Genomic DNA, 67,962 nt, shown 5'->3' on the forward strand with positions numbered 1-67,962 from the left:
GCTAAAAGCATAAAAATCCTCCTCCAACAACTCCTTATCTCAACTTGCTAAATTTCCCAAGTTGCTATCCAGAGGTTTCTACTGCCGAGATTTGTCAAGTTGCTATCCCGAGCGCAACTTGTTGGAGACACATATTTTTTTACCAAGTGAGCGGGTCCCATCTGTCATCCTCTATTTTTACCAAGTGAGAATAACAACTTATTGGAGACAGATCCTTTTTTCTTTTGCTAAACAAATTAAAAACTTGCTATAACTCAAGATTTGACAAGTAAAATTTTCTAAGTTGTTGGAGATGCTCTAAGTAGTTCTTGTTGCGGCAGCTCACGGCAGCCTCCTTCATCCTGGCAGTGATGGACGCAATGTCATGCACCGTAGGGATGAATGATACGGACGAAAACGGATCTAAAAAAACTTTTTTGCTTCCGTTTCCATATTTTTTTTATGGAAATATATAGGGTGGACCATCTCGACCTCAGTTAATTCACTATATCAGCCTTGTGTACTACTCTTTCCATTGTAAATTATAAATTATTTTAAAATTTTTTGATCAAAGCATCTCAAATTTAACTAAAATTATAGCGAAATATACTAAGATTTATAACATAAAATGGATATACTATGAAAATATAATTAAAAAAGAATTTAATAATACTTAGTTAGCATCATAGTTGTTGTTATCGTATTATGAGCCTATTCGTTTGAGCTTATCTGTCGAATCTGCCAGCCAATTAACAATATTTTTCTCTTACAACAGATCAACAAATAGTACTTTTAGTCATGACTTTTCAGACAAGTGAATAGGCTCCATATAAATTTGGTTAAACTTTAAATGCTTTGACTCCAAAAATTTTAGATTCCCATCACATGGTACTCCCTCCGTCCCAAAATAAGTGTCGTTTTCGCTTTCCGAGAAATAACTTTAACTAAATATATAGTAAAAAATATTAGTATTTATAGTACATAATTAGTATCATTGGAAAGATCTTTAACTTTAGTTTTTTAACAAATTTATTTAGAGATATAAATATTTCATACATTTTTTACAAATCGAGTCAAACTTATGGCACAAAAACCTAAAACGACACTCTTTTTGGACGGAGGGAGTACATACATAGAGTATTAAAGATAGTCGGAAACAAAAACTAATTACAAGTTTACCTGTAATTTGTGAGACGAATCTTTTGAGCCTAGTTAGTTCATGATTGGACAATATTTGTCAAATACAAACGAAAGTGCTATAGTACCTAGAATCCTAAAATTTTCCCAACTGAACCAGGCCTAACTAAACTTTAGTTACTTTAATAGCTAAAGTTCTAAACACATTAACTAAAAAAACTAAAATAGTTTAGTTTCACTAGCCACCCAAGAATAACTAAAATAATTTTAGCTAACTAAAATTTAATAAGAGAAATTAAATATACTAAAATTTTGTAAGAGGAACAAACAGGACTCAAGACTAAGGAAGTAGAAAGGTCACTTAGGTCTTGTTTTGATCAAAAGGTTTTTAGATTTTGACAATGTAGCACTTTCGTTTTTATTTGATAAACATTGTCTAATCATAGAGTAACAAATTGTGTAATTAATTTTTGTTTTCATCTATATTCAATGCTCTATGTATGTGTCACAAAATTCCATGTGATAAAAAATCTTAAAAAGTTTTTGTTTTTGGGTGAACTAAACAAGACCTTACAAAGGTAAGCCATGGCGGTGAAGATCTTCTACTTGGCAGCCATCGCGGTGACATTGCTGCCCCAGGTCGAGATAGTCCATCTAGGCATCACGTGTCAGTTAAAAACAGGTGGGACATTTTGATCTTTTTCGAATGCCTTGCTTGGCCATCCAACTAGACCCCAAAATTTAAAACTTTTTAAGATTTTCTGTCACATCGAATCTTGTTATATATGTATAGAGTATTAAATGTAGACAAAAATAAAAACTAATTACACAATTTATTTGTAAATCGAAAGATAAATCTTTTGAAACTAGTTACTTCATGATTAGATAATAATTACCAAATAAAAATGAAAGTGCTACGGTATCCAAAACCAAAAAAATTTGGAACTAAACAAGGCCTAACTTAGACCCTCTTTAGTTCAAGCCAGTAAACTTTATTGTTTATCGCATCGAATGTTTAGACATATGTATGAAACTAGTAAATATGCCCGTGCGTTACAACGGAGTGTATAAGTTATTATTGCGCAGTTACCTAGACAATTTGAGTCAAATATTTATAGTGGTTGTGCTATTTGTTGTGATAAGTTGTTACGCTACTATAAAGTTGATTTTTGAGACTGCTACTTTCATTTACTGAGGTAGCATATATTTGTATCAAATATGGCTCTTAAAATACATATTCATTTTCGAAAACTCACGTGCCATTACAAATGCTGAGGAGTCAGTGTAACCAGTTTTCAAATATCTAGTCTAGCTCTAGCTCATGGCAGACTTGAGGCCATGTTTCCAGGGATCATTTGTCACCATTGCTGGCTTGCCGATGAGAGGATAATTCGGAGCAGCAGACTTGAATTCAGCTTCTGTTAAGGGCCTAGCTTTATGCTCCTAGTGAGCACACTGACAGCGAGGTTGGTGCACCTGGACAACAGTACGTAGGAGGACAATGATAGGCTGAAGTTTAGCTCCAAATGCATCTAGGCATCTGGAGCATGGATCAGGAAGGAGACTACAATGATAGGGGAATGAAACAGGCATAGCAAGAAATGCCACGCTAGGAGAGTGAGCACGTACTCGTGGTTCATAGTGCCATGTCCTGTGACTCCGGTCCCAACTCCTCCAATGATGTCTTTGAGTCAGTATTTTTCTTTGAATTACATGGAACTCTGTTTGCATTAGAGGGTTTACAAAACTTAAGGGGTGCTCCCCCTAGCCCTCCCTCCCTCTCCCTCCACGCCTACAATGAAACATAAACAATTTTAGTTGAAATGTGCTAAATCGAGTATCACCATGAAAATTCAGATCTAGAAAATTTTTTAGACAGAGCTTTGGAGGAGATGAAACCTTATCATCTAGTAAAATAAACAACTAAAAAGTGTCTGCACTTACGGTTACCTATTTAACTTTTTATAGCAATTTTGCATCACAAATCTGTGTGATCATCCGGGATTGCATTTTAATAATTCAAACAACCAGACCACCAGCATTCCAATTCATACACTCGTATGAACCAAATACAAGAAATTTTACACAAATTTCAGCAGGGTTATGTTCACAATTTGGTAAACAATAGTTACTCCTGGAAAATAGTTTGGGTTTATAACTCAAGTTTTGGTCTTATTTCTTACCAGCTTTGGTGGAAGAGACAACTATTGGCATTTGCACAAAAGAAATGCATGTCAGGGTGGTACACTTTACATCACGGTCAATCTGCTCCATAATCTCTGAGAACTGTATGAAAGAAAAATTCCATACAACATTAGTTACCAATAAAAGGGCAATAAAAGAGGGCAAATCAGTTCATACATGCAACAAGCCCAACAAGATATGTGTAGGTACACAGTGCAATGCAGACACACTCAAAAAGATGTTTATTTTCTGAAACCAAATCGCAAAAAAAGCCATGGAATAGTTGGCTCAAGATTTGATTTCCAAACCATTTTTTTCTCTAACCAAGGTGAACCTAGAATGTGGAGCAAGTATAATAAAGTGTGCCCATTGCATTATTCCAGTTCCTTGTGATTCCTATGAACAAGTCATACATGCTAATGTCAACACGAGTGCATCATAAAAACAATGACGACTGTCATATGGATAGCTCTAAAATAAGACCTTAGAAACTGCTGACTTTAAGGTGAACTAAATTTCTAGCCATATTATAAACATAATAAAGAGTAATAGCATCACAAGGCGCCTATATACCTAAAAAACACGGGGTATCGATAGTCATGGTCTCATGGAGACATGAAAGCATATTATTGTCATAAAGCTCAAACCTCATTAGAAAAGAGCATCAGACTAAACTCAACCTCCCCAGAGTCATATCCATCCTGCTGCTGCAACCACCGGATTTTGTTAACTGGTCAGAATATAATACTGAAGCAGGGTGCAGTTCCCTTGTTATGTTAGCAAAAAGCATATCTAACTTGGCAGATCATTTGGTGTCTGAGGATATGAGTTCAGATTCAAATCACACTGGAACATGACAAAATATTACTTTTTTAATGATCCTGTGAAGGAAAAAAGATGGAAGTTCGGTCATGTTGCAATAACCATACCTATCTTCTTAAGATTCTAGTAGGAGGGATCACCAGAAAGATTTTTTGCAACAACAATCTGGGACTACGAGAAGAAACCAAATGGATCAGTGCACAATTTCAAAGTTTATGAAATAAAACAAGTGATGCATAGAAATAAGTTAATACCTGGTGTTCCTGAAATATTCCTAGACTGCTACTTAAAAAGTTGTAGGCATAACTCCTTTTCTTCGGTAACATGTGAAGCCAGGAACTCGAGAAAGAATAAGCATAGATTACTTTCCTACTCCATTTGTTTAAGCTTTTGTTCTTTGTTTCAGTCAAATTCAGTAACATTGAAAGCCAGGTACATGAGAACAAATAGGCATAGTTTTATTCCTTCACTGACATATCAGACCTGCTACTCAAGAATTGGTTATTTTCTAAATTCACTTGTTTATGCTGAATATAAGTGGCCGGTATCTTCTTGGTATTGCACAAGTCATACCACCTGTTGAACTCATAGCTACAACTGATGGTGCTGGGGATTCATTCATCGGAACCGTTCTATACATAGTCTCTTTGCAATGTCCAGTCTCTAATCAAAATTAAAAGGAATTGGCTCATAACCTGAACAAATGGTCTCAAGGTTGAATTGGCTACTTACCTCTATTTTCCTAGCCGGGCAAGCGGCTCATCACTCAACTGGTGCCTCCTCCCTCCTAACCTTTTAGATGGAGATCGAAGAGTGTCATGGTCTAGGGCAGCAGTTGCTGCTGGAAGTGCACTGATAAGATGGCAAGGCTCGACTCAGCAGCGATCACGGTGGCCTTGCCGCTACCGCAGCTTGAAGGCCATAAATTTAGAAGATGTGCCCATGTTCCACTTCACTTCTGAAACTACAGGAGCAAACATGTATAGGAGAAATCAGTGTTTATTTAAAAAAGGGAAATCAACTTACAGTGGCTGCAAGTTGATTCCGTTCTTCCTTCCAATTTGCACATACTCCCGGCGCCGCTCAGAGAGAAAGGACAATGGGAGAAGAAAACCTAGTGCCATTCGGACAGACAGGAGGAGGATGGACCTCGACAGCCGCCCAGGGTGCTAGGCTTTAACTTTCTCACCTTCAACTGCAGGCTGGCCGTGTACCGCTTCTGGGGCAGGGAGGACCCCTCTGTCCAGCCACTGGGAGGCCGAGAAGGATGGGCCTCGCGAGCGTGGTCCGGCAAGTGGCGAGCCACCGGCCGCAGGAAAGCCGAGGCGGATGGGCAGTTCAACTGCAGTGATCGAGGGAGCGGGGCCACGACGATGAGCATCGGCCGCCGGTCTCCGGGAGGCCGCGGCGGATGGGTGGTGCCACCACAGCGGCGAATGAGGCGGGGCCACGGTCGGTCGTGCGCGCGTACGACAAACGGGAGGAGCGTCGGAGGCCAGATGAAAAACAGAACAGACCAAAGAATTAGGTGAAATTTTACCTCTTTATATTAGTTTATAATTCGCGTTCGATTCGTGGTTGTCGTGGACTCGGAGAGAGGAGGGGCAGAAAAAAAAAAGCAGACTGAAAATTTATCTCTTTATTAGTAGGTATAGATATTAAATATAGATTATTGATGAAACTAGAAATACAACTAGATAATAAATTGCAAGACGAATCTTTTGAGCCTAATTAGTCTATATTGGACAGTAATTGCAAAAAAAAAAACAAAAATGTTATAATACCTGTTAAACTTTAACACCCCCAACCAAACACCCCATTAAGAATGGGGATGACTCTTCAAATATATACCCGTGGTTTTTTTAGTGTAGTTTAATAAACTACATAGATAATTCATTCCCTCATTTTTTTTCATTCAGTTCATCAATTACACTAGAAAAGAACCACGAGTACTCGTTTAGAGCACCGTCTCCATCCTTAAACTAGCTATATCAAGTGAGTAAAAAATTGGCAAGAATCTAGTGTTCCTCCTCTCTCTAGTGGTAAAAATGTAAATTTCTATGTAATAATGGTAACTGAAAAGTTGGTATAAATACTATTCATCAAAGCAAGAAACTAGCGGCCGCAGCCCACAGCCGATGCAGATAAGTACAACCCATCGGACCCTAAATATCTCTTGGGCCTTGTTTAGTTCCAATTTTTTTTGCAAAATAGAAATAGTAGCACTTTCGTTTGTATTTGATAAATATTATCTAATCATAAACTAACTAGACTCAAAAGATTTGTCTCGTCAATTCCGACCAAACTGTGCAATTAGTTTTTATTTTCGTCTATATTTAATACTCCATACATGCGTCTAAAGATTTGATGTGACGGAAAATCTGAAAAGTTTTACAAAATTTTTCGGGAACTAAACAAGGCCTTGAGCTTGTGTTGTCTCTCCGCTTTGGAAAAAAATAATTCTTTTAACCTATTGACATACTGCTACTAGGGACACTCTTAATAAAAAAAACATTGCCTGCTATATAAGCAATTTGTTGATGTAACAAATGATTTAAGCTTTGCTTAGTTTGTAGGTGAAAAGTTTTTACATGTCACATCAGATGTTTTATGGGCTATCAAAAGGAATATTTGGATAATAACTAAAAAACTTATTACATAACTTGTTTGCTAGACAAATTTATTAAACCTAATCAACCTGTCATTAACGTATGTGTTACTGTAGCAATTATAGTTAATTATGAACTAATTAGACTTAAAAAACTCATCTCGTGGTTTTTATACAAACTATATAATTAGTTGTTTTTTATTTATATTTAATGCTCCAACCATTAAATAAGACAGGGTGAAAAGTTTTAGAAGGACCTTAATGAGGGGAGAGAAGATGAAGTGGAAATCAAGATACGATGAGATGGGATAGATATATGAGGCCTTGTTTAGTTTGGAAAAAATTTTAGATTTCGCTACTGTAGCACTATTGTTTGTTTGTGGCAAATATTATCCAATCATAGACTAACTAGGATCAAAAGATTCGTCTCGCGATTTACAGGTAAACTGCGTAATTAGTTTTTATTTTCGTCTATATTTAATGCTTCATGGATGTGCCGCAAGATTCGATGTGACGGGGAATCTTGAAAAATTTTGGGAACTAAACAAGGCCTGAGTGAGAAAAAAAATATATTATATGTCTTATAAAATATAGTCATAGAAATTACTGCACCAAGTGCTGCCTACCGTACCGGGAGACCGATTTTGAGCTGAAAGTCTGATTCAGGGGACCCGAGGAAAGGATTAGAGGAGTTCAGTGCTACCGGAGTTGCTCTTAAAGCTAAACAAACGAGGAAGAGGAAACTCTACATATAAATACACGTGTTACCGAGAAATCAAATATTTTTAAGACTATTTAAAAATATACACGTATGTAATACATATATTATTAGGTTAAAACGAAATATACTTTTCATATTATATTTATTTGTAGATATAAATATTAATACTATTTAATATATTTTTAGTCAAGTTTACGCTTCAGTGCTAGACGGGCCGCTAGTCGCTGGCCCATCGAACCCACTGGCCACTCCCACCTGAACTTTGCCCTGCCTTCTCTCCCTTGCCCGCATCCCGAAGCCAGCCGCCGCCGCCGCAAATTCCCCTTCCGCGTCTGTCTCGCCGCTGGGGTTTCTAGGCTACCGCGTGCCGTCCTCTCCTCTCGCCCCCCACCACCATGGCCGAGGAGGCCCAGGCTCCGCCGTCCGCCACCATGGCGAAGGAGGCCCAGTCGCCGCCGTCCGCCGCCGTAGCGGAGGCGACGGCTACGCCGCAGCTCGTGTTATTCAACTCCTTGACGAAGAGGGAGGAGCCCTTCCAGCCCCGGGTGGAGGGGAAGGTAGGGATGTACGTCTGTGGCGTCACTCCATACGACTTTAGCCACATCGGCCACGCGCGTGCCTACGTCGCCTTCGACGTCCTCTACAGGTAGCAATCCCAGCAACTCTCGGATCTGGCGGCCCTTTGTCTTGTATACACGTAGTTAACCGGATCGGCTACTAGAGAGCTATGCGTTTGTGCTCTCAAATGCTTAAGGATTTAGTTCTAGAATTGGGTGCTCTCTGGACTCCGGTTGTACTTGCTGCTCACATGTTGGTGATTGCTCAATTAGTGCTCTCGATTGGGAAATATATTGTCTAGTAGCGTTGTTTCTGTATTGTTGTAGTAGTAGGTCTGTGTGTTGTTAGTCATGCTCGGGTTTGGATGTTCAACATAGCTGGATACAGGCTATATTTGAACTGTATTAGTTGCTAGTTACCTCTGGAATCTACATCTAGATACATGTTTTGATGGACTAATTATTGCTGTGACTGATTAAGCATTTGAATTCTGGCCATGATGTATTTCATCTGTCCCAAAATAAATCAACTTCTAGAGCTGTTTTATGTCAAACTATTTTAAGTTTGATCCACTGTATAAAGAATAGTACCAACATCTATGACACCAAATAAGTAAAAAATATATATCTTCATGGTGTATTCAATGATACTAATTTGGTGTAAAAAATATTAGCGATCTTTTATAAATCGGTCAAACTTGAGATAGTTTTGACTTAGGATGATTCTAGAAGTTGATTTATTTTGGGATAGAGGGAGTACATGCAACATGCCAATATGTGATTCTTTGTAACTTGGAACGCTTTGAGCAAGCTAACCTTAGTGTGTTAGTACTACAGTCATGTGGTGCTATTTTGAATTAATCCTACAATGGTCCTGTTAATATTTCAATACATTTGTCAAAAGACTATCTGAGTTAAAGCATAATATTGAGTCATGCTGCTATCGTTGCTTCTTAAGTTTTGATAACATATTTATTCTATAATATAACTGGTCTCACATTCCTTGTAGGTACCTTAAATTCTTGGGGTATGAAGTTGAATATGTCCGTAATTTCACGGATATCGATGACAAGGTAACAATTTGTTCGCACTATTCTAGAGTTACGCTTTAGTAGTGGAGAAGGAAGGAAAACTTCTTGAGGTATCAAAATGGAAGGAGCATGATCTGTCTCATCTGTGGACTAATTTGTTTCTGGGTTCAACTATTATTGTGCTTTCCTCTTAGTCGGAGTGTCACCAGTGCCATTTCATCCCAACATCTGTTCTGCTTTGTTGGCATTGTTCGTAGATCAGACAACAGGATTTACAAAGTAGTTCAATTTTTCCAGTGTGTTGCATGTTTAATATAATTTTTTTATTTTTCTTTCCCAATATCTTTGGCAGAATTTTGGATAAAATTATTTCCTTACCCTTTTTTACAGATCATTAAGCGTGCAAATGAACGCGATGAAACAGTTACAAGTTTGAGTAGCCGGTTTATCAATGAATTTCTTCTTGATATGACTGAGCTCCAGTGCTTGCCTCCTACCTGCGAGCCACGGGTAACAGAGCACATTGAGCATATTATAGAGTTGATAACAAAGGTACAGTATTGCTCCAAATCTAACTGATGTAATATGTGTTTACTTATTGCTTTCATGATCCTTTGCAGCTGTTGTCAAGGGATGAGCTTAGTTAGGGCCATCAGTGGCTATGTTCCACCCTTGAAATTTTGCTATGAACACAATTGGTTTCTGACTTTCTGTATAATAGCCAGTTGTGGTTGAAATTCTTCAGTAATTCTCCTGTTGTCCCTGGCTTTTATTGGAAGCTCTACCACTCTGCCCATTGTAAACAAAATCAGCACCGATGATTACATTATTTGCCACCGTACAAATTAAACCCATTTTTTCACTCATTATTTCTAATTCCAAGATATTCAACAGTCATGCATAGCTTACTGTATATAATCCTGATGGTTAAAAAAAAAAATCCCCTTTCATGTCTTCTTATGTCACATGTCTTTCCCATGCTGTCTATGTTTCTGGACAGATAATGGAGAATGGGAAAGCCTATGCTATGGAAGGAGATGTTTACTTTTCAGTCGATAGCTTCCCTGAATATCTCAGTTTATCTGGAAGGAAATTTGATCAAAATCAGGCAGGTGCACGGGTTGCTTTTGATACGAGAAAGCGTAATCCTGCAGACTTCGCACTCTGGAAGGTAAGTTTGAAGTACTGATGTTGCTAGGGTTGATTTCACAAAACTACAACTACTGGGTCTAACTATGAGGAAACTACAACCTCTGGGATCTGTTTCACAGAACTACAACTACTCGTCCACATCCATGTCCACATGCGAGTCCAAACATAACTTGTGTGGCTACACATGTGGGTCCATGCAAAATGTTGTAGATCTATTAATTGAGGCTGCAGTAGTTATAGTTTTGTGAAACAAATCCTAAAACCTGCATTTCCTTGATTAGGCACAAATAGCTGTAGTTTTGGAAATAAACTCATCTCTAGCTCAGTGTTGTCACTTTCTTCTAATTCTTCAATAATCATTGTTTCAGGCTGCAAAGGAGGGTGAGCCTTTTTGGGATAGCCCTTGGGGCCGTGGAAGACCAGGATGGCATATCGAATGCAGCGCAATGAGTGCTCACTATTTAGGACATGTATTTGATATTCATGGTGGGGGGAAAGATTTGATTTTTCCTCATCATGAGAATGAGCTTGCCCAAAGCCGAGCGGCTTATCCTGAGAGCGAGGTCAAGTGCTGGATGCACAATGGCTTCGTTAACAAAGATGATAAAAAAATGGCAAAATCAGATAATAACTTTTTCACGATTAGAGATGTAAGTGGTGAACACATGGCTCCTTTTAGTTTAGTCCTTGTGATTAGTTTTAACCTTTAGGTTGCCCTTCAGATCTCCTACTGTTGCTTTCTTTAGTTCTTTGCATGAGTTTGAACTTTAAGGTTCCTGTTGAGATCACTAACAGTTGTTTTTGTTCAGATCATTGCCCTTTACCATCCAATGGCTTTAAGATTTTTCTTGATGCGCACACATTATAGATCAGATGTCAACCACTCTGATCAAGCACTTGAGATTGCATCTGATCGTGTCTACTACATTTATCAGGTACTTGACTTACTTTAGCTTCAAATTTAGTCATTTTGTGACTTATTGGATTTAGGTTTGAGCATTAATTATCCTTGTGTCCTAATTCACTCTTTCTTTGTAGACTCTATATGACTGTGAGGAAGTGCTAGCTACATATCGTGAAAAGGGTATTGCTGTCCCAGTGCCATCTGAGGAGCAAAATCTGATTGATAAGCACCATTCAGAATTCTTGAAATATATGTCGAATGATCTTAAAACCACAGATGTTCTGGATCGTTGCTTCGTGGAGCTGCTGAAGACCATAAACAGCAGTCTGAATGATTTGAAGGTATTCTGGTCTCTTGTGCTTTCAAGTTCCAAGGTTATAGTGTTTTGAAATTGTCTGTGGCACTATTATTTTTTCCTGGCCCATAACACCATTTCTACTTTCAGAAACTGCAGCAAAAAATAGAACAGCAAAAGAAGAAACAGCAACAGCAGAAGAAGCAGCAACAGAAGCAACAGCAGTTGCAAAAACAGCCAGAAGATTATATTCAAGCACTGATTGCCTTGGAAACAGAACTTAAAAATAAACTGTCTATACTTGGTCTGATGCCATCATCATCTTTGGCAGAGGTACCTATGTGCCTGTCTGGAAATAAAATAATTCCAGTGTCTAGAAATGTATTTCTGTTTATGATGACCACCTACATATTTAACGATTAACGAGTAAAGTGTTGGTCCAATAGGTACTGAAGCAACTGAAGGACAAAGCATTAAAGCGAGCAGGGCTGACTGAAGAAAATTTGCAAGAGCAGATTGAGCAGAGAAATGTCGCAAGGAAGAATAAGCAGTTTGAGGTATCTGATGGAATCAGGAAAAACCTTGCTACCAAGGGCATCGCCCTAATGGACGAACCTTCTGGTACAGTGTGGAGACCATGCGAACCAGAGCGGTCTGAATAATCATGATTATATGCTCATTAACTCAACGAGTGATGGTGTAAAATGAGATTTTTGCCTCAGGGCAGCTATCACATTTTGAGGACTAACAAAAATCGCCATCTCTGGATGTGGTATTCTGCAGTGTAGGGGGTCCAGGTTGACTCACCAGTTGAAATTTGCATTTCTGGTTGTGTAAGAAGCGAAGGACCCCATATATATACTTGACTCTTTAGGAGGTTTGAGTTTTGGTTTTGGATGAGACTTGACATTTCCATTTCAATGAACAAATGAAATTTTACTTGGTACTCTTTTTGCTTGCGTTTGCGTTTCAGTTTGTTGTGCACCGGTGCTGTGCTTTGAGATGATGAAGTCAATGCTTTATTCAAGGTAATGAAAACTGATCTTGCAGAATTTGGTTAGCTCCCTCGGGTCATGAAAATGCTATCTTTTGGATGTTGAAACTAACTTGGCATATACATGTAGTTAAACACTAAACCATGACGCTAATTGCACGTAATGTAGAAACTAAAGTAAATTGGTTTGACTAGAGCTGTTAGATGTTGATGTGCCTCTGATGTTGAGATCACTCAACCAGATCTTTGATTATGAGAAAAAAAACATGGGATTTATAAAACAGATAAGCAAAACATCATATAGGTTCAAAATCATATCACAATAGAGCTTAAGTAGATACGCAACCGGGATCCTGAGTATTGATGTGGTGGAAATGTGGATGGTATCTCTCGGGGATCACCGATATTGATTTGCTTATAAATGAGATCGGTTATATGGATGACACTTCTTTTTTTTTTTTTGGTAAATATCGCGGTGAAGTTCTACAAGGTGTGCCAAATCCTACCCGCCTGCGGAGGAGGAACCGAGGGGGCGTGGGAGGAGTACAAAGTGGATGCATGGGGAAAACTACAAAGCGGATGCAAGGTCGTGCAGTGCGGATGCAAATGCACCCTTGCATAGCTGGATACGCTAGATTTAAGGGGAGGAAAAAGTCTACATAACTCCCCAAACTATCTAGGGTGGACTACTAACCCCCCGAACTATTAAACCGGTTATTCTACCCTCTGAACTTTCAAAACCGGTCAAATAACCCCCTCGAGTGGTTTTGGAGGGTGGTTTTGTCTTTTTCTTTTTTATTTATTTTTGTTGAATATTTGAAAAATCATAATAAATCATAAAAAATCATAAAATGAAAATTTTAATTTTTTTGGACTCCTGATGAGTTGATCTACACAGTGAATATATAATATGGTATGCTTTAGTACAAAGTTTTTGCTGTACCTTTAAATCTATGTTTTTCTATAATTAATTTGAATAATTCATATATGCAGTTCCTGTGGTCCAATTATGGTAAAATTTTTATGGTGGGCTCATTATTATATGCTTGAACTATGGTAAAAATTTCATACTCATTGGATCACATATAACTTAGTTATAGATAAAACATAGATTTAATAAGAATAAAGCTAAATAAATTGATAACTAAGTTATACGTGATCCACTAGGTACGAAACTTTTACCATAGTTCAAGCATACAATAATGAGCTCACCATAAAAATTTCACCACAATTGGATCATAGGAACTGCATATATCAATTATTCGATTTAATTAAATAAAAACATAGATTTAAAGCTACATCAAAAACTTTATACTAAAGTATATCATATTATATATTCACTGTGTAGATCTACTCATCAGAAATCCAACAAAATTTAAATTTTCATTTTATGATTTTTCTATAATTTATTATGATTTTTCAAAGATTTAGCGGAAATAAATAAAAAAGAAAAAGACAAAACCACCATCCAAAACCACTCTAGGGGGTTATTTGACCGGTTTTGAAAGTTCAGGGGGTAGAATATCCGGTTTTATAGTTCGGGGGGTGAAGTTGTCCACCCTTAATAGTTTAGGGGGTTATGTAGACTTTTTCCTTTAAGGGGATATAGGGGGATAAAGGACCAGACTGATTTCTTACTAGTGCTAGCCTACATAAGGCCATAGGCAGATAACCAAACATGCTCAACTTACGTTACATGTGTCTGTGGATGGAGTTTTGTAGGCAACGGACCCATATTGGGATATTAAAACGTGTAAAAACCCTTGTACTAGGAAGAGATATGTCAAGTAGTTTTTACCAAATTTACTTTGAGCATCTCCGAGAGTTTTGTATAGTTTACTTGCTAAACATCTAGCAAATTAATAGAAAATAGTAACTTTAAATTTTATTTTTCTTTAACAGTCTCCTACAATGGTGTCCTAAATGATTTTTGCATTCGCAATATCAAACTATTTCAAACTTTACATTAGGAACCCTAAACTATTTCTAGCCAACCAAACTTTTCTTTTACCAGTTTCTTTGTCTCTTATCTTTCTAATCTGGAACATTTTATTTTTCTTAATTTACTCATATGTTCAATTTAATTCAATCTCCTAAAAAATGTCAAATCTGAGACTGGATATGAAGTTACTCTCAACCACGAAAATTTACGAGTTGGAGAAGATATTTGACTACTTTTTAATTTCATAAGGAGTTCTTTTAATTAAATTTGTTGGAGGACATTTTTTCTTTTTTACAAAAAATAAAAATAGATAATTGTTTTACAAAACCCATCGAGATGCTTTTACGGTTTATAATTCTCCTTCATTTCTAAATTATAAGTTATTTTGGCTTTTTCTATATTGTTATGTATTTAGATATAGTAACCTACATGCATAACATAAGTTATATATTAAAAAAAATAAAAATAGCCAATTATTTATAATAATTTAGAACGAAGCGAGTAAAGATATTTTGATTTGCTAGTGTGAGAAAGAAATCGAAAAAATACACCAGAAACTTATTATTTGCTGTAGGACTCCTAAATTAATAATGGTAAGTAAGTTTCTTTGCGAGGAAATTACTAATGACAACTAAAATACATGATGTTTTAGCCGCAGAAACTAATCCGGTTGCCATCATTAACTAACCCGGAACCCTCTGTCAGGCTTCTTATAAATCCTCCAGCCTGTTGCCTTCTACCCTCTTCCTCTCGATTCCGAAGCTGTTCTCGCCCCCAGAAATAAAGCAGCTCCTCCGGGGGGCGGCGAACCACTTCCCATCGCCAAAACCCTAGCCCCGATCCGGTCGAGGAGCGCTGCTTCCTTGCCATGGCGAGCACCACTAGCCAGGCGAGCCTCCTACTCCAGAAGCAGCTCAAGGGTACGGATCCGAAGGCCTCCTGTTCCCCCCCTCCCTTTTCGCCCCGATTTGCCGCGATCGCCTCCTGATCTCTCGAACGTTTTTCGTTGCTCGTCACAGATCTTGCGAAGAACCCCGTGGATGGGTTCTCGGCGGGGCTTGTAGACGATAGCAACGTCTTCGAGTGGCAGGTCACCATCATCGGCCCGCCTGACACCCTATAGTAAGTGAATTTTGCCTGCCCTATAATCACTACACTATTGTTATTGGGATATAGATTGCATGCTTATGGGTGTGCATAGTCGTTTCAGGTTCAGATTGTTTGATTTGCATGGTGCACACTATATGAATTCCATGCTGTGATGTCGATCTGCAACCCATATTGATGAATTGTGGTGTGATGGAGTCGATTCTGCATTTTGATGCCGATTGTAGGAATTCCATGCTGTGATGTCGATCTGCAACCCATATTGATGAACTGTGGTGTCATGGAGCCGATTCTGCATTTTGATGCCGATTCTATATAATTTGTGTCTGCTTCGTCCTGATTGTTTGGTCTCTATAGTGTACATCAGAATTCTGTGTTGCCATGTTGATCCACAGTCTTCATTGATGAACTATTGCATGATTGATTGGTGCGCATACTCTAGTTGTTTCTGGTTCATACTGTTTGATGTACATGGTGCATACTGTAGGAATTCCATGTTGTGATGTCGATCTTTAACCCATATTGATGAATTTTTGTGGTGTCATGGAGCCGATTCTGCGTTGTGATGCCAATTCTGTATAATCTGTGTGTCTGCCTCTAGTCCCAATTGCTTGGTCTCTATAGTGTACATCAGAATTCTGTGTTGCGATGTTGATCCACAGCCCTTATTGATGAACTATGGTGTAACAAGCGGATTCTGTGTCTTGATGCTGATTTGTATCACTTGTGTGTAGTCACACTGCTTCTGAGTTTGGTCCTTGTCTTGTACGTGTATATCGATCTTTTGTACTACTTAGCTGCATGTTTCTGGTAGATCCATAGAGCAATCCAGTTTGTTTTAATTCAAATACCTCACCCACCTGTTTTTTTTTTTCTCATGAAATTAAGAGGGTTAACATTTTACTTTTGCAGTGATGGAGGCTACTTCAATGCAATAATGACCTTCCCCCAGAACTATCCCAACAGCCCGCCATCAGTAAGATTTACTTCTGAGATGTGGCATCCGAACGGTAAGCTTTGCTATCTGATTGATATTCATGTCTAATATTTGATCATGTCAAAGTTCTGACAATTCTTATTATTTTGAATTCTCAGTTTATCCTGATGGACGTGTTTGCATCTCTATTCTTCATCCACCTGGCGAGGATCCCAATGGTTATGAGCTTGCAAGCGAACGGTGGACACCAGTGCATACGGTGTGACTTCTTGTTCAATGTCTGTTTATTTGTTTGTTTATACAGAGCTCCCGACCCGCCACCCCTAACTGGTGTGGGGGTGGGGGTGGGGGTGGGTGCTAATACTGTTTACATTTAACTCAGCCTGTTTGGATCCCATGAACTGAAACCAAATATCTAGAAAGTGCTTCCCATTTTATTATTAAAATACTTTCCAATTCCTCTCGATCCTGAGAACCAAACAGGGCCTTATACAATTATTCCTGCATACTGTGGTGTCTGTATGTGGGTTTGTTTCTGAGTGAGTGTATGTCACTGTTTGACTCTGGGCGCACGCGTGTATCTCTCTCACACACAGTAGCTAAAATACTATATGACTGAATTTTTTGTTGATGTATACCCTAGCCCATAACTTTTATATTTACATCAGTAGAAATTAGCCAATGTGCATGTTGCCTTCGCTAATTTATTGTGTTTTCATAAATGCAGGTTGAAAGTATAGTTTTGAGCATCATTTCAATGCTTTCTAGCCCGAACGACGAGTCTCCAGCGAATATTGAAGCTGCTGTAAGTGCACATGACATTATTCTCTCTTTTTTGTATAGGAAAACAAACTGCAGAAGTTCATTTGTGCTGCTTCGAGTGCAACGTTAAAAGTGGTCACTTATATTGGCTTTGCAATTGCATTAGTCAGTGTTGCTGATGGATAAATAGTTTAATACAGTATTGGGTCCTTTGAAATACACTACTTGAGTAATTATTTGCTTATTAACCCGTTAAATATTTATTGTGATCATTTCTCCTTGATTAGCACATAGCGCTTCTGCTATTGTCAAGGTAGTTGACTTTATGCACTTCTGAAGTTTTCTAATCATTTAGTCTAAGCCACACCATATCTGAAAACTTGCTGGCTTTTGGTAAAACACCGAAATGTTGTTATCAGATACCATTGGTTTCTGAAGTTGTACGTGAATGTCTTGCAGAAGGATTGGAGAGAAAAGCGGGATGAGTTCAAGAAAAAGGTAAGGCAATGTGTCCGCAGATCTCAGGAAATGCTCTGAAGGAGGAACATATGGGGAGTTGAACGAGTGCTGCAACCGGTCTGCTGCAATTCACAGCCAATTACCTCGTGCCAGCATTCTTTTGCTTTTCCCCTGTATATTTTCCGTTCAGTGTCATTCGTATGGTGGTGTTGGGTCTCCTTAGACAAACTCGGGACTGTTGCTTATCCTAAAAATTCGATTGTATTGTGTGGCATGAAATGATCGGTGTCGAAGAATATTTTGAACATACTGCCACCTAATCATAATTTTCATGGAGAACATCATAAGAAAGATGTGATGGCTGCCAAATGTGTCTTTAGCTCATTTCCTTGCTGAGTATTCAGATTCCCTCTGCGTACCTGGGCAACTTAGGATTTTAATATTTGTACACTCCCTCGTTGAGTATTATTTAGATTCTTTTGCTATATATTTAGACATGTTATGTCTAGATATATAATTGATTTGATGAGCTAAGAAAAAGTCAAAGCGACTTATAATTCGGAACGATAGGAGTAGTTAATTTAAGTTCTGGATGGCTCTGCACTGTGCTGGGCCTGGGCTACAGGTACCATTAGGATCTCAAATGATCAAGACTAAATCATGAATCAACACCATGGATCCTCCAATGATTAGCACTAGTATTAGGAACTATTTGAATCTCCTTCTCTAAAGCTCTAAAAACTTTAAAGCACTTTAGCTCAGTTTCGAGATCTAAAGTTGTAGCGTGAGATGGGCTAAAGTTTAGAGCTATCTTTTGACCTCCTATCTTTAACTCAAGTTTAAAGCTCTAATTTAGAGATGAGGATCCAAACAGGCACGCACTTGCATACATGTTGAGCCCATGGAATAGTGTCTAATTACTTACATGCACGACATGTCTAAAGTAATACTATTTCAGGCATTTTGCTCCTGCGGTTGTCTTCGTAACCTTGCTTTTGTTACTGTCTACTGCATATATATAATTTTGTACCTTCAATATATATATCCTTTTGATTTTTACATATAGTGATGGAATGTTCAATTAGATTTATAATAATATAAATTTTCGCAGCAACACGAGGTGTCATCTAGTTCATCAGAAAAAAGACATCTAAATTTTACATCTTCTATACTAGTATAGATGGATATTCAACTATTCTTTTTTTCCCTCAACTTCAACTCTTGTAGTGTTCGAACCCACAGGTAAATTACTTCGGTGGACTAGAGTTTAAAGCTCTAAAGTTTAGAGAAGGGGATCCTAAAGTCTCCTGAGTCGAATGGATTAAAATTATGTTTGTATCCCTACATCTAAACTTTAGAGCTCTAGAAATTTTAGAGCACTTTAGATTAGTTTTAAGATCTAAAGCTCTAATATAAGGTGGACTAAAGTTTAGAACTAATTTTAGACCACGAGTTTGAAGCTTTAGCTAAGTTTAGAGAAGAGGATCCAAACAACCCAATTCAGTTTGAGAGCAAGAGAAGTCTTGTAAACCAAAAACGCAACCTCAAATGTAGAAGTATGTTTTCTTTGATTTCTATGTCTAAGATATTTGTGCCTTTATGTATATTTGAGAACTATCTTCATCCATGAAATAATGTAATTTTAGATTTTTGAGGAGTCAAATATTGTGAATTTTAAATAAAGGTATATAAAAATACTAACATATATAAATACTAATAACATTCATAATACAAATGTTAACGTTATTTATTGTAAATTTGATCAAATTTGAACAATTTTTTTATAGCAGCCGACACAAAATGAGGCCTTGTTTAGTTTCAAAAAAATTTGAGAAATCGACACTGTAGCACTTTCGTTTGTATTTGACAAAAATTGTTCAATTATGGACTAACTAGACTCAAAAGATTCGTCTCGTAAATTCCGACCAAACTGTGTAATTAATTTTTATTTTCGTCTATATTTAATACTCCATGCATGCATCTAAAAATTCGATTTGACGGAGAATCTAAAAAATTTTACAAATTTTTTTGGGAACTACAAGGCCTGATATAACTTGATGTCCGGCAATCCCCCCGCGTGAGGCCTTGTTTGGATGTTGTCGGATTCACCTCAATCCACGTGTGTTGAAGTGGATTGGGGTGAACCCACCCCGATACATGTGGATTAATGTGAATTCGACTACATTCAAACAAGCCCTGACACAATTCTCACCGCCAGTCTGCAGAAAGCTTGAGACTGAGATCATGCCATGTCACCGATCCGCGCCCCCCTCCTGCTGACCAATCGCGGCCCGCCGTGCACCTCTTTAAATTTCAAGCACGCTCCTTATTCGCGTCTCACTACGCAACCGCCCGAACGACTCTTCCAGTCTCCTCGCGAGTTTCCTTCAACTTCCCGCCATCTTCGATCCGTGCGTAATGGCACCCAAGGCGGAGAAGAAGCCGGCCGAGAAGAAGCCCGCGGCGGAGGAGAAGGCACCCAAGGCGGCGGAGAAGAAGCCACCCAAGGCCGAGAAGCGGCTACCGTCGTCCAAGGACGGCGGCGGCGGCGGCGGCAAGAAGGGCAAGAAGAAGGCGAAGAAGAGCGTCGAGACCTACAAGATCTACATCTTCAAGGTGCTGAAGCAGGTGCACCCGGACATCGGCATCTCCGCCAAGGCCATGTCCATCATGAACTCCTTCATCAACGACATCTTCGAGAAGCTCGCGCAGGAGGCGGCGCGCCTCGCCAGGTACAACAAGAAGCCCACCATCACGTCGCGCGAGATCCAGACCTCGGTCCGCCTCGTCCTCCCCGGCGAGCTCGCCAAGCACGCTGTCTCCGAGGGCACCAAGGCCGTCACCAAGTTCACCTCCGCCTAGAATGGTAGATGATTCCCGCTTGACCTTGTTCTTGACGGCTCTTCCCTTTGTTAGGCAATGGGTCGAGAATTGTTCTGTAATTGGTGGTGATGTGTAGGGTTTTACGAACAATGTAATGAATTAATGAATGCTAGTGCTACGTTTGGTATGTGAATCTGAATGTATTGTCGCTGTAATTTGGCAATTGATAATACTCTGCAATACTCGTTCAAACTCTGAACTTTGTTTGGCATGAGCAACCGAATTGAAATGAGAATGTGTGATTGTGGTTATATTGGTATCTTTCCTCTAAATAAAAAAAGATGTGTATTTTATCAGTTTTGGTTATCGTCTTCTTGTTCTGTGGGGGTGTCTTGTGGATTGGCGAACTCCGGCAGGCTTCCCGGGAGGTCGGAGCCGTAGACGTGCCCCATCTTGGTGCGCTTGGTCTCGAGGTACTTCTGGTTCTCCTCGGTGATGGGAGAGATCACCGGCACCCTCCCCACCACGGCGAGTCCGTAGCCCTTGAGCCCGATGAACTTGGCCGGGTTGTTGGTCATCAGCCGCATCGTGCGCACGCCGATGTCACGGAGTATCTGAAACGCACGTACATTTGGATCGAAAAAACACACATCAATCTCCCCCTAACTTAAAACAAGGAATGAGGCAAGAATTGCTGTGGATTCTGCTGGCTACCTGGGCGCCGATGCCGTACTCGCGGGCGTCCACGGCGAGGCCGAGCTCGACGTTCGCCTCGACGGTGTCGTGGCCCTGGTCCTGGAGATTGTAGGCGCGGAGCTTCTGGCCCAGGCCAATGCCGCGGCCTTCGTGGCCGCGGAGGTACACGAGCACGCCACGGCCGGCCTTCTCGATCAGCTTCATCGCCAGCTCCAGCTGGTTGCCGCAGTCGCAGCGAGCTGAGCCGAGGATGTCCCCCGTCAGGCACTCTGAGTGCACTCTCACCAGGACGTCTTCGCCGTCGTCGATGTCGCCCTGCGTCGCAAACATATATTGGATGGTGAGAATCACACGATCGAGACCACAACTGGAAATCAAGGTAAAACTGCATTTTCTGACCGATATCGATGTCCCTAGAAGATGGAGACAAGTGATTGCATTACCTTCACAACAGCAATGTGCTCAGTTCCATCGAGCTTGGATTGGTAGCAGTAAGCTCGGAAGAGGCCCCATTTCGTCGGCAGGCGAGACACAGCAATCAGCTCCACCAGCTTCTCCCGCTTTCTTCTATACCTGAATGAAACCAAACATTTTTGTTGAAACCTTCATATCGTAAGGATATTTGCAACCTGGAAATATCCCAACACCAAACCAATACATTTCAGTTTTCAGAGGTATATTAATGTTTGGTCTTGAAGAGTTATGCAAGCAGTATAGTATAATCAAAATGATACAACAACGGAAGCTTTTAGGTTCATAAAGGCTTCACCTTAAGATATACTAACCGGATGAGATCAGCAATTGAAATGATGGGTATGTCATGCTCCATAGCCATCTGCTGAAGAACTGTTATGCCTGCCAATGAACCATCCCTGGGGTCCATGACAGTGGAGAGAATGGATACAGGACGGAGACCTGCCAATGCAACAAGATCGACTGACGCTTCTGTGTGGCCAGCTCGTTTCAGCACACCCCCATTTCGGTACTTGAGGGGGAATATATGGCCTGGTCTCCTCAGATCACTGGGCTTCGAATCAGGGGAGGCTAGAGTAAGGATGGTCTTTGCCCTATCAGCAGCTGAGACACCAGTAGATATGCCAACCCTAGCATCCTGAAGAGATTGAAAGATATCTCTTCAAGTTTGGTACATCTGAGAACTTGCAAAAGCTATGAGATGATATATCTTTACCACTGTCACCGTGGAAGCAGCAGCCGTGATATCTTCGATTTCTGTAATTGGGGACATCATAGGAATCATCAGTCTTGTTAGGTCCTCTTCTCTCATGCCTACTGAGATAATCCCAGAACCGTTCCTGATCATGAATGCAATTGACTCTGGGTTCACTAGAGTGGCCGCCATCACAAGATCACCTTCGTTATCGCCGTTTTCATCATCTACAGCAATAACAAACTGGAGAAGAATGAATAGTTAACTTTGTAGCTAAATTCAACTGTACTACAGAAACAATGCTAATGTAGGTATCACATTCTGCATTTAGGTCCTGTCCTGAGTTTTGAAGCAAAGGACTTACTACATGTAGATGTAAGTGTCTCATTGTTTTCACTTGAGTCTTATAATTTTTAAATAAAAGTCAAAAGGTTGGAGCAATAGAAAAGTGCACGCACATTAGTAATTGTGGTATTTATATATCCAAAATACTGGGAAGGAAATCCATCTAGTTAAGCTGCTGAATTCAGTGAATCGTGCTTGATTGGGAGCTACTACTATATTTGTAAGAATTCATGTATTACACAGTACATATGGAATATGGTCTTCAAGTAGGACAATCAATCTAGACTGATCATGCATGTTCCATGCACATGAATGGAACAAACTGCAGGGATGAAAAGTACAGGCTGAAACAATGAATATGATAAAGAGTACTGGCTCCATGCCCAAGTTTAAACCTAAACTATGATGATAGTATAGTAAAGATACAAATTGTAGTGATGAAAAGCGTTGAGGTGTGAAATATCCTTAATGTAGTCATTCACCTACCTTTCCTTCACGCAAAGCATTTATAGCCTGGTCGATTGAGGAGAATCCATCGGTAGGTTTGTCTGGATCACCCTCTGCATCACTGACAAAAAAATCTCTTGTATCCTGAGTGATTTCAGCACCAACAGTTCTAAAAGAAGCACCAGATGCATCGAGTCCTTGGAAAACAGGTCCATTACTGTTTTTGTTAAAAGGCTTATTAAAGCGCCCAGGACCATTAAGTTCATCGCCAATCGCATAACATCTAAACTTTAAGCATCCCTTTCTGATGACTGCAAATCCTATACTGTTGAGACCACCAGGGCCTTGTTGCAACCTGAAAAATTGGAATAACTGGCATGTTACAATCCTGGATAATCTTCGAAGGCCTTCCACAGATAGTAAGAATTGGGAGAATCAATACCTTGTGTTTGCAAAAGCGTGAGATGGCAGGTGGGAGCTCAGAAGAACACGGTCCATTTGGTGATCCCAGGCTCCCAGTTCATCAATTTCGGGACCAGCGTTTAGTTTATATACCTTTATCACCTGCGGTGTCACAACACCTCTCAGCCTGTCATTTGGAGTTATCTGCTCATGCAGATAACGGAAGGAAAATCCAACAAGTAGAGGAAAACTGACCACATATTTCTGAGCTGCAAGATAGAAGCGGCCGTATCGACACATCGCACACTTCAGGCGATGCCAAGGCCAAGATATCACGCTTTGATTGCCTTCTGTTGTGGGTCAAATGAAATAAGTACGTAAGTTGGACAAGACAATGACAAGTGACAGAGATTTTTATAGATAGCATCTTTTGGATGGTTTCACAAGATAATGGAGCTTCTTTCAGGTCAATTTCCATCGAAAGTGGTTAGAAGACTCGCGACTACTCTTTTTTCAGTCAGTAAATGGTCACCACATTGGGAAAATAATAACATTTTCGTCAGTTAAACAGCAGACTATGTGAAGTGACGGCGACCATTTCTTTTGAAGAAACCAAATGCTTAAGCAACATTTGAGACCGGGAGTTTCCAGAATTTGGAAGTGTCGGCACTCTGCACTAGAAAAGTAGCAGAATGATCCTTCAAAAAATTAGGCATCAAGTAACGGTCCCAGGATTTGAACCTAGGATATGCCTAAGAAAAATATTTCATATTTAATATGGTATATATATGAATTCAGCTGAAGCTAAGCGCAAGCAAGCATCAGACGAGAGGAGGTATGGTCTGGAGACGGAAGTACTTAAAAGATGTTGAACCTTTTTAGTTTGAAAACTTTCAAAATCTACCTAGAACTAATAATTTGGTCTAAATTTAGGGTAGGCATGCCTATGTGACCTAAGAGCATCTCAATCTAGGGTGTAAGTTTTAGGGTGTCACATCGACTGTCAGCCTATCACATGAGAGCCTTTCTTTAGATTTAGGCCCGTTTGATTTCTTCTAGTAAAGTTTAACTCTTATCGCATCGAATGTTTGGATATATGCATAAAGTATTAAATATAGACTATTTATGAAACTAAAAAACACAGCTAGAGAGTAATTTACGAGACGAACTTTTAAGCTTAGTCAGTTCATGATTAGACACTAATTACTAAATAAAACGAAAATGCTATTAAACTTTAATACCTCCAACCTAACACCCCCAAAGAAGAGCTAGTGTTGGTTTATTCAGAAGAGATGGTGATGAATATAGGGATAGGAGATTACATATTTACATTTCCTATTTAAGGGAGGAGTGAGAATAATTTTTTCAAAAAGGAGTGAGAATATAAAAAATCAGTGGAGATGCTGTAAGGCCGTGTCCGCCCATGGCATCAAACCATTTGCCAACCTGAACCAATCGCCTTCATCAACAAATAGTTCCACCGCTTGCATTGGGGACTGAACAACCGAACCAGCAGGGGAAGAATTCGAGGCTGCACCAATTGAGGAACGAAGGCATGGTCGCGACGGCAACCAGCAGCGGCCAAGCGGTAGTCCCCAAACGAAGGAAGCAGGCACTAGCGAAGGAAGCGGCCAAGTGGTAATCCCCAAATGACCTTGTTTGTTTGGCTGATAAGCCATGATAGAAAATACTGATGATTGATTGTTGTAAGAGAAAAACAATGCTGAATAACTGAAATTCGGCTTATAAGCTAAGTGATCAAGGTAAGCGATCAAGTCACCCGCGATCGCTGCCGTCCAGTTGCGGAATCAGGTCCCCCGGCCGCTTGGCTAGGCATTTTCGGGATTACAACGCCTGGCTGGCTAGACCTAGACATATCAGACCGTAGATGCTAGTAATGCAGTATCACTTTCAATGGCTTATTGGATTCCAATTGAATTCAAGTGAGCAACATAAATACATGTGGTAATTCTGCATCAGGGTAGATGATTAAAATAAAAAAAAAGGCTCCAATAAGTCATTGAAGAAACAATCAACCATCACCATGTACAAGGGTGGCTGTGACTCTGCTGTGTCAGACCTTGTTTGGATGTAGTCGGATTCACATCAATCCACATGTGTTGGGGTGGATTGAAGTGAAACTTGAACTAAATTACACCTCAATCCACTTCAACACATGTGGATTGAGGTGAATCCGACAACATCCAAACAAGACCTCAATGATTATTAAGTTTGTATTATCCTCATCTGGCATTGACCACTTGAATTATTATCTGACAGTCGCCTGCTGTAGGCACAGAGAAGCGTGATCAGCTTCAATGTAGACAACTGAACAAGTAAATCAGGATCATAAGATTGATTAGCGCTTCAGACTCGCAGCACCAAGCAACATGAGTAGATATGCTTGCTGTATGTTAAGATAGACATAAAACACAGAGCAATTGAAATAAACATAGAACCCAAAGTGTTATTATATCCAGTTGCTGTCCGATTTAGCAAAGTTTTCTCCGTTGCATCAGTTAACAACTCACAAAATTTTCTTCAATAAAACAATTCCACAATGACCCGTGAGAGTTTCACATGACAGCGACAAGTGGCACCTGAGCTGAGCTGAGCCAGATTTTTCTTAGGCTCGTTTCTTCCTGCTCCCCTTTCCCAGCTTGGACTTGCGTTGTTTGAACACATGCAGGTACAGCTTCAGCCACAGGAACGGATAGATCACCAGCACACCCTGTGTCACGGCCAGGCACATTACCAGAATAGATAAATTGTTGAACTTTTGTTAAGAAACAGTCAAACTGAACACATCAGCAGTACACGATGTTCCAGTTCACGGAGTCTTGACTTACCACTAGAAATGAATGGTAGCTCATGGAGAACTTCTTGAAGAAACCTGAGTAAAGGTTCCTCTTCTTCACAAATGGGAGAGCTTGATACATAGTCCACACTGAAAGGACAACAAGAACCAACGTCAGTTTAGCTTTAGCCAAGAGTAACACTGTTGTGAGAAGACATTTTGAGCTTACTTTCTCCTGGTCCAACCCCGATTGGATACAGCGGGATAAAAGCAGTGTACCTACAGCGTGCTCCCATGAGTCTATTCTTTGGTATATATGATGATATCGGCATACATATTAGATAAAAGTAGCTTAAGACGAGAGTTGGAAATGCATTAGTCTGAAAGAGTCAAGTGGACAGGTGAAACTATAAAACGAATAGGTAATACCTCAGGTATGCATTTTTTTTTAAAAAAAATTGAGAACTAATTAAACGCTCTCTCCCCCCCCCCCCCCCCCCAATGTATTGTACCAACTGAGCTTGTTGCTCAAAGTCAATCAAGTAGATGGGAGTGCTTCTCCCCTCTGATTAACCCTAAAAAACAGAGAAGCAATTTGAGAAGGGGTGAAGTGATCATTTTACTGTATTGCTAAATTATTATAGAAACAATTAGGGGTTGCTTTGCAACTCAGGACACGTTTCTTCTTCTAAGTCAACATATAAGTCCTTTTTTTATGGTGCTATAATGTTTGAACAATGGCAGCAGCTTTGGAAATCATGGGCGCCTTCCAAATGCAAGGTCTGTCTATGGCTTGCTTTTAGAAACAAGTGTTGGATGGCTGATCGTTTAGCAAAAAAGGGTCTGCCCCGCCCTGACTAATGTGTATTATGTGACTAAGAGGAGGAGACAGTGCAGCACATTCTCACAAACTGTGTCTTTGCTCGTCAGTTGTGGCTCAATCTGTTGAGTCTTGGGCTGGAGCATATGCCTAATCGGTAATCGCCATGACAAGTGCTTTGCAGACTGTTGGAGAAAAGTAAGTAAAAATATTGGGAAGGCCAAGGCCTAAAGAAAAGGATTTAACAGTGCTACCATACTTGGGGCTTGGATTATATGGAACCACAGGAATAACTGTGTTTTTTATGCAGCTTCTTCCTCCCTCCAGACTGCCCATCACTCCTTCAAAGAAGAGATGAGGCTGTGGTGTGTGGCTGGAGCCCGAAAGCTCGAGGAGTTATTCTTTGGTCATGTTCAAGGCATAGGTTGAGCCTTTTCTTTGTTTGGGTCACCGTAATAGGATAACTGGTGACTTTTTTTAGTTGTAATTTTTGTGGCCTTCTCTTCTCTTATAGCTGGGATAAGAGGGTTGTCCTGTATTCTTTCCCCACTTTTTCCTCTCTTTAATACAAAGATATGCAGCTCTCATGTGTGATCGAGAAAAAAAGAATCAGGACATGCATGAACTCCCTAGACTAGGGGCTTAATTGCAGGGTGATGCACAACAACCTGAGCCTAGGACCTGCTATTGTCCCTATTCAGTGATCCTTCCCCTTAGTCCCTTACATTACTAGAAAATTTTTATTGAAATTTCGTCTCATCTAAATACTAAACGTATTTTGTAATGATGAAAATCCTCTGCAGCCCCCCCCCCCCCCAACACACATAGAGAGAGAAGTACACAAACAAACAAACCAAAAAAAAAAGACAAAGGCCATGGCAACAAGATATCCTGCAAATTTGGTTTTCCAGTATGCACAAAAATACAAGAACTCGTAACATTAGACTGCGCATTGAATTGGAGATTGTTGCAGTATGAAACCTGAGATATGTCAGCCATCCTGGACAAACTTTTAAGGTAGTCAGAGCATAGTGAGAGTAACGGATGACCTGTACAATACAAACACGAAGCAAATTATCATTGTATAGAGATGATCCTTAAACCATATCTTGAGGAGAACTAAGAAACAAAAGGGATGCCTAAAATTGGATAGATAGATTTAAGTACTAATAGATACTTAAGGACTTAACATTCTTATATTTACCAGACACATGGTAGATCATAAATTGAAAGATGGTTGATTTCCAAGAGTTTATTTAGGAAACAAGATAGTGAGTGTCTTCTCAATTGATGATAATAGATTTTTAATTACTGCAGCATGTTAGTACTACTCTAATCATGTCTTCTCACAATCATCAGTGCTTAGACATTAATACTACTCTAATCATGATTTTTCTTCAATGTGTATCAATGGATGTTAGTACTCTTTTCATCTGAATATCAGCACGACGATGCATTGACATTTAAGAATAGTGTTGTCGTCTGAATTCTGATCAATTCTTTTCCAACAGACTATCTACTCTAATACTGCTGAAACAGCTGTTATACTGTTATATGATATGAGCTAGCTCCATAAAACTGCATATACTTAAATGGAAACGAATAGGTATAAGAGTAATCAATCACTAACAAAGACCAATTATTTAGCTTTTCTTAAGATGATGAGACAGGTTATAGTTTTTACTGCTAGATGAGGAGTAAGGACATCACACCATATAGTTTAAACTTTGAACACTACTTGCAATTATTGGCGAGAATAAGACTCAACACAGAAAGAAAATGAAATGAAAGGTCTTTCGGTCATACCTCAGATATGCTCCAAGCTATAAATGTTATGTACACAGATGGACTCCTCTGAACCTGCAGTTGCCAAACGTTAACTGAAACTTATCAGCCAGGATTGAACTCTCCAAGAGGGGAAACACAACAAAGTTACAGAAACCTAGCAAAATCAGAATCTTTTATATGTGTGCGCAAGAGGAATCCCTCTGATAGCTTTTAACCCAATCCAAGCATCACACCTCGGGAATTTGCCGGACAACAGCCAGGATGAAGTGGGTCCTCCCTCCCCATTGCAAGAAAGCAAGAAATGGCGCGGTCGGCACCAATCCTGAACCAAAACGGCACCAGTCTCAGTTTCTTCTCAGACCAATCTCAATAGAGGATTTCATGTCTCAGTTTTCAACCCATCTTATTTTGAAAACAACAGAGTTTCATCTTTATGAAACTCTCTTTGCTCTTATCATCTCTCTCCATTAATACGGCGTCATGTCAGCATATTTAGTGCCCATGAAATTTCAGTGAAATCCCTTTGAGACTGGCCTTATGAACGACTCAATCGCGTTACTGCAAGGAAAATAACGAAGGAGGTCAACAGTTCATCTTACCTATGGCAGCGTGGACCGTTTCAAGGAACGCACATGTCTGCAGGAAACCTTGGGAACAACAACAAAAGGAGAACAATTCAGAATTTCAGATGAGACCGGAGAGAACGGAGACGAAAGGTGGGGACAGGGAAGGCGGGCGGGTGGGTACAGATGAGGTCGCCGGTGACCACGTACGCGGAGTGGACAGGGAAGGGAGGGACGAGGGAGGGCAGGAGGCGGAGGAGGGCGAGGAACCTGAATTCAGCGCATAAAAAAAAAGGCATTAGTAATGGAAGCAACGGCCGCCGGCCGGTAGTCTCTGGTTGCTTGGCTACCGTACCATCCGAGCGCTTGGAGGGAGTTGTAGAAGACGAGGTAGAGCTTCGAAGGACGAGCCATGGTTGCGCCGGCCGCCTGTATGGCTGGCTGTGGTTTCGACACCGCCGGCAGACGTGACTCCGTTTTGGAGCAGTAGACCGCACACGCAATTATTTTGGAGCAGATTACGTCGTTGGAAAAGCTTGGTCATATAATATTTTTAAATTATCATAAAAAAAGTAATATTGAAACGAGCTCACCTAGGGATTCAATTATCGTGTTCGAGCTCTAGTAATTGTGTCTCACATAGAAACTTGAGTGTTATTTGTATGTAAATGAGTGATATCTTCGTTATCTTTCTTAGCTTTCTGTGCATATGTAAAACATCGAAAATAAATTATATACGTGACTAGGGTGATGATTTTAGTGTAGGTTGCTCCACGACCGGCCCTAGAGGTAGGGCACGGGGTGCAACAACCGAGGACCCAAACAGAGGAGAGAGCCCAAACCCAAATATATAAATTCCCAAGCCCTATAGTCTATTAGACATCATCACATCATTAACAAACTAATGAAAAGGCAGAAAATGGATAGAGAACTGGTCAGGCAGCCCAAGAAGACAAGGCCAGACTTTCTTTTCAAGTGGCAAGGAGCGGTGCCACATACTCTGATTGCAACTTGCAAGTTCGTGATGCGCCGATGCACGCACGTGGCGACGGAGACGGTGAGCCACGTCGCCACAGAGAGCTAGACTACTGGAGACACGGACACAGGGCACGACGGCGGCGACTAGACAAGGATCTATGACGACGCTATCTGAGTTCTTGCCTTCTTGCAAATTGCGGTCGTCGATTAGTTGTTTTAGTTCATATCCAAGTCCTAGGTATTTTTTATTGTTTATTTTTTAATCTAAATTAATTACTTATAGTATTCTAGACTTCTAGTATTTTATACTCATTGTTATTTTTTTCTAATTAAATGTTAAATTGAAAATATATTATGATTGTTTTTGTTTTGAAAGTAAAATTAGCATCTATATATTTTTAGGTTTGATACATGGTCTAGAGGGGCTGGTCGCGACAAGTTTGTTAGAGGACCCTTAAAATCTTAGAACCGACACTGGGATGCTCTTGGAGTTTGAGATGGACTTAAATTAGATTGGGTCTTCAACTTGGGTTGGTCACCTATGCTGGTATTCTCCTCCCCCAAGTACTTCCTTTATCTCTGCAAACTTCCTTAGAATAATAATAGTATTAGATAGCAATCTATTATCATAATGACAAACATAAGTACTTAGGAATGAACTCACCGAGAGATTAAATTGATAAGCTCAAACTCTAGTAATTGACCCTTCTTGATAAGTGATGTGTGTCCTGAAAAGCCATAGCTTCGCTAATTTGTTGTAAGAAAAAAATATTATTCATTCGCTGAAACAGTACAACTCATAAGATAAGTAAACAACTCATTACAACTCTTTCTCGTTGTTCAATCATATTCCATCTTAAGAAGTGTTCAAGGAAAAAGCCATCACGTGATCATTTTCCCTATTTTCCAACATGACCGTACGCTCTTCGTACAAGTGACTTTACCCTTTGTGCCACCCGATATCCCCTAATGAACCCATGCTTTCATTATCGTAAACTCTAAAACAATACCAATCCCATGAATGTCCCTTTATGTTCTTATCTTCCCTATTCCTAGGGGGTGTTTGGTTGCTATCCTGGCTAGCTTGTCTTCAACCAACCAACTTCATTTGACTGAATCAAGTCTTGAAAACCTAGCGCTTGGTTGCAAGCTATTTAAAAAAAATTAGGACTATTAATAAATATACATAGGTACTTCAAAAAAAAATCCACCATACAATTGGTCAGATCCCTCCATTTGTGATAGCCTTTTTTCACTTGTTTGTGAACTCATGGAGCTTAAAATGACATAGACATATGGACATGCACCACAACTTAATTGTAGACATTTTTATTATGTACAACAATGTTATCAACCACAATACTAAATGCCATTTAAAAGATAGAATATCACAACAACGTTGTTGTAGACTTGTAGGTGGCACACAATATTATGGCCTTTGTTTATGCCTTGTTTAGTTTCAAAAATTTTTTGGATTGACACTGTAGTATTTTTGTTTTTATTTGATAAACATTGTCCAATCATAAAGTAACTAGGCCTAAAAGATTCATCTCGCGATTTACAGGCAAACTATGTAATTAGTTTTTGTTTTCATATATATTTAATGCTCCATGCATGTGCCGCAAGATTCGATGTGACGAGGAATCTTGAAAAGTTTTTTGTTTTTGGAGTGAACTAAACAAGGCCTTAGTTCCCAAAAAATTTTGTAAAATTTTTCAGATTTCCCGTCACATCGAATCTTTGCGGCATATGCATAGAACATTAAATATAGATAAAATAAATAACTAATTGCATAGTTTACCTATAATTTACAAGACGAATCTTTTGAACCTAGTTAGTTTGGATAATATTTGTTAAATACAAACAAAAGTTCTATAGTGCCTATTTTGCAAAAAAAATTGGAATTAAACAAATCCTATATACTCATCAATCTATATTATTTGTTTGTAATCATAGTGTAACATAAAGCAAAGGCGAATATCTTACACAAACTGTTCCTACTAAGATCATTGCCCACATCGCATGTTGGTTCTCAAATGATTTTTTTTCTTTAGAGTTCACAACAATTCAAGACTAACATGATACACCATATGCTACCATCGCATAAACTAATTTAGAGATACCAAATTCAATTTGGATGTGAAAGAAAAATGACATGCCATGCATCTGTTATACGTAAGCTAGCTTAGAGATATCCAAATTAGTGTGGATCTAAATATAACACACGACAAGTTGTGGTGTCATCTTAAAATAACATGTTATAGATATATCTGGTAAAAAGAAAAGACTCACGCTCAAACAAAATTGCTACTATGTATGCATATAGTAGGTGCCCTATCCTATATATGTTGCTTCCTTTTTCTTTCATAACAATGCAAAGTAAATTGGCATGTTGATATTACTAGAATAAAAGCTAATTTGAAATATTTGATAATAATATAGACTAAAAAGAAAATAGTATGTCGTGTACTGATCAACTTACACATATTAATTTAATATAGATCTAAAAACAAAACGATATAATGTGTGCCGCATCCCTTAGCTATGGACTAGGGATACGGTTTGGCTACAAATCAATGCACATCGGACAATCGATCTAAACCGATATCCGCTACACAAATCTTAGATATGTCGTGTACCGATCAACTTACACATATCTAATTTAATATAGATGTACATGTAAAATGGTATACCGCGTGCCGTATACCTTTGCTGCGGGCTAAGAATGCGGTTTGGCTGTAAATCAGTACTCCTACACGCCAAACAATCGATCTGAGCCGATCTCCGCTAAACATATCTTGTGCGTCGCATGACTCTCTCATGTTCCACGCAGACACGGTTGCACACTGCACAGGAACACAAGCAAGGCCCCGGAGGGCTTCGGAGTTTCCTTGCATGCTCTGCTTTCGTAGCTGCACAGAACGGCCAACACCCAACCCGTTCTGAAAAACACTTTATTTTCGGGGGGCACAACATCTCAGACCTCCAGTCTTCGAGTCCTCGTTGTGCCTTTCTTGATCTCCTCGCGTCCATGGCTCCTGTGCGAGGTGCCAAGAAGAGGAAGCGGCCGGAGAAGCCCGCCCCGGCGCCGGCTCCAGGGTTGCCGCTGCCGCCGCTGCCGGACGGTAGCGATTGGTGGAGCGTCTTCTACCGAAGGATTGCAGGTCGCCTCTCCTCTCCCTACCCTCCTTCCTTGCCTGCGTCGCTGTGCTCTGTAGAGTTTAACCATGTGCGCTTCCTTGCTCCTTTCGTCGCTGTATGCTTGATCGCCGTGGCATGGTAGGAAAGTATCTAGTTCTTGGTAATGCGTGTGTGTGCCCCCCAGAGATTGAGATAGTTCGTGCGTGGATCTGGAGGGAGTTCGAATTGCAGTTTGTGGGAGTCGATGTGTAGCTTAATCGGTTGATTGCTCTAGATGGGCTTTGAAGATGCCGGTGCGTAGGGGCTTGATGCATTGGAATGGTGTGTTATGGATTGAGAGCTTCAGACCGTGGCAGCTCCCGCGATTGCTCGTGGCTTCTGTAGCATCCTTTGAGTAGAGGATTATTTTGGGAATTCAGCGTTTGGTTTCCATTTCTTCTTGTTTATCCATGTTTGTTCCGGAATCCAGATCTGTAAACCTGCATAAATCGCACTTTGAGCAGACGATGAATCTAGGCACCATCGGTTTTTGCTCACTTTTGTTGATTCAATTCAATCCAGAACCAGCAAAGAGGAAGCTGATTCTCAATGCAGCGATCGATGATCTACACAAAAGTATCTTGAAATTTTCCCTACAGAATGGAGTTTTGGGTATCTTAAGCTAAAAGGGGAAGTAAAGTAGTGAACACAAAAGGAAAAGAGACAACAATGCCATCCACAACCTATGATTTTTTTTAAAAGTTTCTTTGATGGATTGCTGATTGAACATCCGAGCTGTGATTTTGCTGTTTGAAGCTATATCACAATTTCTGCGCTATTTCTGAAAATATTGTAGACATTTTGTTGTGAATAGGTTCCCCTTATTAGACATAGACGGTAAACCTCTATACACTGAAATCTTGGGAACTGAAGGCTAGTTACAAACAAATAGTGGTGTAGTTGTTACTAATAATTCATTAGTCCTTATCGAATTGTGGCTTAACCTTGGGTATGCTTTTGGAATCAAAATTAGGAGTCGATTAATGTGGTTCATACAAGCACTAAGGGCTCAAAGTGTACTTGCGGAACTTGCTGATGCTTGATAAGTTACATCATATATTGAAACTTCAGTGCTTGGTGAATTGTCAGTGTTTATGTTTGACAGATGAGCTTAAAGGAAGAGTGACCATGCCGGTCGATAGTTTTCATGATCCTTTTGCTCTATTCATTGTCGGATCTCCTCACAGTGCTTAGTGTGACTACTCAAGTTCAGAGGTCAATTGTGGCAACCACGAAATCTTTCTGTAAAAATGTCCTTCAAAATTTTTGGATGCCATAGTTCTATACATGTCTATCCTGACTGCTAAACTGATACTAACCAGTAAGAACTAGGAGTGCCTGGTACACCCTGCATCATTCTTTTTTTTTTTTTGGAACCACCCTGCATCATTCAGGTGTATTTTAAAAGATATGCCAAGCATTATAAGTCATTCAGATTTTAAAATCAAATGGACTCATCGACTTCTAGAAATATGAGCCTGAAACTATAGGTTCATTTTTTTTAATGAATACTTTAAGGGTTAGAGGTGAACGATATCCTTACCTTGAGTTTGTATTCCAAGATGTGCATATCTCTTGCACATTCTTGGGGAATATTGTAAAAATGATATTGTAATCTTCAAAATTCATGCACGTCTTGATATGGATGTTATAATCAAACAATTTATCTGCCTTGAACCTTGATTTTGTAGTAGAATGCTGCATACATATGTATTATACTGTTCTTAAAATGGTTATGTTTTAAGATTGTGTAACAGTCAGTATCATTAGTGTTTCACTCTAGTTTTAAAACATGTTGTGCCTAGCGTTTCCTGTTAAGTAATCTTGTTTCTCAAAATTTAAATTATTTGCCTTCCGTAGGAGCCTTCATGTTCCTGATGCGGAAGAGATGTAATATTTCACTAGTAACAATACTACAGCATTCCTCTTTTCACAGGACATTCCCCTTTTCCAAGGGAGCACCAGAACATGGAGTCTGTCCTCAAGATGTCAAGAAAGACCTTCGACTATGTCTGCTCACTTGTTAAGAAGGACCTGACAACAAAGACATATGGTTTCAGGAACTTCAGGTTTGGTGACAAGACAATCCTAGGGGTGGAGGATCAGGTGGCGGTGGCTCTGATGAGGCTGACAACTGGTGAGTCACTGCAGAACATAGGAATGTGGTTTGGCATGAATCACTCAGCCATCTCGAACATCACATGGCGGTTCATCGAGTCCGTGGAGGAGCGTGCCATCTGTCACCTGAAATGGCCGAGCCATGAGGAGATGGCAACCATCAAGGCAAGATTTGACAAGATTTACGGGCTCCCTAACTGCTGCGGTGCCATTGACACCACACACATCCTCATGTGTTCCTCAGCTCAGCCCAACAGCAAGGTCTGGCTGGACAATGAGAACAAAAACAGTATGGTGCTGCAGGCTGTTGTGGATGCAGACATGCGGTTCAGAGACATTGTCAGTGGCTGGCCTGGGAGCATGGACGACTCCTGCATCCTTCGCACTTCAGGCCTGTACAGGTTGTGTGAGAAAGGCCTCAGGCTTGAGGGGCAGATGGAGCTTCCTGGAGGTTCCGCAGTTAGGGAGTACATAGTTGGAGATGCAAGCTACCCTCTACTTCCCTGGCTCATGACCCCGTACCGGGGACATGGTCTCCCGGCAGCCAAGGTGGAATTCAACAAGCGGCACACAGCGGCAACGGCGGTGGTGCAGACAGCATTGGCAACACTCAAGGGGAGGTGGCGTGTCATCCAGGGAGAGCTGTGGAGGCCTGACAAACACCGGCTGCCAAGGATCATCTTCGTCTGCTGCTTGATAACCAACATCATCATCGACATGGACGGGACTCCGAGCAAAGACAAGCTGTTTTCAGGCAACCATGACCATGGCTACAAGCAGCAGTTCAGTAATGTAGCAGATGACAATGCAGTCAAGCAGAGAGACGACCTGTCTCAGCATGTCACCGCCAGCGAGTAAACACTCACCGTCAGCTTCCTGGTTCCCTTGTGCTTTTTGCACCCATTAATATAGAACATGGATACAGAATTGTAAGTTGAGTTTTGGCAGATTATAATAATGTTTTGGTTTCGGCGAGACATTACTACCATCTTGAAGAAAGTGTAGCCCTAATTCGTTAAGATAGGCCATGCCATGTTATCTCCACAAGCATGTTATTTTTACCGTTTCCAACAGGAACAGGTTAAACAAAACGACCAATAACTGAGCCAGTCAAAATTAGAATATTCATGCTACACAACTTTGAAAGCTTACAAATGAACATGAGAATTTCAGGAACACCATGCCATTCTACACATTCATAGATTTCAGACATTTTTCTTTCTCCGTTGCTAACAAAAAGAATATGTTGTCCAGACACAATAATTGATACTCCATCGTCACCCCAAAGTATAAAGCACAGCATCACATGAGAAGAGACTTCGCGAAATGTTCTCTTGCTTGCGTTAGGGCATTCACTAGAGTCTGCACACAAATAATGATAGCTAGTAAGTTAAAAGAAACCAATTTCTTCAGTTCAAAATTGAAGTAGATGCAGCCTATAGCCTACCTGCTCAGCTGATGAAGCACCCTCCAATCCATGACCAGACACCTTTTCAGCTATCTCTCTTCCTTCTGTTTCAAGTACAATCCTGTGTAATCATTCAAGAAAATTAGGTATAATGCAGCAAATAATTACATGCTGCTTACAATGTTTGATGCTATTCATATCTCTAAGCTTGACAAAGAATCATCCTATCACTCTCACATTTCAGAGTTCAGAAATCAATGGGGTTATCTAAGTCACACTGAGGTGAGTGCAAGGTTTTGGTAGCTGCAGTCATTCAAGATCTCAAAACTTAAAATCAAACATATACAATTCCTCATGTAGATAATCAGTGTTGTTCCATTTCGAAAATATCAATGTAATAGGATGTTTATTTTGTTAATGTCTTTAGCAGACTAAGCCATTGTTTCACATATCAAATTGTGAAACCCCATTCAAAGCTAAGGCATGCTTGGGCTTGGGGTACGGAAGCAGAACACCGGAGTAAGGCCTTGTTTAGTTCCTTCCCGAAATTTTTTCGTGACACTGTAGCACTTTCGTTTGTTTGTGGTAATTATTGTCCAATCATGGACTAACTAGGCTCAAAAGATTCGTCTCGTAAATTTCAACCAAACTGTGCAATTAGTTTTTATTTTTGTTTATATTTAATACTTCATGTATGTGTCTAAAGATTCGATGTGACGGGGAATCTTGAAAAGTTTTTGGATTTTGGGTGGAAGTAAACAAGGCCTAAACCTTTGAATCCAGTGAATACAACCATTACACAATAGAGGCCCTAAGTGAACTCTATTGCCATGGCCAAACTACAAAAATCAAACATGCAGCAGAAGGCAGTCAGCTGATTTCATGGCAAAGAAAGGATAATAAATGTACACAATTAGGGGGAACAAGAAAAGAAGTGTATGTAGTAAGACAAGGCTTTACCCTCCATCAACAATTTCATCAAGACACAACAGGATCAGGTCCAAATTCTCAAGTGCTGTCCTTTTGTCAACCATGTTTCTGAAACCACCAAGATTGGAAACACATTCATATACAATCAGCACTAACACAATAACATGTAACAGAACAAACAGCAGTTGAAAAGATAAACTTTAATAGAGGGGAAGTAACTTGAGAAGTCGTTCGACAGCATCAGAGAATCCCTGAAGAACTGATGCTAAAATAAGCTCATTCTCCTCTTCTCCTCCAGTAACAAAGAAATGCAGGTCTTGGATGAACTTGTATACCACAATTTGACCATCAAACATTACAATCTCAGCTGTTAAAGAGAAACAAATAAATATATGAAATACCTGAAGTTGAAGAAAATAAAAAATAATTCAATGTATAAGGACAATTAAGGTCAGTCAGATGTAAATTTAGCCCTGGCTCATTTACAGATTTGTGGTGTGAGTGGGAGCTAGTACAAACAGTGTCATGACTGAGGTTAAAAGAGGATACAAGGGAGGACACGGAAAATATATACTCCCTCCGTTCCAAATTGTAAGACGTTTTGGTTATTCTAGATACATTGCTTTTATACCATGTATTTAAACATAGTGTATATCTAAGCACATAGCAAAAGCTATGTCTAAAAAAGCTAAAACGTCTTACAATTTGGAATGGAGGAGTAAAGGAGCATATGATTTGTAAATTTGAATATAAGCCATGTCAGTGAACAATGAATAAAATGGCATAGGGACCGTAAATTAACATGCTGCACAGCAAGAGAGTCAAAGCAAGAATGGTGTAATACTGTAATTTAACATCGAAGAAGTGGTTCTACCCCTATACAAAAAAAGTCATATTCCATGGAAGCATTCTTGCCCAGCATCAGCAAATATAGAATGGATTATAACAATACATCACAGTATCACACTCATGAGTTCATTATTCACTATGAGATGATAATGCTAATCAAATACTCTGGATTGCCTCAAGCGAGCACAACAACGCTCACCGAGGCTCACCATCGGTGGAAAACAACTCCTTCCGTATAAGAGAAACCAGATGTAAAATTACCTTCCGTTCCAGCATTCGCTTTCTGGGTTTTGGCAAAGACCGACTTCTCGAAGGCCAGCTTCGCGGAGAGAGTAGGCCAGTCATCGCTGTAGTACTTCACGGCGACGCGCTTCCCCTCGGAGTCCAGCAAGAGGATGTTCTTCACCGAGGGGCAGGTCTCCTGCATCAAACAAAGGTTCAACCCTTGGAATTCCTTCAACCCTTTAAACAAAATCGAGGCCACCACCATTCGCAGATCCCATAGCGCTTGCAACAGAGAGAGAGAGAGAGAGAGAGAGAGAGAGAAGGACAGCCGGATCTTGAGCCACGGGCGAGAGGACAACGACGTGGCCCGCCACAAAAGGCTGGATCTCGGAGCGATGGATCGGGGCAGATCAAGATACCGGCAGCGCCGCCGCCCGTGCGCGGTAGAGCGAGAAGGAACGGGGGAGGACGACGAGGGCGGGAGACGGGGCCACCTACCATCGCGGGAGGAGAAGAGGAAGGGCGGGGAGCGGAGGACGGTGGTCGGGACTCGGGACAGCCGCGGCAGTAGCGCAGCGCGAGATGGGGAAGACGGAGACGGCGTGCGGACGAAACGAAGCAGAAGCGAAGCCGGTAGGTCGTGCCACGGTGGCAGTGGCACGTGGCGGTAGCCCAGTCTACGTTGGGCTTGCAGGTCCGGCCCACACTGTCTCTCCTGGTGTTTGCCATGCTAGGCCGACGTCCAGTTTCGGCTTTAGGCCTTGTTTCGACGATTTCATTCATGTCAGCCCTTGTGCGAGGTTCATGGCTAGATTTCACGTGTTGGCTAGTAGGCTTGGAAGGGCTACCGTTGGGTTTGCACATTCGGCCCAAGTTGCCTCTCTCGTGAAAAAAAAGGGTTAGGGCTTGTTTTGACGGTTCCATGACCACCTGAGTACCTGACACGAGCGAGCGTCATCGCTCAGAACTTCAGAAGTATGAAGTCGCCGGGTGACGTGAGGAAAAGCTCGAAGTCGAGCAGCCGCTGGTTGACCGGCCGCGCTTTCCCGCAGCCTACGTGGCTTTGTGCTCGCCGCCCGACGGATCTCGTTCGCACGGCGCGCCGCCGCGCCTGATCGTGGCATCCAGCGATGAGCCGGTTCCGCGCAGCTTCACTTCACTCGGGTTCAGAACTGAAAGCCACGCTAAACTAAACTAAACTAAACTAAATAAACAACTAGATGCGCGCTCGACGGCTTGCTTGAATTACTGAACTCCAGAGATGCTCCTGGCTTTTCGCGTCTGTCTGTCTCGCTGCGTGACGTCCGATTTTCCAAATGCGCAGCTCGTTCAGGCTGCTCTCGTTGATACATGTGCCGTACAGGATAGCTAGCATGTACTACGTACATATGGCCGGGGTTGGTATGACTGAAACCGGTTCATGTTCACTTGGTTAATAAGTAATGACTGGATATGAAAATATTGAATAGTTGGCAGATCCGGCAAACAAGCTCAAGCGAATAGGCTGACCTGTGATTCATTTCCGGGTCTTTGATGTGCTGTCGTGGTGTTCTAATCTGCACGAGTGTATATACACGACTCTATAGTTCAAATCAAAGTAGTCTGCTTTATTTGCTCGCCACCTCTCATGTAGTCAGGTCCGATCGAACGAACAAATTTCACGGCGGTTGGTGGACTTTGTGTTGTACAAAAGTAGTGTCGTATCAACTGTCAAGCAACGTTCCCTGCAAATTGGTCAAATACTGTGTTTGGCCGCCCAGACCATCGGCTTAACCGCACCAACCAACCTTGTGGATTCACTGAGATCGATCGAGAATCGCTGACTAGGCCATTGGACCTGAACCACCAGTTCATGGTGCCTGTTCCTGACGCTTGCTGAATTCCAGAATCTGTGTTCTGACTTCCGAGACATGGAATTCAGGTCAGGGTCCAGCTAACGTGCCAGTAAGCCACTGCCACTCCGGCAGTCCAGTTTGAGCCACCAACCCAAGGTGTGAAACGCCGAACCACCGGCCGGACGCGGCACGGGCTAGCACGACGAGCACGACGCCAGCTCGCTCGCTCGCTCCAGCGCGCGGATGCGAGACCTGGGCGATCCAACGGCGGCCGACGACGCTCGCACGCCAGCTCGCATTCATTAATTAAGGCAGCTGCTCGGTGGTGCTTTTGCTTGCGCTCGATCGTCTACGTGTGCGTTTCTTACTGAGCCCAATTTAAGCCCTTCAAACGGCAGCGTGGAAAAGCATACCGACATCTAGAAACTTTTTACACTCTCGAGTCAATTCCCACTACTAATACTCGAGTAAACCTACCCGCACGTCGCGCTATATATAGTCGCCAACGTCGCATGGCTCTCATATATCGGGCAGCATCGCATTCGCATTGCACCATCGAGTACTACTAGCTCGGAGCACACAGCCAGCAAGCCGTGCAGTAGACCGGCGAGGAGATGGCGGAGACCGCCGGCGTGGGCGTGGACGCGGCCAGCGTTCTCATGCTGCTCTCGCGGCGGCAACAACAACAACAACAACAACAACAAGGCGGCGCGACGACGACGGCGGAGCTCGGCGCGCGCGGGCGCGGGCGCGGGCGCGGGCGCGTGTTCGAGTGCAAGACGTGCGGCAGGAGGTTCCCGACGTTCCAGGCGCTGGGCGGGCACCGCGCCAGCCACAGGCGCCCCAAGCCCTACTACTGCCCCTACCCCTACGGCAGCGAACCGGGGCTACGCCGGACGAGGCTGGACGAGCCGCCGCACAACGGCGAGTGCGCGCCGAGGCTACACGGCTGCCCCATCTGCGGGCTCGAGTTCGCGGTCGGCCAGGCGCTGGGCGGGCACATGCGTCGGCACCGGACTGCCGCAGCCGTCTCCGGATGTGATGAACTCCGCTCTGGGGACGCGAACGCGACGTCGGTTGAGGAAGCCGACGTTGGCGCTGCCGCTGGCTGTGCCGGTGGAATCTGTTTGGACTTGAGCCTGGCGCCGTCGGAGAACTGCGTCAGGTGCCGGAATAACGCTGTGCTCGGCAACACGGCGCATGACGCACGGAAATCGCTGATATTGGACTGCCCTCCTCTTTGACAAGCTCTGCCTTATAGTAGCACACGTCTATTTATTATTATTATAGTATATATACAACTGTATAAGTTTATTAGATTTTTTTCGAACATTACGACATGCGCCGGTCTCATTTCCAGATACGTTTTCCTCTTTTTTTTTTCTAAATCGAAGATTCAGACTTTCCGTGGATAGACATTCCTGGTATAAAAGACACCTGATAGAACGACTACATAACAAAGCACACAACAATTCACACCAGAGTGACACGTTATTCGATGCATTGATCGATAAGATGCAATCCCAACGACATGGATTTCATTCATTACACACTGTAGGGAGGGGAGAGGTTTTTCCAACGGATCCAAATCCAGAGTGCAATAGCTCCCAGCAATAGCAACAGCTACGTCAACAGCAGGAGGTGGTTGCTTCAAAGAATGGAAGCAAACACGAGTACAACCACATCAGTATATCATAAGTGGCTTCTTCAAATTCTTCCTATAACAGCCAAGCGGGAAATAAATAATGTCAAATAACCAATCATTATGGCCATCTCGCATCTGCTTATGAGCCGCAGCAGGCAGATCGCTGGGCAGCTGGTGCCTCGGAACCCTGGTCTGGCTTGTTAATTTTGATTGCCTTGTCCTACAGTGCAAAGATATATTGCTCAGAACACTGAACACGATGAATGATGCAATGTCAAGCATAACTAAGCGCAGTTATTTGTACCTCTGGCTTTGAATCAGTCTCTGCAAGCCTCTGCTTGATGTCACGTGCGATGGAGAAAAACACTTGCTCCACATTCAGGTTTGTCTTGGCACTCTGAAAGACACAGAAATCTGTGAGATTAAAACAACTGCAAACTCTGTTCTTTTAATAATAATAAAAACTGCTCACTGAAGGTATCTCAAGTCTGAAAGCAACATACCGTTTCAAAAAACTTGATCCCATACTCATCAGCAAGTGCTTGTCCTTTTGCAGTAGGTACGGCCTGAAGCAATAGTAGAAGTAGGATTTATTATTTATCTAATTGAAGGGGGAAAAATAAGCATCTAACTACTGATTTCAAACAAGTAATACAGAACGGAAACAGTCAAACATTTAAGGAGAACAATGAGTTCAGGCATGTACCCTCTTGCTTTCATCCATATCGGCCTTGTTGCCAACCAAGATTTTGTTGACATTATCAGAGGCATGTTGTTCAATGTTCCGAATCCAGTTTCGGATGTCTGTATTTTAGATGAACCAATTGCGAATAAATGGTAAAATCGTTTAAAATGGAAGCATTAAGGAATTGGAGTATATGATTAAGAAGAGTTTACTGTTGAAAGAAGATTCATCGGTGACATCATAAACCAGCAAAATGCCCATAGCTCCTCGGTAGTACGCTGAGGTAAAATAAAGTCCATTGGATCAGAAGGGTCACCATATAGTTTCGAAGTGTCAATCAGAAATGAAACAAAACATCATACCAGTGGTAATAGTCCGGAAGCGTTCTTGGCCCGCTGTATCCCAAATCTGTAGCTTTATACGCTTGCCATCCAATTCTATTGTTCGTATCTTAAAGTCAATACTGCACAGTAACAGGTACAAAATCATTGTGGAGTAAATAACGAATGCTGAATTCCCATTTGATGTAAGAAAGCATGATGAGCAGTTTCAACAAAGGGACCTACCCAATTGTGGTAATAAAGCTTGTAGTGAAGGAACCATCAGAGAACCGCAACAGAAGGCAACTCTTGCCAACACCTGAACATAGATAAGGAGTAAAAGAGATCATGCAATTGACGCAATAAAAAACTCTACTGATGAACATGCCACTAGTTTATGCATTAACAATTCAGTCAAAAACACAACCTTGTACCATAGCTATCAAGACCTACACTTTGCATGTTATCACAATACAGGAACTGGACAAAGACTCATGAATAAGTACAATACCCAGGTTATGCCAGGAATCAACAAACTTCAATCAAATACTAGATAAGCTCAAAACCTATGCATACAGACATGTATGACAATGGAACCAATCACCATTGTGTGCCGAGAACACTGTTAGTCTCAGGCTCTCAGCAGTAAGGATGTCCAGGAAAGATGGAAATATAGATAATAAAAAATAAAATAGAGAGAACAAGACAATGCTCTTATTTACTTGAGGCATATTTCCTGGCTAAGGCTTAGTTAAATTCCGTAGAGGCAGTTTCTCCAACCCAGGAATATTCGTTCAACAGAGTTCACTGCTCCATCTAACGTCCAGCAGCTGCCACTTTTACAAGTTATCTGCCCCGCAAAAACTCACAGCGTGTTTCATAAGTTTCATGGTTACATGGTACACACACTAACAGGCAAATAATTATAGAAGATAGAACAGCAAGCAACATCACAATAAATAATTCTACATTGTCTAAACCCCCTAAAGTGGGTGCAGTTTGAAGTGAATATTCTAGTCTCTCTGCTCAATAAAAGAACTGGTAAAACAAATAATCGCTTAACCAGGAAGTATCAGTTCAACATGTCAACCTTTGAACCAGTCTACAAACTTAATCTGCAGAACATGGAGCCTTGAAAGGACATTTCCACAAATTGGACTATTTCCAGTGCGCATCTTCCTTTAACCAAAGAGTTCCCACGAATGAATGCTCATCAAGGAAGTGGAGGGAAAAAAAACACACCCACAGCAATTTAACGAGTGAATGTTCAAAACTCACAGTAAAGCATAATCCATCCTTCTCACTAGTGCCCAATTTTGCATCTCCGACTAATGCGCCAGATGCCTACTGATTAACGTACGGTACGTTAGGTAGATAGCACAAAGGATTGAGGAACCAGCAAGCAACATCTCAACCACTCTCTAGTCTCTACCCCAGACGAAGGACGGATCAATCGAGCGAACACGACCACAGGCAACAGGAGCAAGATCGTATGCCCGAATCCAACTCCGATCCCACGAACGCGCGCGCGCCTAGGGAGTACGCCCCCTATAGACCCGTTTATTCACTGAGACAGAGAGATCTAGCAGCACCCACCGCTATCCCCAATGAGGAGCAGCTTGATAAGGTAGTCGTAGTCGGCCCGGGCCCTCGCCGGCGGCGCCGCCATGCCGCCCTTCCTCTCCTCCTCCTCCTCCTACAACCCGGCGCGCGCCCCCACCGGTCCCGGCCTGCAGAGAGAACGCACGCACGCGTCGTGAGCGAAACGGAAGGCAGGAATGGCGGCGAGCGGGGCGGAGCGCGCGGGCGGATCGGTGCAGCGCGCTCACCTGCGGGCGTGGGGTGCGGGGATCGAGGAGCGGGCGGTGCCGGATCTGGGGTCTGCGCAGGGAGGGGAGCGAGACGAGGAGACGGCAATTTTTCGGGGGGGGGTAACAAATCGCCAAATCGACTGGGGTGGGGGTTTGATTCGCCGGGCGCATGAGCCGAGCGTGTGTTATGTTATGATATGATGATGGGTCGGGTCACGGGGTCAGTCACTTGCATTGGAAGACATGGGTTGGGTTACTTGCGGTGCAGGTGCTGCTTAAGCCACCGACCGGTGAGCTTAAGCCTGACAGTCTGACACCGGATGCTATTCTGCGCTAATGGAGATGCCGGCCACAATTGCAATTTTCGGCTAGTACGTGCTATGGGAAATGAGGAGACGACTTCCAGTTCGATGTTTGGAGTGCCGCGTGCATGGTACAGGTTTAAAAGATTACTAGTATGATGAAAGATATAGTACATTAGTACTTGTTCTAATCATAAATGTAAGTCCATCTAATTTTGTTGACATTGGACTACAATAAAAGTTATATAGATTGAGATCTCAAGATTAGCCTTACTAGATTCAATATAAAAAAGCTTTTGTGCAGTATAAAACATAGCAATATGTACTCCTAACTTTTTACTCTATTTGTTAGTAATTTATATATTTAATCGGAAGTAGTGACTATTTTGCCATAGGTATAAGTTTGACTATTACTCTCTCCATCCTAAAAAGAGTGTCACATAGAATTTTATGTTGGCTAATTTTTTAAAAGTTTGACTATAGTTATAGTAAAAATATTTAAGATATTGGTATCTCCAAATAAGTTTCTATTATTAAAATATATTCAACAATTAATCTAATCTAGTGGAACTTACTATGCACATGTTTGAAAAGTCATAACTGAAAGCATTATTCGCTAATTTGTTGTGAGAGAAAAATATTGTTTAATGACTGACAGATTCGTCAGATAAGTTTAAGCGAATAGTGTTATATTTGAACAAAGTTGAGAATATTTGATTTCTAGAAAAGTGAGAATAGTACTCTTTGTAGGAATGTATAAACAACAATCATCCTTTTATTCTTGAAGAAATAACGATCATGTTAACATAGTAGTCGTCCTATGCGACAATGTTTCGTATGAAAGAAAGGGACAAGCGAAAAGCGGTAGATTGAGCGAGGGTGTGGTGTGCTTTCGAGCTTTCAGCTTCCTCCGCAATGCCAATCGTGTCGTCGTCACGCAGCCTTCATGCGTCTCTCCCTTTGATTTGAAAACGCAGTTACAGCACGCGAAAGACGTAACCAGATCGGAAAGCAACGCCGGGACACGGTAACGTGATGCCATTTTTCATGCGTACTAAGGCCTTGTTTAGTTCGAAATTTTTTTTGTTTTTGGTACTGTAGCATTTCGTTTTTATTTGACAAACATTGTCCAATCACGGAGTAGCTAGACTCAAAAGATTCATCTCACAAATTATAGGTAAACTGTACAATTAGTTTTTATTTTCGTCTATATTTAATGCTCCATGCATACGACCAAAGATTCGATATGACAGGAAATCTTAAAAATTTTTACGAACTAAACAAGGCCTAATGTTTACCGCCAGGATTCTAATGGAACGCACTGCGCCGATCGGCAGACGAGGTAACTACCAAGCAAGGAATTGCTAAGCAATCACATGCAGGCCTAAACAGCGCGCACATGGAGCTCGATCGCGGCTACAAATCGGTTGGTGCTGTCCAGCCAAGACCAGCACCTTTTCGCAACCATGATTTGCTAAAAAAATAACATGAATGCGTTGTTTTTGTTCTATATATCGTCTGTAGGCTGTAGTGCAAAACAACGTAGTATTTGGCCTCCTGAAGAATGTCAAACACTCTGCATATGTCTAGTACTCTTTAAACCTAAGGCCTCCTCACATCAAATATTTCAACATATATATGAAATACTAAATATCGAATGTTTACACAGATGCATGAAATACTAAATATAGACTATTTACGAAACTAAAAATACAGTTAGAGAGTAATTTGCGAGACAAATCTTTTAAATATAATTAGTCCATAATTGAATACTAATTATTAAATAAAATGAAAGAGTTATCATACCTATTAAATTTAACATCTCCAACTAAACACCCTAACCGAATTTAATCGGCGGATACTAAAATTGTTATCCTGCACCAACTGATCTTCTCGAGAAAAAGTTCCCATATGTGATTGCATATGTCGTTGTCTAGTACGGTTAATACTCTCTTCGTCTTGAAAAAAAGATCTAAATCAAAAATAGTGCTATGTTTGATTTTGATTAAATTTTGAGACCTTTTATAATGGTTGGAATCGTTTCTAATTGCCTCCCATTGCCTCTGCTAAATACTGTTTTTCTTAATTTAATTCGTGAAAAGATAATAACGTCATTGTACAATGTTCTCTCAAACCCCAACCCCTATTATCGGTGGCGACAGCTCCGTGTAACACGCACTGGTAGACGCCGACGAGTGGAACCCTAAGAAGATTTTAAAAAACTTAAAAGAAGATTTTTATCTAACTAACTATAGTACTTGAATCATATACCCTCACTATGCTACTCAAAATATCATTTTTACAATTATGAATTTAACCTTTTACCCTTCATTAAAAAAGAAATATGAAAAAAATTATCATTCCTCTATTTAGGATCCTAATCTTCTTAATTTCGGAGGCGATGGGAGGTGATGTGACGTCTATGGCCCACCGACCATAGACACACCTACCGCCTCCCATCGCCTTGCTACCATCGCCTCTCAATGCTTTTCATGTTTTGGGTTCTCAGACTATGGACACATCAATCGTTTCTCATCGCCTCTCCAACCATTATACAAATATTCTTAAATTTTATATAAAAAAATACTAATATTTATCATACTAAATAGATACCATTACATTCATCATGAACATATTTACATAATACATCTATTAAAGTCATATATATTAATATCTCTACTATAATTGAAATCTTCTTCAAGTCACCTCCCTACTTCAAAATCAACGGCTGTTAATACACGCCCAATGAATCGGACGTCTCAGATTAAGATGTTAGAAGCCGCTTCCAACTCTCCTCTCTCACGCGCACGCGAGCCTGCGCCTTCACAAGCCACGTCGCGGGTTCGAGCCCAGACACCTACATTTGCATATTTTTTTTATTTTTTCTTCCAGGATGACCTACATGTGTCAGGGCGGGTAGGCGGCCAGAGCTCGCCGCGGTGCGTGGCCAGGGCTTGCCGGGGCGGCCGGGGCGCGCGGTCGAGGCTCGCCGGGGTGGCCGGGACGAGCGGTCAGGGGCTCGCCGGGGCAGCCGGGACGCGACGCCGGAGCGCGGCCAGGGCACGACGCCGGAACGCGGACAGGTAAACTCAAATTTCCCTTACCTCTGTATCTGATGATTAAGGTACACAAAGCCACCCTGCACAGACAGTTGAAACCTGTTTTTTTAGCCCGAATGGCTTCATTGAACATTAGTTACGAATATATCATTTGTATGCTTGTCAATGTTTGTCTTCATTTTTTGTAGCCGTTCAAATATCCTTGCCCCTTAGGTGGCACTCCTTGCAGCTTGCGTGCGCAGAGGTTTGAAGGTACTTTCTGCAATGGGGGCTGGGGCTCGAGCTGATCCCACCAGAATTCGTGTTGCAGATTTGAGAGAATCAAGCAATGATCCCCTCTCTCGATCGGTTAGTTTGATACTTCTTCCAAAACTCTGTCCCACTGTAAGCTGCCATTTCATTCGTTAGCTAACTGACATGTCAAGATGTGCTGCAAATGGGATGTTGTGATTGCTACTTTTAGGTGAGGTACAGGCTCAAGAAAGAACATGGAATTGAGGGTGGAATACCAGTAGTTTTTTCATTGGAAAAGCCAAAGGCAAAGTTGCTTCCTTTTCAGGCTTCAAAAGAAGAGGAAACTCCATCAGATTACCAGGTGAGCTCCCCTAGGACTTGTATTACCACCCTCCTGCTACATGCTTGTTCCATTTCTTGAGACCTTTTTTCCTTGTGATTTTTTGAACAAGAAATATTTGTTACAAAGAGTTAATTAAATTCCTCTAGAACACCCATTTGCTTGTATATTATAGGAGTGCATGATGTGTGTGTACATAACTATTGACAACATGCTATGCATTATTCCACAGATTGTCCTAGGATTTAGGGTTCGCATTATACCAGTACTGGGAACCATCCCTGCAATATTTGGTCAAGTTATGGCCTCCTATGTGATTACTCAGCTTGCTGGATTAGATTTTCAAACTGAACCAGTTGTTAACCTGGATTTGGATCATTACCGTATACTTCATCAGCGTCTTATTGAGCATGAGGAGCGGATGTATGGGACAGCCGAGCAAGTTCTGGTACTATGTTTCTTGCTATGTAATGTCATATCCTGGAAATAAGATATTTTCTTCGAGCATTATGTAGTTGAGGTGTTATTTATTTATGTTGATGGTGACCAGCACATGTGGAAAAGGGATTATTCACCTTCACTTGTTTTGATATCCTTTTGTACGTCTACGTTTGTAACATTCTCTTTTACAATCTAAAGGTAGATTCTGAAGAGGTAATGTACATTGTCAAAGAATTGTGGCGTGGTCGAAGTGCTAGAGACCAAAGTCAGAAGGACACTGGTCGGAAAATGTGGAGATCTGTCAATGAACTAATGCTTGTTCGGTATGCTTCCTTCTCTAACTGATAGTGTGGCTTGAGATCATCGTGCCTTTTGTGGCACTACCTAAGTTCCCATCATATCTGATTTGGTAGAGCAAAAGCAAAATCCAACTTGCATTATCTCTAGCGTAGGGTGACTGTCATCTTTTAAGTTGTGCAATATGAATTATAATCTGGATAATTAGCTATGTTAGCTTGTAACTCTGAAGTGGCTTGGCATTGGTAATGTCTCAAATTTCGATGAGATTTTTTTTGACATTAATTCCTGTAATTACTTTGTTATAGGTGGGACAAATCAAAGGCTGCTGGCATCTCAAACTTAATACTTCTCAAGTTTAGTGAGGTAACAAGTCACGAATACTCATGGAACATTGAAGTTGAATTCCAAGATGGCATATGTTGCAGATGAAATGACTGGCGGGCTTTTCCTGTCCATTGGTTCACCTTCTCCTATTTATGCAGGCTGATGCCCATGAATCCACCACACTCGACCGAATAAAAGAAGAAGAACCTGAATTCTACTCTATGGTTTCACGTGTCCTGAAACGAGCTGAGATGGAGTTTGCCTTATGACTCAACGAGTAGCGAGGGTTGATGATCTTGCCTCTTGGAGGACTCTCACGGTTGCTATTCAGTGGTGGCCTTGGAACAATGGATCAGCGTTCAGTTTGGTGGGATTCATATTTGGGAGTACTTGATCGGTATGCTATGGTAAAAACGACGTGCAAAAGTTTTTCTTCTTGTGGCAGCCGAAACATCAGCTCTCTGTTATCACGGAGTTGTGCACTTGTAGCCATCTATATGTAAATTAATCGTGTTTTGCTTTTGCGTGCAATATAGGTGTCCAATGATATTCCACTGAGAAGAGGAGTTCCAATACTATCTACCTCTTGGAGGTATGTGATTTAGAATGGGGTCAGATGCTTGCCTGTAGTTGATTTTTGTGTAGGTAAGTAGAAATTCAGACCCGAATGTTTCTGTCTTGCTATATGTGGTGAACTGTTATGTCAACTAATTGTGCATCTTATTGCATCTTTGCCATAAATCAAAAAGTAATATTCCAGTTTGCTTCCACAGGCAAGAGCACCAAGAATATCGTTTATAAACATGTTCTGCTATGATAAATCCTTAAATGAGTAAGTCCATAAATTAAAATTACCTACTATGTATGTTTCGAGCTTATATAATCCCCTATATGGTTAAGGTGCAAAAGAATTTTAAAAAAATATATGGTTCTCTATAATTTTATAGGATGTTGGACCTGTTTTAGAAGGATTAATTGTTCTCTATAAATAGATTAACTGTTCCTTGGGAAATATGTTATTGATTCAATCCAATGAAGTACTTCAGATTTGATAGAATTAACTTTGGACTTGAATGTGGTCCGTAAGATACTCAGAATAAATAAATGATTGGTTGTTTTCATATGTATTTTTTAAATAAAACCGTAGCGTTAGCACGGGCACTATACTAGTTACTTTATATAAACTTTGTTAAACTTAAGATAGTTACATTGCAAGGAGCAATGTCGAGGTTTTATTTTCTAAATGCCTAGGTGCATGGATGAATATTCCCCTATAGGATGACCTATCACATATGACTCTAACCAAACGCTACCAAAAGAGAGATTGCCCTCATCTCATTCCCAAATGACTCCTAACTAAAACACTACCAAAACGAGAGATTACCCCCAACCCATCACTATTGGAGTATTGGTCCCTTGAAAACAAATGATAATACGCAAAATGAGAAATTGGAGTTTCCGCAAGTGTAGGATTGCGCAAGCAAGCAGGAGCCATATGGTGAGTTCCCTCGATCACCTCCACACTCCTAATGACCGCTGCCTCTATGGCTTCGCGAACATGGAAGAGAGTTCCACTCCATAACGGTGGAGACGGTGGAGGTATGTAGGAGAGGCTCGGGACTGCTTCGCTCCATGTTTTGTAGCTAAATGGTTAAAAGCTCCACATGCTTTGTTCAAGAAAAAAGGGTGCAATTATGAGAGCACCTAAAGAAGTACTCCACAAACTTCAGGTTTTTATGGAACTGCTCCAAGGTGGATTTTATAGAGCAGTCACAAACACCCCCCCCCCCTTAATCAACCAACGAATCCGCTCCGCTTGCAACATCGAGCATGACGACGAGCAACATACCAAGCCTCCATTGGCTTCCCCTTCGCCCTCCACCGCCTCCTCGGCTTCAACCCAAATTGATTCTTGAACACAACCAGCTCAGAGGCCTCACACCAAATCAATTCTTTAACGCAACTAGTTCAAATTGAGGTGGTGGAGGTCCTCCACAAAGACTTCTCCAGACGGGCCAGAGCTGCTTTGGAGGAATTACAATTTGTGACTCTAAGTTCACTAGAAAATTGTGACTCTGAGTTCACTAGAAAATAGCCCCAAACAGCTCCTCCAACTAAACCATTTTGTAGAGCTCCATAGCAAGAGCACGAGCCATAGAAGAGCCCTGCCAAACAAGGTCTAAAGGAGGAGCCGCAGAAGAGCCCTACTGTAAGTGCAATCAAGTCCTAATGTGAGTTTTGGTGTTAATAACCATCAGATTAGATAACTAGTGAGATTTATCGAGATGATGAGCAGGAAATCAAATATTGAGGATGATGAATAGGTTGCAGGTACCTAAATTGTGAATGTGAGCTAATCCCAACTCAAGGAAGTTTTATATTTCTCTTGTTTTGAATATTGAGTTTAGAAAAAGCCGTATTATAAAGGGGAACTCAAGAACAGTTAGTCAACTGTGCAACCAGATGCTCATCTTTCTAGAATAACATCCTCTTTCATAGCCAAAGCATCCTGCAAAATAGCCTATCATAATACCTGTTTTGGCCAGGGGGGCAGTGCCGCCCATTACTGACCGTTAGGACCCATGGGGTACCCATGCGGTACTTATACTTCCAGATATGTCTCACAACGGTTATCTTCTCCCTCACGCGACGGAACACGCAGACAGACAGACCAGAGCTCTCTCTCTCTCTCTCTCCATTGTTGCACCTTCACCCCTCAAACTAATCCTTGATTCCATTCCAACCATCAAATCTTGAGAGAAAAGGCAGCAAAACTCGATTGGAGAGTAGATCCACTGATTCCCAAAGTCTAAGAGCATTTGGTTCACATTTGGCCAGTGGTTCTAGGGTTTGTTACTCTTGGAGCTTGCTTCTAGCCGGCTAGACGTCGCCCTTGAGCTTGCCCTCTTGTGTGGCAGCCTAGGAAGGTTTGTAACCTCACTCTTGCAGCTAAGAAATTACCTCTCACTTCAAGAGTTCACTCTCTTGACTTGAGGACGAGGGTAGGGCAAGCCTTTGTGGCAAGCTTAAAACTATGGTGGCTTTCTCAACAACGTGGACATAGGCAAATCTTGATGATGAGCTGAACCATGGGATAAATCACTAGGTCTTGTGTGCTATTGCAGATTATTTCTTGTGATTGACCCTTTCTAGGATTTGGAGACTTGATCTAGTCTGGTGAGAGTTTTCTATGGCATTCAGTTTTCGAATTGAATCTTGTGTTGATTTTGCAGCATTGTGTGGTTTGCAGTTTCAGTTTACTTTATGCAAAATCTCATTATTGTCTGCTGTTGACGGTCCTTAAGTACCAAATATAATCATCAGATAAATAAAGAAAATGATCCAAATGCAACCAAAACCCAGACTTAGGGTTTTATCTGACAGAATTCCACGAGTTTTGGTGTTTGTCTATTTCTGCAGGGGGTTATTAGGAAATACGGAAGAAAGGCCCACACGTCGGGTTTACATAGAGATATTAACGTGCCGCGCAATTTTCTGTCATCTAGAAGACTCCAGAAGCCACGGGAACGAACGGGAAGGCGAACGGGCTCGGGGGCAAGGCGCCCGCCCTCCCCCCTAGGGCGCCCGCCCTGTCCCAGAGTCCAATCAGGACTCTCTTCGGGGATTACGCTCCACCGACCTAAAGGATCAAGGATAACCGTTCAATCAATGTCGGTTTGATCCGATGGCCCAGATTCACCTGAGGGGACTATATAAGCAGACCCCTGGCCCCTGGAGAAGAACAAGTTCATCATAGAGTTGAGAGGTGCCCTCGAAGGATAACCTCTCCTCTAAATAGACTTAGGGCTTAGCATCTAATGTGAGAGTAGACTAGATCTACTAGATTGAGAAAGATAGAGTGGAGGTGTAGATCGGAGGAAGCCCGGCCTGTCGGTGTTTACTCCGAGGTTGTACTTGCGGGATCAAGTTCTCCTAACCCGAGGCTTGCTCCTAGGATTCTTCAGTAATCGACTTCTAAATTCTAGTAAATTCTTGTTTTATTGTTCTTTGGTTTATGAGTTTACTTTAATCTCTTCCGGTTGAGTTTAGAGTAATCATTGCTAGCGTAAACATGGTGTTTGGGCTAGGGTACTCATAGATATCCCCTGACTAGCTGGACCGTGGTAGTAGCGAGGAACGTGACATTTCCGAGTTACCTTTGCATTCCACATCTCGTTAGCAGGATGGGTAGGGTTTATAGGTGCGGGTTGAACATCCTCTGTGGTGTCTAGATTCCGTGAGCCTCCCCAATAGAACAGTAGATCATCCTTACCAAGGTTAGAACGAGACTACGGTTGCAGTCTTCTCTATACATCGCTCACATCGAGAAACATTCTTTGTAGCCTAAAGGGTAGTAGAAATAGATTTGTTTAGTCAGATGCACGCTTTCTTCCAGTGGTAAAAATATAAATACGATACTCTGGATAACCTCCCGGGCGAAGTGCTCACCGATATCTGTGCGTTTGCGGATCATTTCCTGATGGCGTTACCAAATATCAACATCTACTCATAAATTGAAGGCCGACAGCGTCGCCCTCTATTCTAACAAAGTTTCAAGTTAATTTTTTACAGGCCTACATACCTCCCTCCCTCTAGGCCTCCTTTACCTTCGAGGAGATCCTACACCTACCAAACAAGGTCTAAATGTTGATAATCTGATCTAGGCGGGATAAGTTCAATTTAAGACCTATTTGGTAGAGCTCCACCCGTGCAAAAATTAAATCTAAATCTAGAACTCACATGAACCCACCGCAGAGCAACTCTACTATAAATCTGAGATTCACCTAAGTGTTTGGTACAACTCCACAACCTGTCTAAATAACTGCCAACCTGGCCCCACACGTCAGCTCTTCATCCTCTCTTTTTCTCTTCTTCCTTCCGGGTGCTTCTTTGTCCGTGATAAAAAAACACAGCAACAACCATGCAAGCCAGGGGTGCAGGGCCAACACGATGTTGGCCCGGTCGAGCTCCGGTGAGGACGAACACAACGGGGAGAAGAAAAGGAGCGACAAAGAAGACACGAAAGGAAAAAAACAAACCTTTTCTTTATAACGAGTGGCATGGTAGATAATATTCTTCAACTCTACTAAATTCAAATTTGGTGGAATATCCTTTGAACTGCTCCACCAATCTAGTGAATCTAGAGATAGATCCACCGTTTTGGTGTATCAATCTACGGTGGAGCTGTGGAAGTGTGTGGCTAGCAAAACTGAATCTAAATCATTTTTGATGAATTTAGAGCCGGTGGAGCTCTAGCAAACACATGCACAGCATGCACGACGCCAATTTGGAGGTAGATTGGGAGGAGCTGCTCCGAGGAAGCTAGAAGCAGAGATTGAGGACGCCTTGACAGGGAGGCAGCCATGGAGCACTGCTCCCTGTGGACCTGGGTGGTGGAGGTGATGGATTTAATATTGAAGACTATAGGTGATCACATACATCGCAATGCAAACGACCAAATACTACCTCAGTTTCAAATTGTCATTCCAACTTTGAAGAATCAAAGTATCAAATATATATATTATTAAAATATAATTAATGAAGAATCTAATAATATTTTCTTTAGAATCATAAATAAATGTAATCCAATTTGAGATACTTTGACTCTTAAACTAGATGGAGGGAGTACAATATTATCAAAATGCAACATGCTAGCCTAGTCCAATCAAACACATACACCAACACCAACACACTTGCATATATTTATATATAATGTTTTAAAAGAAAAACAGATAGAGTGCAATTCTTACTTTTCAAGAAGTCACAGTTTCGATTTTAGCTAAATTTGTATAAAAAAACTATTATCATTCATGATATAAAATAAGTATCATTAAATTAATTATAGAATATATTTTCATAAATTTTATTTAGAGACATAAATATTAATATTATTTACTACTAATTCGGTCAAACTAGAGTTTTTTTATTAGCAAGATCCCATAATTGCATTCTTTCCTGGACAAAAGGGAGTATACTATCTTGAGTTGTGCCACATAAGACCCAATGCAGGCCAGACCCCCACACCCACCCGCGGTTCTATATATCAAGGTAGAGATATGTATATATTGATTGACAAAATCATTCTAAGGGTTGCACTTCACAAACTATTAGGGTACGCCCTATAGGCCTACAGGGTATACACTCATGGTATATTAACAGAAGTATCCCAAAAAAATCATAATGCAGTCCAACGTAACAAGTTAGGCCTTGTTTAGTTCCCAAAAATTTTCAAGATTCCTCATCACATCGAATATTATGGCACATACATGGTGCATTAAATATATATAAAAATAAAAACTAATTACACAGTTTGTCTGTAAATCACAAGACAAATCATCTTTTAAGCTTGTCAAATAAAAACGAAAATGCTACACTGTCGAAATCCGAAAAATTTTAGAAACTGAACAAGGCCTTAACAACACAGACCAGCATGAGTCGACAAACTAATAACAAAACTGACATTTATAGGCATCAAAAGGTCTGTCATAAAAAATTTCCCTTTCAGTACTAGTCATTCTAGTAAATCCTGTTAGACGGTTTGGACATCATCATTTACCAGAATGGCATTTTGATAAATCCTGTTTTCTGGTTAATTCTGCAGTTCATTTGATTTTTTTTAAATAGATAAACCCATTGACAAACCTGACCACGCCAAAGATTCAACTACCCAAGCTAATCATACCATGGCAGGGATCAACCCATTGACAAAGGAAAACTAAGGCCTCGTTTAGTTCCGAAAAGTGAAAAGTTTTCAGTACTGTAGTACTTTCGTTTGTTTATAACAAATATTATCCAATTATGGACTAACTAAGATCAAAAGATTCGTATTGTGATTTACAGCTAAACTGTGTAATTAGTTTTTGTTTTCGTATATATTTAATGTTTCATGCATGTGCTACAAAATTTGATGTGACGGAGAATCTTGAAAACTTTTTGGTTTTCAGGGTGAACTAAACAAGGCGTAGAAAAACATGAAAGAACTTGTATATTTTAAGGAGAACATACAAATCAAACCCGCAATGAATCAAAGCAACTTAAGCTCCAGCTGACAGCAAAATATTTTTACCAAAGGCAAATATTAAGGACAGCATACAAATCAAACCTGCAATGGATCAAACTATCAATACAAATAAGCAACATTTTCAATTACTGCCCATTTAATTGGCAATACATCACATAGAACACCATCAAAGCTGGTGGCCTCTTCGGTTGACACAATCTAACTTTGCAACAACATTAGACAAATTGCGGCTGCCACCAGTGTAATGAACAAATCAGTCACCTCACTTTTTTGCAAACTGGGAAGAAAATGAACCAATGACATGTGAGGCACAAGACTAAGAAAGTTTAGCAAACACACGCTGGGAACATGACTCTAAGGCCAGTCTCAATACATAGTTTCATGGCACAGTTACCAAGACTAGGTAACCGAGCCATATGAGTTTCATGTGGATGAAACTCCTCTCTCATCTGCTGAAACTCCTTCATTTAATGACCCTGCCACCTTCATTTAATGACCCTGCCAAGTCAGCAATTTTGCTTATGTGGCACCCTATTTAATGTGCATGACACTCCCATGAAACATGCATTGAGACTGGCCTAATAAAGTTTGGCCAGCCACAATAATGGTGTGGAACAAACACACGCCTAAGAAACTGTCTCGCGCCTAAAGTGCCACAAGGTTTGGCAACGAACCAACAGGCCCACATATGTAAGTGTCAAAGTACCAAAAAATTGCAACCTATAGAGAAATGAAGTACTGAGATGAAAATCCTAACATTCTGTAATCCTGCACATAAAAACATGCCAATATTCTACAGGACTCTATTTGCCGGAAATTGCTGGAAAACAAAGAAACCACACGTTACACAAAAATAAAATAAATCCAATCACTCTTATATTATGCCTATGCAATGAATTGCACACACACTCTGAGCAACAATTCTTAAATGTGTTTCCACAATCTATCAAAGCAATCACACTTCAAAACAGGAAGATCTATAGACGAATGATATCCAGCCACCATATTTCAAAGTTTTGGTTTTGCAAGAATTTCACTGGATATCATATTTCAATTATCTACAGCTGAGGACTAGCCAAGGACACAGGCTTTATTGAACAACAGGCCAACAGTAATATCATTGATCATCTAAGAGAAATGTCGACAGCAAACAGCCAAGCCCATACTCAATTGACATCAACACCACATAATGGTTTGTAATCATCCCAAATGGACTGTAGGACAAGTGGTCAACTAACAGAAATGTCAACAAAACATACACCCCATTGTTGGAAGAAAATTCAGTGGGCGCTGGGTTCATGGCGTCGTCCGTGCGCCCCCAGTCCCGATAGGCGACGCGTGTCTCGCAAGCAAATCAAACGTCCGACGTGAGGGCAGCTCCGTGATATCAAACTCTAAGCCTAAACAAACTCTAAGCCTTCTGAAAGGATCTTTAAATGTTCCAGGGTAGTCAGTAGTGTCTATTCAAACAATTTGCCTGATAACTGGCTAATTGATGGAAGACCAACCGTTTACCCTTTTTTTGTTTAATAGGAGAACATTTCATACACTCCTATTTAATTGACTTTAACAGCACATAGTGTTATGTAAGCATCACTTGAATTGATATGTCAATAACCCTCACCATGGTCAACCAATTCGGGGTACAGATCATAACCCGTTTTTAGTTTAAACTTTAACACGAGCTGATGGGAAGCAACAATAGCATAAAACAAGCCAACACCCTACAGTTACTACAACCAGTTAATCATAGTAGATGCAACCATATAAACATAACAAAGGTCACCAACTAATGGAAAAGATATATCACATCCAGACAATCAAGCACGGAATGGAAGCACAGAACGGATTTTACACATCTTCGCAATATTATTACAAACAGCATCTAATGATTCACAGATCCCACCCCATCCCCTGCCCTTCACAGCTCACACACTCCTTGAATCTAAACCAGCGTTTCACAGATCGAAACCTAAACCAGTGTCAACCTACACAGTACATGCGGATTGGGCGAAAGGCGCGCAATTACACACGAACAACCACAACAAATGCATCAAGCAACAACGACCTTGACCGACAACGACAGCTAGGAGCGTTTCAGTTCAGAGCGGACAGAGGAAGAGAGCAAGAGACAAGGGCACCGGCATTGGCGGGAGCCTATGCGGCAGCCGCCTTCTTGGGCGACTTGGTGGCGGCCTTCTTGGGTGACTTCTTCTCTTTGCCCTCCTTGGCGGCGGCGGCAGCGGTCTTCTTTGGGAGCAACACAGGGTTGATGTTGGGCAGAACCCCGCCATGCGCGATGGTGACGCCGGCCAGCAGCTTCCCGAGCTCCTCGTCGTTGCGGATCGCCAGCAGTACGTGCCGCGGGATGATCCGGTTTTTCTTGTTGTCCCGCGCTGCGTTCCCCGCCAACTCGAGGACCTAAAAATAGGAAGGAGGGACGAAGCGAGGCGACGCGAGACGAATCAGGTCTTCCGCGTCTTCCGCGACGGGTGGGAAATGGGTGGGCTCCGACTGACCTCGGCGGCGAGGTACTCGAGGACGGCGGCGAGGTAGACGGGGGCGCCGGTGCCGATACGCTGGGCGTAGCGACCCTGCTTGAGGTAGCGGCCGATACGGCCGACGGGGAACTGGAGGCCGGCCTTCACGGAGCGAGAGACCGGCTTCTTCTTCGGGCCGCCGCCGCCGCGACGCCCTGCCGCGGCCTTCTTCGGCACCTTTGCTCCGGCATCCATCTCCGATAAAGCCCCCGTGCTATCTCCTTCCCCGCCTCTCTTTCTCTCTCCTCTCCTCCCTCGTCACCCTCTTTCGCGTTCGATTTCTCCGTGTTTTTTCCCCTGCGCCGTGTGCTTGTGTGCGTTTGTGTTTTCGTTGTGTGGAGAGCGGTGCTGCGATCCGGAGCGTTGCGTGGCATTGGCTTCGGTTGATGTGTGCCGTTGGATGGGGCTCAGCGATCCGTGTGAGAGGGCAAGGGCCAATGAGAGAAGAGATTGGAGGGGCGAGGGATCATGGTCCATGGCCTCGTGGGGGTGTATTTCGGTGCCTCCTTTCCCGCTAGAAAATTAGCACTACTGCTCAACCCTTCCCTTCTCGTTAGACCCTGTTTAGATTGGAGATGAAAATTTTTTGGGTGTCACATCGGATGTGTCGGAAGGATGTCGGGAGAAGTTTTTAGAAACTAATAAAAAAACAAATTACATAACTCATGAGAAAACTACAAGACAAATCAATTAAGCATAATTAATCTATCATTAGCACATGTGAGTTACTGTAGCACTTAAGGCTAATCATGGAGTAACTAGGCTTAAAAGATTTGTCTCACGTTTTTCAATCAAACTGTGTAATTAGTTTATTTTTTATGTATATTTATTGTTTCATGCATGTGTCCAAAGATTCGATGGGATGGACGAAAAAATTTTGGATGAGGAACTAAACAGGGCCTTATTAAAAAAAAACTTTCTCACTAGGCCTATTTTTATTTGTTTTTTGACAAAATAATATTTAATCATGGACGAACCTATTTTGTTGGTCTGAAAAGTCATGGTTAAAAGTATTATTCGCTAACTTATTGTGAGAAAAAAACATTGTTGGCTAGCAGAAAAAGTACGGCTTATAAGACAAGCGAACAACCTCGCAAATTATATGCAAACTATGCAATTAGTTATTTTTTATCTATATTTAATATTCCATACATATACCGCAAATTCAATATGATAGAAAATCTTGAAAGGTTTTTCATTTCAGGTGTAGTTAAACAAGGCCTTAGATAAAAAAATACCCTTCTTTGTGAATTTGATCTCTAGGACAAATAAGATAGTGGTATGCTATGTACATATCATATATGTGCAAATATAACGTCTATTCTTTTTTCTAATGCATGGGTTTCTTTCCTGTAGGTTTAATTAGAAAATCTTTTGAACACAATTATAGTTAGCACATAATAGCAAGAAAAGAGTTGTGTGGGAAGATGATGTATTACACATCGTGTTGGGAGAAGACAAACTCTTGCATGAGATTACTTTCAATTTCTAAATAAGTTTATGGTCAAACAATATTTTAAGAGCATTAATATAGTTATAAATAGATGGTTTATCAAATATGATGCAAAGACTCACATGTTAGAGAAATAAGACAACTCAAAGAGCATTCTAAGATGCAAGATAGAGTTATTACATAACTAAAAAACAATCAAAAGCACCATAAAACCCATTAACCAATTGTGAAAACAGTGTATATTTTAATTCGTAACTAATTTGAAATGTGTTACTAATAATAATATATGCTAAATTCATTATATGTTAATAGTTTTAATTAGTAATTATCATTTGAATGAATTTGTATTGGAACCAGGCCAACCTTCACGGAGCAAGAGGTTGGCTTCTTCTTAGGGCTGCCATTGCCGCAACGCCCTGTCACAGCCTTCTACGACACCTTTGCTCCGACATCCATCTCCGATGAAGCCTCGCTCTCTTTATCTCTCATTCATCATTTCCTCCCTCGCCACCCTCTTTCACTCTTGATTTAATCGGGGGTGGGGGGTTCCCTGCGCTGTGTACTTGTATGTGTTTGTGTTTTCATTGTGTGGAGGGTGGGGCTGCAATCTGGAGCGTTGTGTGGCATTGGTTTTGGTTGATGTGAGCCGTTGGATGGGGCTCACGATCCATGTGAGAGAGCAAGGACTAATGAGAGGAAAGATTGGAGGGTTGAGGGATCATGGTCCATGACCTCATGGGGTGTATTTTGGTGGCTTCTTTCCTGCTAGAAAATTTACAGCACTGCTCAACCCTCCCCTTCTCCTTATTTTAAAAAACTTTCTCCTTAGATAAAAATACTTTTCTTTGTGAATTCAATCTACGGGACAAATGAGCCAATGGTATGCTTCCAACATAACATATATGTCCAAATACAAAGTTGTTTCTTTTTTATAATACATGGATTTCTTACTTGCATGTTCAATTGGAAAATCTTCTAAACATAGCCATAGTTGCACAAAATAGCGAGAGAAGAGTTGTGTGGGAATGTGATCCATGGCAAATCAAGTGTTGGGATAAGAGAAAACTGGATAAGTACATGACATGGGTTTACTTTCAATTCCTAAACAAGTTTATGATCAAACAACACATAATTTCAAGGGCATTAATATAGTTATAGTATATGGCTCATCATATGATGTGGAGACACACATGTTGAAGGGAACAAAGACAACTCAAACAACATTCTAGGATGCAAGACAAAGTTATTGAATAACTCAAAAACAATCAAAAGCACCATAAACCCTAAGAACCAACAATGGTAATGGTGTATATTTAAATTTGTAACTCTCTATTGAAATGTGCTACTCAATTTGTGTGTCTTTTCTAGAAAAATTGAGCAACGAGTGATCATGGCAATTATTAGAATCAAGTAGTGCATTTTAAACGAAAGGTATTTGCTTTATTTCCATGTTTTTATCTAATTTAGTATTTTGGTTTTTTTATTATTTGATTTTTTTTTCATGGAGTTCAATGTGTCGCACCAGAACTACTCCTTTTCTTCTCTTTAGAAATAAAGGAATATGTGAGTTTGAATTTAGTGACGATGCCAATCTACTTTTGTCCTAGGAAAAGGTTATTAGGTGGTTTATTGTATTCAAGAATAACAATATACTCTTAGTTCATTGTATGTTAATAGTTTTAATTAGTATCTATCGTTTGAATGAATTTGTATCGGAACTAGGCTAGGGTGACAATGATGTTAAGAAAATATCAATGGAAGAAGTAGAAGAATAAGAATTATTCTCACAATGCTTCAATAATGATTCTAAACAAATAGAGATACATCTTTTCATGAACCATCGAATAAAATATATTAAACTTGTAATGATAGTTTATTCAAGATGCATAATAGGTAATATGGAGTTTGTTGTAGGTAATATGGGGTTAGTGATAGCATGACATGATCATAAAATATCGGCTTGAATGTTTTGTACGCACTTATATTTTATCCATGTTGGTAGGATCATTTGGAAGCCTAGACAAGGGTTGCTAATATTAGTTTAGATCATTTCATGTGCTGTGTGGCTAAATGAGAGTGGGAGTGGACAAAGAGCATTGTAAGAATGAACAAAATCTTTCTAGGTGCAAAAAGTGCCAATCATTCGTATCATAAGATGGTATGGATTTGGTTCTATTTGAATTGTACATATAATAATTTCATAATTGCCAGTAAGGGATTATGCTAGTAGCGGCCGATCAGTACTTGTGCTCTGTCAATGACAAAAAGTCGAATTATTCTAGAGCTTAGATGTTGGATCCACCCAAATTACTAAAAAAAGATACTTTAAGTTTAGTACCAAGAATAAATATCAAAATTATTGTAGCCTCGTCAAGGTTTAAAGTTTCTCTCAATCTTAGTCACCTATACATGTTAAGGTGGTGAAGTTATACTTTTTTCTTCAGCAAAAAATCACTAAAACTATTTAACCAAATCAATGTACGTGATGCCTTTCTATAAAGCAATCCCCGTTCACTTGAATTTGTCAGCACTAGATTTTAGCCATGGAATATTGTTTTTCTCTCAAAACAAATTGGTATCAGCACCAGCACCAGACGATAAAACAGTCAAGCGTTGTGACCTGATTCAACAGCATTTTGTGGCGTGATCACCGAACCCAGGCCGTATCCCGGCCCGGCAGTAGCAGCCATGTAGTTTCGCGACGACACCCGACATCCTCTCACAGAAAAGATTCGACAACGAATTTGATAGGAGGCTTGGGACACGCGACGAGCGATCCGCGGCTAGTCCAGCACCGCGGCACGGTTTGCCCGGCCGCGCCCCGCTCTGCTCTCCATCTCCACAGCCAGGCAATCGTGCGCGCTCGCCACGGCCAGTAGTCGGCTCGGCGGCCCGCCCGTGCGCGCTCGTCTGCCGGTGCCGGTGGCCATGTGCGAGCCCGGGACCAGGCAACGTGGGGCGGTTCCCCGGGCATGTGCCCGCACAATCTTTTTTCACACGGGTGCCCCCGCGCGCGCACGGCTGCAACCGCAACCCGGCAAGTGTCCCTGCTCGCGTCGCCCGCCCCCCGGTGCTCCTGCCTCCGGCCGCCGGCATCCGTCCACCGCGTCGTCGCGATGGCCACCATGATTGCCGCCGTTGGGTTGGGTCTGCATGCACGTGGCCATGTGTGTGTGTGTGTGTGTGTGTGCTGGTCGCGCCTAAACGACAAGCTCAGTCTGTGGTTGATGCCTTTCGTGATCAGGTTCACAAATGCCTCCATCAAAACACGAAATGTACAAGGAACTGCATGGAAGGAGAGGGTACGAATATTCAGAGAGTTTGGAACGCAACAAAGACAGCCTTTATATACGATCAACGTACAAGACAAGAGATGGGAGTTCACGGTGAGAGACGGCGAATAAGAATGGACGGGCAAGCTGCGTCGCGTGTTTCTTTATCAAAATTTCCCTCTCATCTTTTAGTATTCGCGAGGAACCAAACCAGACGAAGGCTCGCTCCAAAGGATAAGGATAGGTAGATGGTGATGGATCGAGGCCTCCAACCGCATGCGTGTACCGTCGCAGAGATCCAAAATTCTTTTATTTAAATGTTCTCGCAGCTAGCGCAGAGTCCCCGTGGGCCGGGTCAGGCTTCGTCTCCTCTCCCCTGTACATGTACATGCTTTGTCAGTTCATCGCACAAAGATGCAAGCATTTGTTCGATTCCTCCTGCCGCAACCACAATATCCCCTTGCTCATGAATTTTCTTTCTTTTTCTACGTTGTGATAATCCTTCATCTTTTCGAGTTACTTTTGTGATAGCAGTATAAATCTGGTGCTAGCAGAGTATCGTTGGTGTTGTTTTGTGGACGTGAGACTGCATAACTCCGCCCACTAGGATCCAAATTAGCGTACCTATATTTAGAGCTTCGCGAAGTTTAGTACTACTCCCTACTATGTTCGGAACAAATTAATTTTAGAGTTTATTTAAATTAGTTTATAGAAAAGAACGTTAAATCTTGCAAATTAAATTAGTACCATATAAAATATACTTTTATAACATGCTATAGGAAAGAGTTTAATAATATATACACATCACTGGTTGGTGCAGAGATCGAGAATTATACTAGTTTCGGACGTTTGAGATTAGTAGGTACTCCTAGGCTATTAATTTTTATAGACACTGTATATAGAAAGCATGTTCTCAATAGATAGTTTTTGAAGATTTTTTTTTATCCAATCACATTCTCTATCGATTATATTTTTTCATATCTTGATTCTTGTGTAGATATGGTTTGTAATTTAGACCTGGCTTCTATAATTTTTGTCTCATCTCTTCAATAATTACCTTACCACATTAGCAAAACATTTAGATGACAATATAATTAATGTCTATAGAAATTATAATAATTTTTGCATTGTGAATGCACTTATAATGCAATGAACTAGCAGATAATATATTTTTTTAAAAAAATTCATTCATTTATCGGAATTAATACACACAGCTTGCCCTATATAAAGCCGTGACTCCCCCTGCTCCTCCTCAAACCAAACTCACACGCCGCACCCAAAGCGACCAACCTCTTGCTTCCCACCGTACCTGCCTGCCACGCCGCAGCCTCCGGCTCCGATGTCGTCGCAGCGCCCGGGCCGCCACCAGCGTCGCGCGTCGCAGAGCGTGTTCGTGCTCCCGGAGAACCTGGCCTCCCTCGACGTCGACGCGGCGGGCGAGGTGGGCGCGAATTCGAAGGCCGGTGGCCCAGACGGCGCCGGCGCCGAGCAGCAGGCGAGGCCGCCCGCGGGGCGTCACCGCCGCGCCATGTCCGTGGCCGTGGCCTCCACTAGGGACCTCGAGCTGATCAAGGAGGACCTCGGCAGCTACAAGCTCGGCGCTTGAGAGAGGGGGCCGGCTGGCACGTCGCGTCATGTGTATATAGCCTGTGGGTTAGCCGTGCCCAGACCTGGCTTTGATCGGCGCTTAACAGTGGCTTAATTACAAGGTCTCTCCTCCGTTGCTCTTTTTGTTTTCGCTCAACACACGCATATGTAATACTACTACTAGTACTATGTAGTAACTTTTTTCATTACAAAGAGGAAGTATTTGGACACTTTAATCGCGTGAAGGTCCTGCTCAGTGGCAGCATATGACTACTTCTTATACTTGTACACCGAGCTTATATATGCAATTCACAACAATCTATCTTTTTTCGCACAATAAAATGATTGAAATTAAGATGCTATATATATCTTGTTAAGTTGATGGCGATTTACTTTTTACACGCGGCAGCCGATCTTATCCTGTTTGCTAAAACACGCACGAGTTATACAATTTTTTTTTTTTGGATCTGGTGATGAAACTGTGCAACGGCGTTAGTTTGTTCAGATTTGCATTTTGTGGGGTCAGATAATGCAAGCTGGTAGTAGATAGTAAACCAGCATAAAAGGCACCCACTATAATGTCGTTAACGCCCTTTAGTAGCTTCTACTTAGAAGAGAGAATCCAAAAGAGAGAAGAAGCTTCTCGCCGCGATTAGTGAGAGAGCCGCTAGCACGTCTCTCCACGCTAAATGAGCCCAACCGCGTGACTTTCCTCTCTCTCTCTCTCTCTCTCTCTCTCTCTCATTTCCATCCACGTTCCCTTCCTTACCAGCTTACCTCCACTATGTTCATCGACGACGACGACAACAACGACAAGAGGAAGGAGACTTCCGTTGTCATGAACCGTGCTGATGGCTTGGGCAGGGCGGATCTCGGCTGCCCGGCGAGGAGGTTGATCGTCGGCAGCCGTTGTGGAGCTTGTGAGGCTAGAGAGAGGGGGCTAGGACCTAGAGGAGCAAAGGTGCAGCGTCGACCGGCCGGATTGGGTCGGTCTGATGAGGGTGACAAACGCGTGGCTATTGCGTCCACTGTAGAGCTTTGTCTGCGGCACGATCAGCTCTAATGCGTCAGCCAGCAGCAATGGCTAGTAGGAGCAAGAGCAAGGCCATCACGCCATGGCAGCCATGGCCAAAGAGGTGTAGTAGGGGCTTGGTGGAGCTTTGCACTACGACCTGATGCATGGACGAGTGCGGCCACCCACCATGACATGCGTGCGTGAGCGCAGCCAATTGATGGCAGTGCACACAGACAAGTTTGGCCTCACAGGTGTTGACATGGGTGAGGAGGAGCATGGTCTCGCTTGGTAAAAAGAATCGTTGATACGAGTTTCTTTTTCAATTCTCACGTTGATGATAGGTCATCTATTTATTCTATTTTAATCAGAAACTAATACGCCCTATGTTTACCATCGCGGTTGCACTAAGCTCGGTACCTCGAACACATCCAGGTCGCTTTGTACAAGCGGGGCTGTGTCAGTTACTGTCGCGCATATATGGACAGGGGGTGTCTGCAATTGCATCGAAATCGCTAGAGATTCTTGGAGCAATCCCCTCGGGGTTAAGTCTTAACGGCACAGTGACTATTGCTCCCATGGCAAATAACACGTACGAGCAAAGATGATTAAAGTAGGGATGCCCCTGTCCCTCGCTCGAGAAACAGAGCATG

General features: G+C 41.5%; 12 protein-coding genes and 1 long non-coding RNA gene across 24 annotated transcripts; 7 read left to right on the forward strand and 6 right to left on the reverse strand.

Annotated features, from left to right (window-relative positions):
• Positions 2,336–5,632, reverse strand: LOC110430109. 9 transcript variants are annotated; one of them, XR_002447329.1, is made up of 5 exons: positions 5,312–5,632; positions 4,230–5,086; positions 3,948–4,007; positions 3,300–3,402; positions 2,336–2,908 (listed from the first exon to the last, which is right to left on the reverse strand). It is a non-coding gene; the product is annotated as an uncharacterized LOC110430109 (long non-coding RNA). The 9 variants fall into 9 exon arrangements; XR_002447330.1 differs by lacking the exon at positions 5,312–5,632 and adding an exon at positions 5,237–5,311; XR_002447331.1 differs by lacking the exon at positions 5,312–5,632 and having other exon boundaries at positions 4,230–4,293; positions 4,377–5,304.
• Positions 7,682–12,336, forward strand: LOC110430328 (cysteine--tRNA ligase, chloroplastic/mitochondrial-like). Its single transcript, XM_021447875.1, has 9 exons — positions 7,682–8,097; positions 9,018–9,081; positions 9,430–9,591; positions 10,040–10,210; positions 10,560–10,841; positions 11,001–11,126; positions 11,230–11,436; positions 11,541–11,723; positions 11,837–12,336. Exons 1-9 carry the CDS (start codon positions 7,847–7,849, stop codon positions 12,050–12,052), a joined length of 1,662 nt encoding a protein of 553 aa, XP_021303550.1. The 5' UTR covers positions 7,682–7,846; the 3' UTR covers positions 12,053–12,336.
• Positions 15,035–17,960, forward strand: LOC110430329 (ubiquitin-conjugating enzyme E2 7). The gene is made up of 6 exons (XM_021447877.1): positions 15,035–15,246; positions 15,346–15,448; positions 16,346–16,443; positions 16,529–16,629; positions 17,098–17,175; positions 17,592–17,960. Exons 1-6 carry the CDS (start codon positions 15,195–15,197, stop codon positions 17,667–17,669), a joined length of 510 nt encoding a protein of 169 aa, XP_021303552.1. The 5' UTR covers positions 15,035–15,194; the 3' UTR covers positions 17,670–17,960.
• On the forward strand, positions 19,732–20,703 carry LOC8061771 (histone H2B.11). The gene has a single exon (XM_002439878.2). The coding sequence runs from the start codon at positions 20,010–20,012 to the stop codon at positions 20,451–20,453; it is 444 nt and encodes a 147-aa protein (XP_002439923.1). The 5' UTR covers positions 19,732–20,009; the 3' UTR covers positions 20,454–20,703.
• On the reverse strand, positions 20,610–23,787 carry LOC8072551 (probable monofunctional riboflavin biosynthesis protein RIBA 3, chloroplastic). Its single transcript, XM_021448439.1, has 8 exons — positions 23,728–23,787; positions 23,513–23,634; positions 23,110–23,425; positions 22,300–22,521; positions 21,896–22,221; positions 21,554–21,683; positions 21,129–21,425; positions 20,610–21,028 (listed from the first exon to the last, which is right to left on the reverse strand). The coding sequence occupies exons 1-8, from the start codon at positions 23,770–23,772 to the stop codon at positions 20,768–20,770; spliced, it is 1,719 nt and encodes a 572-aa protein (XP_021304114.1). The 5' UTR covers positions 23,773–23,787; the 3' UTR covers positions 20,610–20,767.
• Positions 25,362–29,960, reverse strand: LOC8061772 (very-long-chain (3R)-3-hydroxyacyl-CoA dehydratase 2). 4 transcript variants are annotated; one of them, XM_021446939.1, is made up of 10 exons: positions 29,796–29,960; positions 29,625–29,710; positions 29,477–29,524; positions 29,111–29,199; positions 28,896–28,949; positions 28,071–28,138; positions 26,499–26,548; positions 26,322–26,419; positions 26,073–26,203; positions 25,362–25,756 (listed from the first exon to the last, which is right to left on the reverse strand). In XM_021446939.1, the coding sequence occupies exons 1-9, from the start codon at positions 29,852–29,854 to the stop codon at positions 26,099–26,101; spliced, it is 657 nt and encodes a 218-aa protein (XP_021302614.1). In that variant the 5' UTR covers positions 29,855–29,960; the 3' UTR covers positions 25,362–25,756; positions 26,073–26,098. The 4 variants fall into 4 exon arrangements, with proteins under 4 accessions (XP_021302614.1, XP_021302615.1, XP_021302616.1 ...); XM_021446940.1 differs by having other exon boundaries at positions 25,362–25,759; XM_021446941.1 differs by having other exon boundaries at positions 25,362–25,800.
• On the forward strand, positions 33,258–36,735 carry LOC8061773 (protein ALP1-like). Its single transcript, XM_002439879.2, has 2 exons — positions 33,258–33,582; positions 35,535–36,735. The coding sequence occupies exons 1-2, from the start codon at positions 33,450–33,452 to the stop codon at positions 36,572–36,574; spliced, it is 1,173 nt and encodes a 390-aa protein (XP_002439924.1). The 5' UTR covers positions 33,258–33,449; the 3' UTR covers positions 36,575–36,735.
• On the reverse strand, positions 36,757–39,814 carry LOC110430029 (coatomer subunit zeta-1). The gene is made up of 6 exons (XM_021446878.1): positions 39,627–39,814; positions 39,165–39,324; positions 38,274–38,421; positions 38,085–38,162; positions 37,164–37,245; positions 36,757–37,078 (listed from the first exon to the last, which is right to left on the reverse strand). Exons 1-6 carry the CDS (start codon positions 39,627–39,629, stop codon positions 37,019–37,021), a joined length of 531 nt encoding a protein of 176 aa, XP_021302553.1. The 5' UTR covers positions 39,630–39,814; the 3' UTR covers positions 36,757–37,018.
• Positions 41,503–42,287, forward strand: LOC8072552 (zinc finger protein ZAT12). Its single transcript, XM_002439880.2, has one exon. The coding sequence runs from the start codon at positions 41,578–41,580 to the stop codon at positions 42,205–42,207; it is 630 nt and encodes a 209-aa protein (XP_002439925.1). The 5' UTR covers positions 41,503–41,577; the 3' UTR covers positions 42,208–42,287.
• Positions 42,436–45,609, reverse strand: LOC8072553 (ras-related protein RABE1c). Its single transcript, XM_002441177.2, has 9 exons — positions 45,443–45,609; positions 45,210–45,343; positions 43,860–43,932; positions 43,656–43,756; positions 43,506–43,571; positions 43,315–43,412; positions 43,112–43,174; positions 42,913–43,005; positions 42,436–42,828 (listed from the first exon to the last, which is right to left on the reverse strand). The coding sequence occupies exons 2-9, from the start codon at positions 45,280–45,282 to the stop codon at positions 42,748–42,750; spliced, it is 648 nt and encodes a 215-aa protein (XP_002441222.1). The 5' UTR covers positions 45,283–45,343; positions 45,443–45,609; the 3' UTR covers positions 42,436–42,747.
• LOC8061774 (tRNA threonylcarbamoyladenosine dehydratase 2) lies at positions 45,392–52,176 on the forward strand. The gene is made up of 8 exons (XM_002439881.2): positions 45,392–45,526; positions 48,619–48,786; positions 48,999–49,133; positions 49,249–49,380; positions 49,592–49,807; positions 49,999–50,123; positions 50,406–50,463; positions 50,583–52,176. The coding sequence occupies exons 1-8, from the start codon at positions 45,392–45,394 to the stop codon at positions 50,691–50,693; spliced, it is 1,080 nt and encodes a 359-aa protein (XP_002439926.2). The 3' UTR covers positions 50,694–52,176.
• On the reverse strand, positions 59,238–60,317 carry LOC8072554 (probable histone H2A.4). Its single transcript, XM_002441178.2, has 2 exons — positions 59,965–60,317; positions 59,238–59,866 (listed from the first exon to the last, which is right to left on the reverse strand). Exons 1-2 carry the CDS (start codon positions 60,178–60,180, stop codon positions 59,603–59,605), a joined length of 480 nt encoding a protein of 159 aa, XP_002441223.1. The 5' UTR covers positions 60,181–60,317; the 3' UTR covers positions 59,238–59,602.
• On the forward strand, positions 65,950–66,659 carry LOC8061775. The gene has a single exon (XM_002439882.2). It carries the CDS (start codon positions 66,050–66,052, stop codon positions 66,314–66,316), a length of 267 nt encoding a protein of 88 aa, XP_002439927.1. The 5' UTR covers positions 65,950–66,049; the 3' UTR covers positions 66,317–66,659.

Source organism: Sorghum bicolor, chromosome 9 (genome assembly GCF_000003195.3).
Source record: "Sorghum bicolor cultivar BTx623 chromosome 9, Sorghum_bicolor_NCBIv3, whole genome shotgun sequence".
Taxonomy (NCBI): domain Eukaryota; kingdom Viridiplantae; phylum Streptophyta; class Magnoliopsida; order Poales; family Poaceae; genus Sorghum; species Sorghum bicolor.

Bases quoted from the DNA above. Each gene is read 5' to 3' on its own strand.
- LOC110430328 (XM_021447875.1), top strand. From the start codon at position 7,847: ATGGCCGAGGAGGCCCAGGCTCCGCCGTCCGCCACCATGGCGAAGGAG. The intron at 8,098-9,017 runs GTAGCAATCCCA...CATTCCTTGTAG, and splicing joins GCCTTCGACGTCCTCTACAG to GTACCTTAAATTCTTGGGGT. The intron at 11,437-11,540 runs GTATTCTGGTCT...TTCTACTTTCAG, and splicing joins GCAGTCTGAATGATTTGAAG to AAACTGCAGCAAAAAATAGA.
- LOC110430329 (XM_021447877.1), top strand. From the start codon at position 15,195: ATGGCGAGCACCACTAGCCAGGCGAGCCTCCTACTCCAGAAGCAGCTC. The intron at 16,630-17,097 runs GTGTGACTTCTT...TCATAAATGCAG, and splicing joins GGTGGACACCAGTGCATACG to GTTGAAAGTATAGTTTTGAG. The intron at 17,176-17,591 runs GTAAGTGCACAT...AATGTCTTGCAG, and splicing joins CAGCGAATATTGAAGCTGCT to AAGGATTGGAGAGAAAAGCG.
- LOC8061771 (XM_002439878.2), top strand. From the start codon at position 20,010: ATGGCACCCAAGGCGGAGAAGAAGCCGGCCGAGAAGAAGCCCGCGGCG.
- LOC8072551 (XM_021448439.1), bottom strand. From the start codon at position 23,772: ATGTGTCGATACGGCCGCTTCTATCTTGCAGCTCAGAAATATGTG. The intron at 22,222-22,299 runs GTAAAGATATAT...CAATCTCTTCAG, and splicing joins CTGCTTCCACGGTGACAGTG to GATGCTAGGGTTGGCATATC. The intron at 21,684-21,895 runs GTTAGTATATCT...GGTTTCATTCAG, and splicing joins TCAATTGCTGATCTCATCCG to GTATAGAAGAAAGCGGGAGA.
- LOC8061772 (XM_021446939.1), bottom strand. From the start codon at position 29,854: ATGGCTCGTCCTTCGAAGCTCTACCTCGTCTTCTACAACTCCCTCCAA. The intron at 28,139-28,895 runs GTATGACCGAAA...TGTATTGTACAG, and splicing joins TAGCTTGGAGCATATCTGAG to GTCATCCGTTACTCTCACTA. The intron at 26,420-26,498 runs GTAAGCTCAAAA...TTGTCCTTTCAG, and splicing joins CGGGGTTGGACCAGGAGAAA to TGTGGACTATGTATCAAGCT.
- LOC8061773 (XM_002439879.2), top strand. From the start codon at position 33,450: ATGGCTCCTGTGCGAGGTGCCAAGAAGAGGAAGCGGCCGGAGAAGCCC. The intron at 33,583-35,534 runs GTCGCCTCTCCT...CTCTTTTCACAG, and splicing joins CTTCTACCGAAGGATTGCAG to GACATTCCCCTTTTCCAAGG.
- LOC110430029 (XM_021446878.1), bottom strand. The intron at 38,422-39,164 runs GTAATTTTACAT...TCTCTTTAACAG, and splicing joins AGCGAATGCTGGAACGGAAG to CTGAGATTGTAATGTTTGAT. The intron at 38,163-38,273 runs GTTACTTCCCCT...TGGTGGTTTCAG, and splicing joins GCTGTCGAACGACTTCTCAA to AAACATGGTTGACAAAAGGA.
- LOC8072552 (XM_002439880.2), top strand. From the start codon at position 41,578: ATGGCGGAGACCGCCGGCGTGGGCGTGGACGCGGCCAGCGTTCTCATG.
- LOC8072553 (XM_002441177.2), bottom strand. From the start codon at position 45,282: ATGGCGGCGCCGCCGGCGAGGGCCCGGGCCGACTACGACTACCTTATC. The intron at 43,572-43,655 runs GTATGATGTTTT...ATTTTACCTCAG, and splicing joins CTTCCGGACTATTACCACTG to CGTACTACCGAGGAGCTATG. The intron at 43,413-43,505 runs GTAAACTCTTCT...TCTAAAATACAG, and splicing joins CGATGAATCTTCTTTCAACA to ACATCCGAAACTGGATTCGG.
- LOC8061774 (XM_002439881.2), top strand. From the start codon at position 45,392: ATGGCGGCGAGCGGGGCGGAGCGCGCGGGCGGATCGGTGCAGCGCGCT. The intron at 49,134-49,248 runs GTTAGTTTGATA...TGCTACTTTTAG, and splicing joins ATGATCCCCTCTCTCGATCG to GTGAGGTACAGGCTCAAGAA. The intron at 50,464-50,582 runs GTAACAAGTCAC...CTATTTATGCAG, and splicing joins TACTTCTCAAGTTTAGTGAG to GCTGATGCCCATGAATCCAC.
- LOC8072554 (XM_002441178.2), bottom strand. From the start codon at position 60,180: ATGGATGCCGGAGCAAAGGTGCCGAAGAAGGCCGCGGCAGGGCGTCGC. The intron at 59,867-59,964 runs GTCAGTCGGAGC...TCCTATTTTTAG, and splicing joins TCGAGTACCTCGCCGCCGAG to GTCCTCGAGTTGGCGGGGAA.
- LOC8061775 (XM_002439882.2), top strand. From the start codon at position 66,050: ATGTCGTCGCAGCGCCCGGGCCGCCACCAGCGTCGCGCGTCGCAGAGC.